The 72,089-nt window shown below is 40.0% G+C and overlaps 3 protein-coding genes across 3 annotated transcripts; all 3 read left to right on the forward strand.

Moving 5' to 3' along the window:
• Window positions 1-7,932: 7,932 nt before the first annotated feature.
• Window positions 7,933-8,791, forward strand: nkx2.9 (NK2 transcription factor related, locus 9; the record flags this gene model as incomplete). Its single annotated transcript, XM_080513425.1, has 2 exons — window positions 7,933-8,092; window positions 8,220-8,791. 2 exons carry the CDS (start codon window positions 7,933-7,935, stop codon window positions 8,789-8,791), a joined length of 732 nt encoding a protein of 243 aa, XP_080369551.1.
• An 8,357-nt stretch (window positions 8,792-17,148) lies between these two features.
• nkx2.1 (NK2 homeobox 1) lies at window positions 17,149-18,962 on the forward strand (the record flags this gene model as incomplete). The annotated part of the gene is made up of 2 exons (XM_080513414.1): window positions 17,149-17,661; window positions 18,274-18,962. The coding sequence occupies exons 1-2, from the start codon at window positions 17,295-17,297 to the stop codon at window positions 18,960-18,962; spliced, it is 1,056 nt and encodes a 351-aa protein (XP_080369540.1). The 5' UTR covers window positions 17,149-17,294.
• Window positions 18,963-39,946: 20,984 nt separating this feature from the next.
• On the forward strand, window positions 39,947-45,994 carry mbip (MAP3K12 binding inhibitory protein 1; the record flags this gene model as incomplete). Its single annotated transcript, XM_080513382.1, has 9 exons — window positions 39,947-40,066; window positions 40,807-40,923; window positions 41,076-41,285; window positions 41,873-41,969; window positions 42,307-42,372; window positions 42,659-42,817; window positions 43,220-43,317; window positions 45,568-45,606; window positions 45,701-45,994. 9 exons carry the CDS (start codon window positions 39,947-39,949, stop codon window positions 45,806-45,808), a joined length of 1,014 nt encoding a protein of 337 aa, XP_080369508.1. The 3' UTR covers window positions 45,809-45,994.
• Between the last annotated feature and the right edge of the window lie 26,095 nt (window positions 45,995-72,089).

Genomic DNA, 72,089 nt, shown 5'->3' on the forward strand with positions numbered 1-72,089 from the left:
AATATTGAAGTAATAATGCGCGGCGGTATTTCTTATGGTCCACACTTGAACTTGGGCTTGTGGTGCAAAAAGCGACAGACCGGTGCAAAAAGTTCCCGGGTTAAAGTTTCCAAGTGCAAGGTCGGTCTCCGGGGAAATCGGAGTCACCACTAATGGCTTATTTCGGAGACGCGCAGTGATTTCATATTTCACGGAGGAGCTGGAGCATTTCTGTCATCTCATACTAACTGGTCCGGAATTGACTGACATCTGCAATATGACACAAACACACACACGCTGGGAGTTGTGTGTGTGTGTGTGTGTGTGTGTGTGTGTGTGTGTGTGTGTGTGTGTGTGTGTGTGTGTGTGTGTGTGTGTGTGTGTGTGTGTGTGTGTGGGTGTGTGGGTGTGTGGGTGTGTGTGTGTGGGTGTGTGCTGCATTGAGAGGCAATATCGTGGGTTTTTTTTTCCCCATTCATAAATCTATCCAGTCTGCTATGGCGCTTCTGCTATTTGTCACTAATAAGATACAACGATATTAATGTTTAATATGTAGAGGCTGTTGGGTTTTTAGGGGAATGCCATCGCTTCTAAAACAGTCCTGATGACTCTCACCTCTGCAGCTCAAACGGCGGTGACACCTTTAAAGTCTTTCGAGTGGCCCGCTAACTTTAGTGCGGCCTTAATGAGGACGAACGCAGGTTAACGACGCACGTATTCGTGTTTCAGAGGCCAGGCCCGGGTTTCAGTGGAGAGGGACACAAAGAAACAATATTTACGACACTTTTAAGCATACATCACTTTGACATCTGTTCGTCTGGCACCTGGCATCCATTAGTATTAAATATTTCATTCCGCCCTAATTTGGAGCCCTGTCTGTCCAGGACCAAGGACACTGAGAGAGAGAGAGAAAAAAAAGATGGAGAGCTATACCTTTACCGCGCCTTTACGCGGCGTTTCCTTTGTGCAGCGAAGTGCAAATGGGGTGTTGATACAGGCCACACCGCCGCGTTATGCATTTAGATGTGAGGAATCGTTGAGTCATACCTGGACTGCTCTTATATTAAATTTCCTCATCCATTAAGATCCCCGCATAAGCGCAGAAACATTCCTGCAATTAGTCCGGTTTCGGGCACACCAGCGTCAAGCTTTTTACACAAAGTTATTAGATTACCGCGGAGACTGAGTGCTCAACATCCTCACATACAAACACAGGTCAGATGCATAATGTCAGCGGGGACTTTGACAAAGCACCCACCCTCTGATATTTTTGTAATTTAATTACAAGTCTGTACGGCGCCGGGAGAATAGGAGCACATAAGGTTAGAAATTACAGAAATAACAATTCTTTTTTTCTCTTGGTGATATTTGGTTAAATTGTGCGTGGTGTGTTTTTTTCCCCTCTTTATTTTACAGCACTAAGTCAACAACGAGGCGTCAGTTAATCCAGTGAAATGGTGTGACTGCGACGTGGAAATGTGGTGAGTCCCTTGATTTCAGTATTTTTTTAAAGAATTTGTAAATTGGTTTGAATTGGGTATTTTTTTTGTGTCAGGGTGCTCAGGTAAGTGAGTTGGTAAAGCATATAGTGAAGTGAAAATCTCCCCGCCGTGCTCTGGTACCAGTAATTAAACAAAACAGATCTTTTATATTCAGCGTTGTGGTTTTGGAGCCTGTTTTGGCCAGACGCTTTTCAAATGGTCACTGATGCTGCTGAAAAAGTGCCAACAACAATATTTAGAACCCGAAACCTGGTTCATGTACAAGACACTGGCGCCACCTGGTGGTTACTTCTGATCAATAAATTTATATTCTGTACTCCGTACTATTAAACGTTCTCCTGCACTGCCAATTGAGCCCATGCACTTTTTTTTTTCTTTAATGGGGTGGTATTGAAAATAAGATCAATCTGAAATAACAGAATTGTCGATTATAAGTGGTCATGATATGTGATTATTTGAAATTCTCAGCGCATACAATACATTTTTGTCAAAAATCACATTTTTATGCATTTTCTTGCTGTGTGATTTGGGGGGGAAGCTTTTTTCACGTGTATCAAGATTGAGCCATATCTCTGGCTTTATCTGTAAGGATACTTTACCAGCTTCATTAACTTTGAAATATCTTTAATTCTAAAAATGCAAAGCAGTCGTAATCTCGGTCATATGCCGCGTGAGTGTTTGCATGTGCATCTTTTTCTTTTTCCACGTGTGCTTGTACAGTGTGCTGCTGCACTCTTATTTAACCAACATTTAGGTTGTAGAGGGTCAAAAGAAAGGTTTCTTTTTTTGTATCTTATAACGACTATCCTGAAAGCAGCTTGTAACAGCTTTCATAACTTTTGCCATGCTCGTGGCTACTTAAACTCTAAAAGTAAAGGACCGTGAGCTCCAAAGTAAATTAATTTGAAATCCAAGTAAATATCATATTGGTGGTGCCTGTAATTCCTCTGCAGGCATTGGAGAGCATCACACCCCGGTTACGCACGTAAACAAACTGGAACCAACCAATCAGACAGACACCGAATGCCTCGAGGAAGTGCGAACACAACCCGTATCCATGACGGATTCTTGTCTTCGACATTGGCAGCAGCCTAAGATTTAAGCAGACCCGGGAGGAATTCAGGTAGGAGCGGCAGTAGTCAGTCCCTACGTTTAAACGTGCGTCCTGCAGAGGGCAACCAAGTATTATGCATACCAGACGCAGCTACCAGAAGTGCGTGCGTGTGTGTGTGTGTCCGTGCGTGCGTGCGTGTGCGTGTGCGTGTGTGTGTGTGTGTGTGGGGGGGGGGGGGGGGGGGGGTGCGCAGTGGCTCCGACAGCCGTACGTACATTTTTCTTGACTGGTGTGGGGAAAAAAAGACAAAGCCTGTACGCTTCTGTATGCACAGCCCCCGCGGCCGAGGTTATAGTTCTGTGGACGAGCTCTCCGTAACCCTCTTCCCCCAGTCACAAACACATGCATATTAGTTGTATTAATGTATTAAATTGATGTCCATCATGCCTGGTATTCCTGTTTCACCTGTTTTGTGAACTATCCATGAGTGAAGAGCGTAACAAGTGCAACAAAAACAAATTTGACTTTTAAAATGCGACTCAGATGAGGCAGGCCTTTGTTATTTAAAACTTTCGATAATTTTTTTGTTTCACCTTTTACCTACAACGGTCACATACAAAAAAGACTCAAAGAGCATGGAGGGCTGATTAATGTAAATAGTACTGATTTAATTTTTTTAATGTTTCAGTGGTGACCTCTGTTGCCTCTTCACGTGAAGCTCCCCAGTTCAAGTCCATGCTGCCCACATTCCAAATGATTGAAGTTAATTGGTGATTTTAATTGCCTCTAAATGTGAATATGTGTGTGCAACTACTTCACTATGTCTGTCTTTTGATAATGTGGCGACTATGAGTACTGGTGACTATGGGTGAAGGCAAGTTAAATTTCCCTTCACCCTTGGATGAAGGAAGCTTTGAAGAGAGCTCAGTTCAGATAAAAGTTAAGCATTGTTTCATTACTCCAAGAGAGGTTTTGATGAAGTGAAGTCTCAATATTTCATCATGCTTCATATGACAAATAGAGCATTGACCGATCACCTCACCACTGCATGTTATGGTTATCATGGACATTGAGTTATTAAGAAGCGGCCAGCACAGAGCTCAGGGGCCATATTATTAAGGACTCTATATGATTTTGTCTCAGTGCTTTTGATTTAATCTCAGTTGTTGGTGTTTGTTCTTCAAGACCTGAAATAATTTGCACTGCATTATATATTAACTGTCAACCGTTGTGCTATCTTTTCTTTGAACGTAATGATGACCATTTGTCATTTTTGAAGCATTTTATGCTGCCGTTATTGCCTTTGTCAACCTTTTAGTGGAAACACCATTTAGTGGAAGCCATTAGCTCACAGGGGCCTTGTCTGAAAGCAACGAGTCAACAAACCTGACTTTTTGACACACTTTCACTGAGCACCGACACGCAGCTGCTGCATGGTCAAGCACCCTCACAAGACGTCAGTTTACTGCAGAAAGGGGTGGGGGGGGGGGGGGGGGGGGGGGGTGGGGGCAGAGTGGTGTGTCTGCCAACTAATTACCCCCCCTCTGCCCCTCTCCAAAATGCTAATGGTATTTACAGGAGAGGGGAAAAGGGAGAGGACATCAGTGGCAGGTGCAGCTGCTGGAGCGTGATGTTACACTGAGAGTCTGAACGGCACAGAGGAGTAACAGAGGGGTCATTGTGACTCTTTAGGTGATGGATAATCAGTCAGATAAAAATCTGGGTGGTTGTGTGTGTGTGTGTGTGTGTGTGTGTGTGTGTGTGTGTGTGTGTGTGTGTGTGTGTGTGTGTGTGTGTGTGTGTGTGTGTGTGTGTGTGTGTGTGTGTGTGTGTGTGTTGAGGGGGGGTAATCTTTTATTTGATCTTTTTGTTGTTGTTTTTTTTTTTATCGTGGTGCTGCTTTGCAATGCTTCGACTTAAATAGTAACTGTAAATGTCAGTAGAATCCACAATGAAGCCTCAGTGTTTAATTGCTTTTAGTTGTAGTTTTCTTTAATTTGATAGAATCTTCAATTATTTAGCTCCTTTCAAACAATTCTATAAATTGTTGATGTGCAACGAAAATAGATTAAATAGTTGGACATCCAGGCAAGTGTTGCTTATGTAGGATTTCTGGAATTTGTGAAAAAAAATTATAACGTTCTATGACAGTTTATGCTTCACGGTATGAGACTTTTGGTTGTGTTTGGGCCATTTCAGACTTGCTACTTTCAACACGGAAATAGAGAAAAACTGAATTAAAAAATTGATTAAAGGTGAGACCATGTTAATTTGCACGTAAAACCAATGCAAGTTGCATCATGCCCATTTATATTTACCTTTGTTTCAAACAACACTGCAAACAACTGAATTGCAGAACCTTTAATTGCAAAAAGACGTAGCATATGACTTACACTCTGTTTTATCTGTTTAATCTGTTTTATACTTCCCGACATATTTCATTACGTTTCAATAGCTGCATCCTGGTAATTCAGTGAGGGTGAACGCATCCACACTCCAAACTTTTGTTGAATGCAAACAAAAAGTCATACCGTTTATCCACAGTTTCTCAAAGGATTATCAGACAAGTAATTTAGAAGTGGAACATTAAAAGACTGGAGTTTTGTTCCATTTTAACAATCTACTCAATGGTGTGAAATAAAACCAGAAAAAATACCAACTATCAAACAAAATGGTTTTGTCAATATTGAGATGTGTACTTTATTAGTGACAGGTCCCAGGAATGGATAATAGCAGAAAGTTTGATATCTAAAGCGTATCTGTTTTGTATATGTATATGTACAAGTATATGTTTTGAATTGCTTATATTTTTCTACCAAAATATCATAGAAATAAACCGTTGTTGTGGATTTCAGAACCTTAAACTAAGAGATGATTTTCTGGTTTCTTAAAAAGTTTATTTCTGAATCAAGCTTGTTTAAAGTGCTACAAAACCATTTTGAGGACATAAAGTTACATAAAAAATGTCCACTACTTTCTATCATTCTGCAAAACAAAAAGTAAACATCTATGTTAAATCCCTCTGTGAGGGAGGAACCCAATAGCTAAAAATGTTAATATGACTGAATTCTGCATGATTCTTCCGTTTGCTCTGAGATCAGCAGACCATCGGACGTGTTGAGTGTCAGCTGCTAATTTCAGAGCCATGTGAGAAAATCTCCATTTGGCTGGGGAGGGATTGGGAATGGAGAGCTGAACAACAGAGTAAATATTTGGCCGTGGAGAGCTCTTGGAAGCTGCAGAGAGCCCTCTCTGACTGAAGCCTGTGGGTGTTAAATAGATTAAGGGGCTGCTGGGTCATTGTGGAAGGAGAAATTCGCGCTCTTTGGACATGACTTTCTTTGCCTTTGCGTGTTTCTGCTCTCCAATCGAGTGCCCTCTGTAAACTATCCACTCCAGATAACCTGCTGTACTGTAATCCGCTGGTGTTTGTCAACCAGGGAGGCCGATGTGTACACAGAAATCCTGCATGGGCGAAGAGTAAGCCCTTTACAAATCAGACGTTTTTGTGTTGATTGCAAACACTTAAAACTCACTTGATAGTGTTTAGTTGTCAGGAACCGGACGCGATCTGCGTAAAGATTGTTAGACGGCACAACACGAGAGAAAGAAACTATGACTCCAATGCATTTTGGAGCTACTAATACAGGTGACTGACTTTGGTGACCCCTGAAAACCTAAAAGGAATTTAATAGTTTTGGAATCACTGTGTTAAGATTGCTCCGCTATAGACTTGGAGGCATGTGGACGCATCGCAGTAGATAGTGTCCCAGATCCCATTCAGCTCCATTCAAAACCATGACAACACGGAACAAGCTCGGATTTATCCTGCAAACTTAAAGGACATTGTGCCGGGGCGTCAATCAGGCATTATTGCGAGACTGAACAAATGCAAAATCTTGACTGGAACAAATGCTTCCAACGGGTCTCGGACGCGGGGCTACATTTTCCCCCTTTGTTCCCCTTCTCTGGCTGGCATGTATTTGTGTCCCCCCTCGTCCGACCACCCAGGACGACTGGGGAGGCATGTCCACCGCCGGGCCCTCACGCATCTCGCTGAAGTGGATGAGGGTCGATATCAATATCAAATACTAGAGGGAGAGTGAAAGAAAAAACAGCCCCCACATGAGGCTCCAAATACGTTTTGCATCTAGTGCGTTTCATACGTTGGGAAGCTTGACAAGTGCTAAAATAATATTCAATCAAACTTCTTGGATAGAGACAATAAAGAGAAAAAATAATGTATTGCAGAACGAAATCTCCCCTTAAATTTTAGCTGTTGGCAGAGTGATGAATGGCTGACGATTAATCTTAATTTCCAATTAATTAAATTCGACCAGGGACGATCAATCATTGATGTAATTTGTCAGATCGGTGGTTGTCCGGAAGTGATTTAGCACACAAAAAGTCTTGACTAACAGTTTCATTCTTATTTTCTTTTTCTTATTCGCCATATTTAAAGCACTGTGTGTCTGTTCATCAATATGCACTGTCCACTTGAAATAAATTAAGAAATTAAAATAAATGAAATGAAATTATTTTTATTCTCTTCTAATTCGGTCAGAAGAAACATAAATGGATCCTAAAACATAAAGAAATATTGTGCAATTGTTGACTCCTTTTCCAAAGAAAGGCTGGATTATATTTGCTTTTAATAACAATAATTAGATGGAATAATACTTTGTCACTTTGTCATTTTGTTGTGTAATCGATAAAATGTAGCCCAAAAAAAATGTGTCAAAGAAAATCGATGAAACAAGTGTAGATGTTTAGGAATCCTTCACCGGCCCATAAACGTCAACTTCTCAAGCTTGCAATTAATACACCTCTAATGGGCGTATTAGTTAAACCAACGAGCATGCATCACGCTAATTGCTCACTTTGTATGCAAATACTGGACACGTTGTTTGGACAGGAGAAGAAGGGAAGCGAGAAGAGGGGAGGGTGGGGGCAGAGTCTGATGATGGGATGGGCTCTGTTGTCAGCTGCCACCCAAGACGTGATTCAACTCCAACAATTACCATTATCTGTTCCCCAGTCCGACGATACGGGACGAATCTGTAATGATGACGAGTGTTTCCTTCGCTTATTGTTGAAGCGTTGAGGGTTTTTTTCTTTCTTTCTTTCGTCTCCACCTAACCATCATTGGGTGACAGCACTCCTGCTATTCAGGTACTTAGAGGAGGAGGAGGCTTTATAAGCGGGCGGCAGTCGTGTTTGCGGCTCATGGAGTGCTTGTTTGTGTAAACAGCGAGTCCCGCAGCGCGCATTTCGGTGTTTGGACAGTGCGCAACAGTGGATCCGCCGTGTTTCCCGTAGAGATTTACTTCGAGTGCTTGTTTCTCTGTGCGCAAATACGCCAGAGGGAAAGCCGGATTGCTTATTTTGGAGGACGTGATGGCTGCGCCGGCCAAGTTCAGTTTTTCCGTCAGGAGCATCCTGGATTTGCCTGAGCAGGACGCGGAGGCAGCGCCGCGGTCCTCCCCGGAGTACTCCTCTTGCACCTCCAGCTCGCCTTACACCTCCTGGATCGACTGCGACCGGAGCCCTTGTCTGTGTAAGTAGATAGATAGATAGATAGATAGATAGATAGATAGATAGATAGATAGATAGATAGATAGATGCATGCATGCGTAAATGCATGATATCCATATTGACCCGTTCGTTCGTTTTCTTTTCTCCAGCCTCGGATGAGGGCAGTTTTGAGGCCTGCCCCGACTCCACCAAGCCAGATGACACGTCCCTGGACTCGGAGCCGGAAAGGAGCAAGAAGATGAAGAAACGCCGCGTTCTGTTTTCCAAGGCCCAAACTTTGGAGCTGGAGAGACGCTTCCGCCAGCAGCGCTACCTGTCCGGCCCGGAGAGGGAGCAGCTGGCCCGGCTCCTCAGCCTGACCCCCACCCAGGTGAAAATCTGGTTCCAGAACCACCGCTACAAGATGAAGAGAGGCCGGGCAGAGGGACTCCTGCAGGACGTGGAGATACCGCATCCCCCGGTGTTGCGCAGGGTCGTTGTGCCGATCTTGGTCCGGGACGGGAAACCTTTCCACACCTGCGTACTTGACTCGGAGAAAGTTGGCTGTTTGACCCCTTCTACTCAGGCGGTGCCCTTCCCTTTAGGCTACCCTGCTCTTCACCACCCGTCCCCGGTTGCTCTTCCTCCGAGGTACCAGCAGCACTTTCCAGCCGCGGCGGCCTCCAGACTTGCCTGGAGAGACTTTTGGAGCGACTCCCTCCAGTTCAGTTCCCTCAAGTGAAGGCCTCATTCAATGCACAAACTCATTTAGAACAGCATCAAATGTTTTCTGAATGTTTCGCAAGTTTTCAAGCTACTTAAACATTTAGACTTCCACAATAGAACTAAAGATATTTTGCACAATTTATTTTGATATTTTACGTGTGACTTTTTTCGTTTCTTTTCTTTAAAAACATATCCTGTTAAGATTGTACATGGCTTACTGGTGTGGCCTGTAGATGTTTAATTATCCTGCTGATGATGTATTTGTATTTTTCTTGTACTATGGAAACATAAAATGTGTATGAATAACCCGTTAAAGGCCAATAATGTGCAGTAGGCTGCATTAGGCGGTAATAGATGCAGAATGGTTTGCAGCAAAGCCATTATTAGCCTAAATGCGTGAAGGAAACATGTTTTCTGTCGTCTTTGAGGAGACTTTGATAAAAAGTTTAACTGTTTCTTTTTGTGAACGAAATTAATAATAAAATCTCATATTTTGTATGATACGTTTTTACAGTGCAATGTGCTTTATTTAAGTGAACTAGAAATTGAAAGTGTACTGCAGCGAACTTAAAACTTCGAGTTAACCAAGTGTTATTCTTGATTCTGAAATGTGTTTACAGTTTGTTTCAAGAATTGCTTCAAGATTAAATAACAGAATTGGCTCTAAACTATGTTTAATTTTCAAAATAGGGGCCTGGGTGGCTTTTTATAATGTTAAGAATCTAATTATGCAACCAAAGAAGCTGAGCAAACATCATTTCCAAAAGGACTGGGTTTGGTTAAGCATAAGAATACCCAGTAAACATTGCAGCCTCTTGCACTATAGCACCCTGTTGTTGTCTGGGACCACGAGCTGCTTTTCACTCTTACAATTCACTTTTGTTATTCTGAGGACAGTGTGGGCTAAATGCACCTATTAGCTTTATTTGGGAAATGTCTCTCCCCCCTCTCTCGTTCTCTCTCTGTCTCACTGTGGAAGATCAGATTTTTAAGTTGCTGTAACAAAATAAGAAGCAAAAATAATAGTTATTTAAGCACTAATTCCAAATACTTGATTACAGTTGAACACATGTAGAATGCAGTCTTAATTCTGGTTCCCAAATTGCACAAAACAAGCAGGAAACGTGCTTCCATTGCCTTTTTTGTTCAGATTTCTAATTAGCCAGTATTTCTAGACAACACTTCAAAACAGGCCTCGCCTCAAAAAACTCCTCTGCACAGTGAAGAAACACTGATGAGTCTTGTTTACGACCATATTAAACAAGTTTGCATGCTGTCGTGTCACTTCTGAAAAAGCAAGTCCATCCATTCTCATTTGAATATCTGATCTTGAAAAATATGCTCCAGTGTTTAAAATCATGTCAGGTTTTCATCAGTGAGGAGGGGGGTCTTCTGCTTTCACGCCCCCTATAATGTTGTTTGCTCGTCCTGTGACCCTGCAGCCCATCGTCCCTGTCACCTGGCCCTTTGTCCCCCTCACTGGGGCCACCTTGTATCACATATGGAGGGGACTGGTCGAACCCCTCAGCTCGCTGCATCTCCCCTTAAACACGCTTTTTGTCCGGGTGTCTCCCTGTGAATGAACCATTGTCCCTCATCCAAAAGGGACCAAGACAAAATCTTTAGTGTTTCAATTCCCGTGATGTTTAATCAGTCCCTGCGACAAATTTATGAGGTTTAACTGCACAATGGTGTTTTAGAGCATCTTGGGGTTTAAGGGTGACAAAGACAGGCTTTTAGAGGTTGCCATTGGTTTTTTAAGTTGGTCAGAAGAATTGTCTGAAAAGGATGGGCTGGTGTTAGCCTGCCCATCCTATAGTTTTACTCACTGGCCTTCCCGGGGGCCCCTTTCAGGAAAGATATAAGGTCCACATAAACTGGGCCACAGGGAGAGTTTTGTTAAGTTGTTGCAAGCAGCATTTCATACAAATTTACCACTATTAGATATTGCAACAATTTCAAGCTATTTCGTACACACAGGCTGGTTTCACCAGTGTGGAGTCTGATAAAAAATATAAATTTTCTCAAATAATTGGCCTATTTTTTACTGGACATCATTTTTGGTTCTCCAACGATCATTTGAATTTTTGCAGAACATTCAACATGTTGTCAAAACTTCTCATTACTTCAGTTCTCAGCAGCGCTTTCTCATCTGTCCTTTTAAAATGAGGGGAAAAAACAAGTTATTTCAAATGTATAATCAAGTATGTTTGCTTTATATTTCTTTTCACTCGTAAAATAGAAGTAATACTGTAACTTTTCAATGTGTTGGCTCAATAGAGTTTATAAATTATTGTATTTGTTTTACGAGTGTAACAAAGAGACATGATAAAGCAGAAGTGTAGTATATAAAAGCTTTACATAAGCTGTGGACAACTGCAAATATTTGCTATGGACAGTGTGCAAACAGGCTTATCTTGTTTCTATACTTTGTTTACTATTGCAATACAAGTTTGACTGCAAGATTACCATGTTAGACATTATGCAATTCTTTCAACGGAGAAAAATATGAATGAGCACAGGAAGGTTATTTAGAAAATGTGTTCAAATGAGCTGGTTAAATTAAAAGCTTTCTTCAATGAGCAGTTTATTACATTTCCTGATGTAGCAACAGTTGCTGCTGCAACTTCACAATTGTTGGTTATAACTGAGATATTTTTTCTTCACAAACCTTGTACAACTGCACTAAATGTTTTCAAAGACTGCAGTGACCTTTTCAATTTGCATTATTAATGTGTTTATAAAAGTTGATCAAATGATAAGTGAAAAGACTTCAGAGAAAGTTCTTTGAAGTTGGTGTTTTTCTAATTTTTTCATTTGATTAAAATATATCCTTATATTAAAATGCTGCTTTCAAAATTGACGTAAAACTTACTTTAATGAATAATAATAACTTTAATAAAATGGTAAAAGTGAATCACTCTGTTCTCTCTTCAACATGCATGTCACAATTTAATACCTTCAGATGTCATGATAAAACCTTCTAATATTTGTAAATACATTTACTGTATATTTGTATTTTACACTTTGCATTGTATGTTTCTGTTTTCCTAAGCGGTCCTGTTGGGGATTTGTTGACAGTGTCTCTCCTCCATACTCAGAACAACTTCGCTAAACTGCATTTGAGAATCATTTTGAATGCTCTCAGTGATCTTCCTCATGCCACATAGATACATTATTTCTACCTTCAGCCTTTGTTATCATGAGCAATAATAAAAAGAAAATCAGCTTGAGTCTTGAATGTGCAGTTAAAGATGCTTTTATTGTACAGTTCAAGAGTTCACTCACCATGAAGTTCAACAAAACTCTCACTTAGGATGCAAACTCAAGGAAGTTTTATTCCAAATAGGTTACATTAGATGGTAGTGAAAAAAGTAAGTATGATACATATGTCCTGCTTTTTGAGCGTACAGACTTAAAGTTAGCAGCTACAAGCAAAGTGCTGAAGTTTATAAAAGTGAAATAAAAAAAAGATTCCTCTGTTAAAAGACACTGCAGCTGGTTTATTAAATTACAAAACAATGATTTAAAAAAATATATATCCAAGATTAAATCATTAAATACATTCTACAATTATATCCTATATCCTGTATTTTTTAATATTTCCAATGTGAGGATAATTGTTGATAAATGTGTTTAAGTTACACATTATTTTCCGCTATATAGATACAGAATTACTCAAATAAGTTATAACTAATCCTCTTATGAACTGTATTTTCTTCATGACATGCAAGTTAAAGTTAGTTCTACTCAAACATTGAAGATTTCAGTCAGCACCTGTTCACTCTCATTTTACATTCTCAGTTATTGCTATTAAAACTGATCCTGTCAGATTCTCTTGGGATTGATGTTGTTGTTATGGAGCGTTATACTGTGTGTTCAGGCTGCACAATGTAGTAGTTCACACTCTGGCCTCACAGTAAGAATGTCTTCAGTTAAGGTCTGTTTGGATGTCTTCTCTGTGCATGTGTGGATGTTTGGTTCCAGGTTGAATCCTGCCTTTTCCTATAGAAGAGGGATTGGCTCCAGATCCCTGATACCCTAACTTGTATAAAGTTATATTGAAAATTTAATGAAGGGATGTTGGTTAACTAAAGCATTTCATTTTGATGCTGATTTATGTGAGATATGCACATTTATCTTTTTTTTTTTTTTTTTTTTTGGGAAGGTAAATCATATGTTATACAATCCTATTAGAAGAGACAACTGTGTGATTTCTTACTGCGTCAGAAGGACGATGTACTTATTGTTTCTTATTTCCGTACTCCCAGGTTTTCTTCAAATTCTCCTGTTTCCTCCCAGAACTCAAAAACATGTTTAAGGGTAATTATTTATTCGAACATGTCTGATGGACTGGTGATCTTTTCACATTGAACCCGACATTTCACCCAAAGTCACCTCAGACCTTCTCCAGTGCCTTTCAGCCATTGCTCGGACAGAATTGGGTAGAAAAAGAATCAACTTCAATGGTATTTAGTACTGCGGTGAGTGGGCAGCACATTTACTTTACAGTGAGAAAACCCCAGTTCATTTATGATCCTCTGTGGCTCTTTTCCTACTTTCTTGCATGTTTGCTTGTTTTCCCAGCTGTGTGTGGCTTTACACCATGTATTGTGGCTTGCCGCCTATCTGAATGCATGCATTATGAATTGTTAACTTTGACAGTGTATCTCAGTGATAGAATAGTGAGTTGGACAGATTGGATATGGCCTTTCTTTTATCAGGTGGTGATTGATTAAAAAAAAATGATGGATGGAGAGAAGGAAGAGAGTATCACGTTAATAAGTGAGTGTTTTACTACAGTGTTATGGCCAAATGTATTCATCCTTTTTGAACCCAATTTCACAAAATTCCAGTTACTTCATGCTTATTACACTTCTGTGCTTTGAAGCACATATCCAGTGAAATGTCTACTACTATCCTCCACTAGATGGTGTAGTAACACACGATATCTTTTTTTAAAAGCCTCTCCGTCGCCTCATGAATGACAAGTGACCAAGAACAGGAATTTGGCCCCTGTGATGATGGAAGATGTTGATCCACCAGGGGGCGTGTTTCACTGAAAAACGCCATGCAAAATAAACCCATACAGCTGTGTTGCCCTGCAGCTGCGCCATGCGTCACTATATGCCCAAAGGTTGTGCTCCGAAGTCATTGTGAAGACAGTTTATGGACCACGTTTTGTTTTTATAAACACAAGTCTTAGATCTTTTGCATTTTGTTTAACATGACAGGGCCTTATAGTCACAATTAGAGTGAGAACTGAAAATTATCCCCCAGTTACCAAATCAGTAACCTCCTGCAGGCCCCTGAAAGAAAGTAAAGAAAGGGTTATTGAGGTCGCCGTCCATTGACGTCTCCTGTCAAGTCATGAGTCACACAGAGTCACTGCTTCTCTTTCTTTTCTGTCACCTCCTTCTCACCTTCTGTTTCTTTTTCTGTAGCTCATTTTCTGGTGGAATAAGACCTGTGAGAGCTGTTGAGGAGGAAAGAAAGTTAGAGAAAGTTTTGGGAAAAAAAATACATCTCCAAAGTGAGGTTGTAAGAGAAGATATGTCATGTGACCCAGTTTGCTATATATAGATTTAATGAGAACATGATCTATGTGCAGGGTTATTAATTTGTCTTATTATATAAAGTGAACAGGGGCGCATTTCAGCTATAGTGTGCTAAATGTTTACACGTTTTAATATATCTGATTGGATATAATGATGCTGCAGGTTGTTGTTTTTTTCTTCATTTAACGATAGAACGACCAACTTGAATATGGCGATTACATCTACTGGATTTCTCAGTTGTGTTCTAATTCATTGAGATGATATGCCTTTGTGGCATATTTTGAGATATAAATGAAAAACAATAGCTTGTTTTATTTCGATGGTATGATAACAGCCTGTGTTTCGTTATATTATTATCATTATTTATTTATTTTTATTGCGCAAATATATATATTTTTTCCATGTCCGGGAGTTGTTCTCCGGGATAGATCATGTACCAATCAGTTCACAAACAACAACGTGATGATGCCTCGGCAACAAAAGCTCGGTAGCCTCATAAAACGCCACTTCAAAGTGTCCTCATTATTCTCAGGAATTAGCCAGAACATGAGGACTAATTGGCGTTAATTGGACATAATAGCCGTGTGCAGAACAGGGAAAAGGTACTGATTTAGATGATTAAGAATGTCTTGCGAAATTCCGCAATTACGGGGACGCGTAAGCAAAGATTTACCTTGGATGCAGGAAGATGCTGTAATTTTAATTGCTTGCACCTCGGCTATCATCCAAACAATTTACCATAGCTGTAATATTTAGCCTCGGACTCCATGATAATATTGCTTCATTAAATGTAATTGTAAGGAAATAAGAGGATATTGATTATGTATGTCGCGATCTCTAAATTGGGGCAATGCGTTTAAAGTAGAGCGCGGATTATCCAGGCAGGCAGCCGTGAAATATGCTGCCAGAGGCCAGTAGCATCCGGAGCTGAGGCTGGTGATCCCCGTGACAAACTGTCAGTGATCTGGGTGTCACAGCATCGACACTCTGCTGCAGAACCAGGCTCCGTGTTTGACTGCTTGTTGCCTGATATATTAGAAACATGTCGCAAAAAAAAAATGTCCAGGTGTAGCATTGCGAAAAATACAACATATGAAATAATGTCACATCCGAGTGAAAGTGCGCCAGGGATGAGAGCGACTGCCACCAGAAGACGCTGTGCTTCTTTAACTCTTGCGCACACAACCCGCGCGTCGGCTCAAGCTCTGCATGGCACCGACTTCTGTGAATTCTGACCTCACGAAAGGACTTCTCTTCTTTTTGAGCGTTTTCACAGTAAGCCCCGGTAGGACCCCGACAACCACTGATTCTGTAAGTTAGAAGTGATTCTCTCGATGGTATTCCAGGTTATTTGGCTATTTGTGTGTCGTATCTTTTATATTGATCTAAAACCAGGGGAAAAAAAGCAAGTGCTTTTCGAATTGGTGCTTCATAATAATAATAATAATAATAATAGTAATAATAATAACGATAATAATAATAATAATAATAATAATAATAATAATAATAATAATAATAACAACGATAATAATAACAACGATAATAATAATAATAATAATAATAATAATAATAATAATAATAATAATAATAATAATAATAATAATAATAATAATAAAATATCTGTGTTTCTTCTATCCTTCTGAGATCAAAGTGGATCGAGTCATTCTCATGGTTGATTTGGCACAAGTTTTACGCACGCCTTGCTCAAGGACAGTGATGACCCCCCCCCCCCCCCCCCTCGCCAGTAGGATTCGAACCAGCTCACTTCTGGCCACAAACAATATCGCTTAATTTCCTTGAAAGGATTTTAATTCCTTGCTTTTCTGTTGGAATTAACAGTTCTGGGAAAAGCCATCGAAAAGGTGTACACAGGCTTGAGCCAACAGAAATCTATGTCTTAACGCCAAAGTCTTCTCTTAGGCTTCTGCTCAATTTTTTTTTTTTTTTTTTTTTAAAGAATTGAGATATGATTGTGTTAAACTGTAATGGCTCCTTGAGCATTAAGGCAAGACGCTACTGAGGGCTACCTGGCGTTGTGCTGCAGGAGAGTAGCTACTTGAACGCCGTTAACTTCACATGAGAGCCTCTCCTACTCCAGGCTCCCCTTTTTTTTTTAAAAAAAAAAGAAAGAAAAAAAAGCGGGGTTTCTTAGACGAATGTGTGCATCTGAATTTAGGTAACACGCTGCTTGCGTCCAATGATATAAAAAAAAAGGGGGGGCGATGCGGGTTAATCATTTACGCAGCCACTTAACACGCGGATGTGTATTTATTTACTTATCAGTATCAGTCATTTTCCCTCCCTGCAAGTGCACTTTTGCATGTCTGAGTACGATAAGGCATAACACAAACAATCCTGCAATCACTGGAGGCCTCTCGTGGCCATTAAAAGTCAGTAGTTCAACTGAGGAGTGGTTCTCCAACTCTCAAGTCCATATAGACCTCCTTTCATCAAGAGGCCCTCGTAAACATCACTACAGTTAATAAAGTGTATTGTGGTCACTGCAATCCAAAGGTGCGCTGTGCGGTGTGTTTGTCTGCAACAAGTCACCAACTCCAAACGGCCACAGAGCTCGGACGCAGCCGGGACGATGAGCGTTTATCGTCATGTACGGCGCTTATGTTATTGTCAGTGGGAGGGGAGCACATGTCTTGTAAGTGAAATTACGCTCGGCGAGAGGAGGCTAGAGCTGTTTTGTATTGTTGCCGATGCCCCGCCTCTGATGGTAGCCTTAAACCTGGCACCGAGCTAAAACAAACCCAAGCCTGCACCGAGCTCCCACTCAATCCAATTAAGGCGGACTCGAGGCTCTCCTACGTGTTCATCTACCAGGATCGACGTTGAGACAACAGGAACCAGAGGGGCTTTGGCCAAAAAAAAAAGAAAAAAAAAAAAAAAAAAGGGGAGAGAGAAGGAGCGATTGCCTTGCCTTCTAATTTCTCCCTCTCCAGCCCCAGAACAATGTCGATGAGCCCTAAGCATACGACTCCTTTTTCTGTTTCCGATATCTTGAGTCCCCTTGAGGAGAGCTATAAGAAAGTAAGTATGGAGAATAACAACTTGGGGGCACCTCTCACTTCTTACCGGCAGCCGCAGGTCTCTCAATCGGCGATGCAGCAGCACCACATGGGCCATAATGGGACTGTGTCTGCGGCTTACCACATGACTGCTGCAGGTGTTTCTCAGCTGTCACACACGGCCATGGGTGGCTACTGTAACGGCAACCTGGGCAACATGGGCGATCTGCCGTCCTACCAGGATGGCATGAGGGGCAGCGCGACGGCCACCGGCTGGTACGGAGCCAACCCGGACCCGCGCTTCTCCACCAGTGAGTATTCACCTGCACTTTGTCTCCAGCTTCGAGTCACCTCAGTCCGCACGATAGTCACACAAATCCAGCTTTTATGTGCATGAATGTCATTCCACCGTCCGCTCTTTCAATTCTGTCTTCTGTGGGATTTTGTGCGCAAACCTTGAAGTCCCGTAGTTTCGATTTTTCTTTATTTCTTTTCTTTTTTCTTTCACCAATACGAGCAAAAATTGAGATAACACTCTCGCAACATCTGGAGGAAAAAAAAGATTTTCCTCTCAGCTTGGCACATTAATTTTGAACAATTTACCAGTGTCGAGTTTTGGTTATGGCGTTAATTCAATAATGATGTGCTGTCAGTGATGAGCTAAGGCTTTCAAATTAAATCATTACACTTTGACCGTTCCTAATTATGGGCTGTGAGGCGCTTTTTAGAGTCCCATCTAATCAAATGCTGCTCAAAAAAAATGCAATTTCCTACGAAAACTACATTTACTTTCATTATTGGTGTAATATGGCTTATAGTGACCATTTTAACTGAGGTTTTAAAATGATTAAAATGTGTTTCTTTTTGTCAACAAAGAGATGGAATGTTTTAATCATGGCACACTTGTTTCATGTTTCCCTCAGTTTCTCGCTTCATGGGCTCCTCGTCGGGCATGAACATGGGTAGCATGGGCAGCCTGAGTTCCCTGGCAGACGTGGGTAAAGGCATGGGCTCCCTGTCCAGCACCCCGAGGAGAAAGAGGCGAGTGCTGTTCTCGCAGGCGCAGGTGTACGAGCTGGAGCGACGCTTCAAGCAGCAGAAATACTTGTCTGCGCCGGAGAGGGAACACCTGGCAAGTATGATCCACCTCACCCCGACGCAGGTGAAGATCTGGTTCCAGAATCACCGGTACAAGATGAAGAGGCAGGCGAAGGACAAAGTGTCCCAGCAGCAGATGCAGCAGGACAGCGGGTCCTGTCAGCAGCAGCAGCAGCAGCAGCAGCAGCAGTCCCCGCGGAGGGTGGCCGTGCCGGTGCTGGTGAAGGACGGGAAGCCGTGCCAGGGCAGCGGCCACACGCCGACGTCCTCCGCTCAGACGCACCACCAGCAAGGGGGCAATGTCATGATCATGTCCAACAACACGTCCGGCCTCGGGCAGCATCAGAACCAGCAGGTGGGGAGCACGGGGCACTCTCCAGACTTGGCGCCACACTCGTCCAGTCCGCCGTCCCTGCAGAGCCAAGTGGCCGGTCTCTCCCACCTCAACTCCCCGGGCGCAGAGTACGGCTCCGCGCTGCAGTGCTCGGCCCTGTTATACGGCAGGACGTGGTGACACGAGGCGCCAGCCATCACTTAAATCTTCTATTTAAACGAGATAAAAGGGACTTTTTTTTTTTTCTTCCTGTCAAGACTGGGGCAAGTTTCACTGTAAAGGTCCCAATTTGAACAAGAACCGAGAAAACCGCGCAGATCTTCTTGATTTTTATTTTTTATTTTTTATTTTTTTGCTTTTTGAGAGGAAGTGTGGCTCAATGTGGAAGAAACACTTGTCCAAAAAGTGCGGACGTTTGGATTTATTTATGTAAATTATATCGAGACAAAAGAAGAATCAGCAACTAGGCCGCAAAAAAAAAGAAGAAGAAAAAAAAAGAAATGAACTTGAACAGGGACTATATCGAAAGGACTGCTGTATTATGGGTGCTTTTGAATTCCCCTTCTAAAAACACCCGTGACGACTCTGGTTTATAATAGGATTTAATGTGAGCCGTAGATCTAGCCTGTATATTTCTGTAAGAGGTTTGAATTTTAGCTATTTGTTGTACAAAGTTTTGACGCTATTTGCCGGTTTGTTGTCGTTTCATTGGTATTTGTACGTTTTATTTCTTTGTAACTTATATAGATATTTGACTTACTACAAAACAGTCCTATTAATAAATTATGGAAACAAAACAGTTGTGAAATATGTTAATACACGCAGAAAAATTGAACAAAACCGAATTATTATTATTATTATTATTATTATTATTATTATTATTATTATTATTATTATTATAGTCGCAAACAAATCCTATATCTCAGGAGTATTTTGTAGCAACGCGTCCAGCTTAAATAGATCAAGTAGACATTTAAACACTGAATCCTTTTTTAAATTTCTGTTTCATTCCGTGACAAATCACATACCATTCAGGCTTATCACTAAGCGTGTCCCGCAGAGTAAACCGAGCCTTTATGTGCGTTTACCTTTCTTTTCTCTTTCTGTATGTGTGTTTTCTCCCCTGCATGCTGACTGCGTGAGTCAGAAAAAGGTGAGGCTGCCAAACATCAAACACAAGCGTTGCTCAAAGGGCAGCTTATCGATGAAATCCCTCACCAAACAGCGCGTATTCTTCTGACTGACTGACGAGGCCAAGTGTCGGCGCGGGGCTCTCAGCTGGCTCATCAATAACCCAGTCGCAGTGGTGGTGATGGTTGCATGGAGGTGGAGATGGAGGTGGAGGTGGAGGAATCGGCGACAGCTTGTTTGTGTCCTGCGTCAATAACAAAACCTGTCTCCACAAACATCTTCTGAAAAGATTATATTGTGGACTCCGAAGGCTGTTTGATACTCAAGATGTGCCATTGTAGCAAAAACTACCAGTAATTTAAAAACATTTATGTTTAATGTGTGAATTCAATAATAATAATAATAATAATAATAATAATAATAATAATAATAATAATAATAATAATAATAATAATAATAATAATAATAATAATAATCCATCTAACAGCAGAACTTTTGGGTGTAAACAACGGTTACTATGATCCTCCCTGGCGTCAAACAAGCAATTTAGAAAATATAGCTATAACGAATTTGTTTCAGACGGGCTACATATATTCTAACAAGTACGTTCAAACTGTCTCGAGATAATATGTAATTTGTGTACAGGGTGCAGTTTTGTCTACCCTTTCTTCACATTGTTATTCAGTTTCGCCTGCTTTTCGAGATGCTTGTACTTTGGTCCAGTACTGTTACAGTCTCCTGGCTGACCCACAATTCTGCCAATTAACAGTTTTCAGAAAAAAAAGTTACACATATTGTCAAGTGTAGGCTCTTTGATCTGGAAAAACAGACGATTATGATGTACGTAACCTCGGCGCATTAAACAACGCAGGGCCGTTCTGCACCTGACCCCGGCCTCCCTAAAGCTTCTAAATGTATTTAAAATGGAATTCTTGCCCCTGATGAAATGGTTTCTTGTCCATTACCCCCATCTCTGGTTCTTGGCATTCGTTCCATGCAGCTTTATCAGTTTTTTTTTTTTTTTGGAGACATAACTGAGTATTTATGATTACGAACCTATATGCCACGCCGCTTGTTGCACACATTGCAGATGATTATTTGTAACGCTACTTTTTAAAGTGTGTCCACACATTTCTCAAAAACTCAAAGATTGTGTGCGTCATCATGGCGAATGATTTTTTTTTTACCGCTGTGCTCTTGTCAAAATAAATCAACCAGTCAGACTTTTATTGTTAGAATTTGGAATTTTCTTTCCTGACATGAGCATAATTATCAACTGCACGTTTTTATAGTACGAGGGATATTGACTTAATACGTGTACATATTCATAACAAAGGATTTTAGACATCGATATGTTTGGATGCCGATTGTTTGAACAATCGATAATATAGAATTTTTTTTGAACATTATTTTATTTGAAAAGGCCTTTTTAGCTCGTATTTAGTATAAAGGATTTGTAAATGTCACCAAACCAAGAGACTAAATTCATACTTCCCCATGCAGCGTACAGGCCTGTCTTTAGGTCTGAAGTCAGCAGACGGTCCCTTCATGACCGGATGTGTCAATTTGAACAAGAACCGAGAACCATGCAGCTCTTTTGGATTCTTTTTTTTATTTTTTATTATTATTATTTGCTTTTTGAAATTAAGTCAATGTGGATGAAATACTTTTATAAAAAGTGTAGAGTTGAGTTTGAATCTTGGGATTTATTTAAATAAATTCTATCGAGACAAAAGAAGAATCAGTCGTCCAAAAAATTATTTTAATTTGAAAAATCAACAGTAATGATGTTTTTTTTTTTTTAACATGCATATCTTTTCAAAAGTCTTATTTTCTAATATTCACTATAAAGGATATGTAAATGTCACCAAGTGAGAAGACTAAATGTATATTTTTCCCATACAGCATACAGGCCTGTCTTTGGGTCTCAGGCCAGCAGACAGTCCTTTTGGGGGGAAAAAGCTCTTTGGGGGGATTTTTCTTAAAGTGAAATCGCTCTTGCGTCGGAAACCATCTTCTATTAGGTATTTTGCAGTGCAGGTTTTGTTCGGGGGAGAAGTGAGAACTTTGGGATTACATTAACATGTCTTTGGCTCGGTGTGTGGTCTTTGTGTGCAGCTTGTAGCTGTTGAGAATGACTTGTTGGAAGCGTGTGCGCTCTCATCGCTCCCTTTTGTAGAAACCCACAGTGCAACTAACCAAGTCCTCCTGCCTTTATGGTGGGCAGTCTCCATGAACCCCAAGCAATTAGTCTCTAATCTCAAGGTAATCATATTTGAGTTAGTGACTAGCAGGTGAATTTTATTCTGCCTGTTAAGCAGCCAGAGACCGAGCATTGGGCAGCAGAATGAATTTAAGGAGATATCAAATATGTCTTTAATCTGACGCTGCATATATTTTAGATTGGCACAATTTGGCTTCGAGTGAAACAAGTTTCTCCATATTTTCTAAAAATATAAGTTTAGATTCCCTCGTTTACTCACTTTTATCTTGTTTAAGAATACTGCTATAATAAAAAAAAATTAGTGATCATTGTACATGATGATTTCAGAAAGGAAGTAAGACAGATGCTCAAAAGTATATTGAGACTTAGCATTATAATTGCTTCAGTTTTTGCAGCATGGTGAACTGTAAAAGCAAACTTCTACTTTTGATTCAGTCCAAAACAACTTGCAATTGGGAAGTGATACTGCGATCACGATGGTCCATCCATCTGTGTATTATTCTACACATTTAGACTGAAAAAAAAAAATATATAAGAAAGCACCTAACTGTTAAGCATTAGAGAGTACAGCCCCCCCCCCCCCCCCCCCATAAATAAATAAAAATTTTAGAATAATAAAAAAAAAAATACTGGAATTTGGCGCTTGTTTCGTGTAATTGCGAAGTTGTTTATTTTTCTTGTATTGAGGCGCTGTCCGGGGTGCTGAAAAGGAAAATTAACACAAATACAATTATTATACAACCAAACACTGCTTAAAGCATGTACATAAATGTGTTTTCATAATAACCCCTTTATATTTGTCAGAACAAATAACGCACTTGCTCTCCTCTCCTGTTCTCAAGTTCCCAAACATTTCATTGCAGCAGGCCTGAGCGTTCATGCGCATCACAAACAGGACAATTACGCAGCAACTGCAATCACCTCCTTTGGTATTGTAAACTAGCAGCAAAAATCTTTAATTGTCCTGCGTTTATCTGGTTCTTCAAGCTATTGTGCAAAGAGCGCAAACGAGGGTCATTTGTGAACTGAAATACTTTGCATGCAAAGCAGAGCACAAGATGCTGTAATACTTGACCTTTCAGCATAATTGTTGCAGGCATGAAATGCAGCATTCAGAGCTCGATGAGCGGAGTCTTTTCTCTCTCCCTTCCTCTGATGAACAAAGCGCATTTTATACATCTTCGGTGTTCATTTGGCTTTGTTTCTTTCCAACTAAATTTCTTTGGGACCGGCTGCAATTTATCTTTTAATAACACTGCCCGGGCGAAGAAACACGAATCACACGATGTTTCAATTCAGCGCTGAATGGACTTTAAGACTGAAAACGCCTGAAAACTTGGAAGGATGTGTTAATATATAAAATAAAAATGATAAAGACTCTTTTTCAAACTAAGTAAATGGTGGACGGCAGGAATAATATCATGACTGACACTCTTGCAGGAATGAGTGAATCTCTGATTTACATTTTATTGACATGTGTAGTTCATTTAAAAGCATAGATGGAAGTGTGTGTGTGTGTGTGTGTGTGTGTGTGTGTGTGTGTGTGTGTGTGTGTGTGTGTGTGTGTGTGTGTGTGTGTATATATATATATACACACACACACATTGGATATTTGTCTCTTTTTGTTATGATTATAATATAGTTATAATATTATTCGTTATAATATAGTTACAGTGGGATGGTGTATATTATTCTCATGTTGATGGAATAGCTGCTTTGTGCTGCAGTTCGCTTTGTTTCCCCCCAGTTTGAATCAGCGTTCTGGGCGTCTGTTTGTGGGAAGTTTGCATGTCCTCCTGGCCCCACATGTAGGGGTTTTCTCTGTGTACTCTGGTTGTGCGTGTTTTCCCTGTGATGGATTGGCAACCTGTCCATGCTATGTCCTGCCTTGGCATCTGGGATTGGTTATAAAGTGGTGAAGAAGCTGAATGGATGGATGTTTAGTAACCTTTATAACTTATTCGTGTTTTTATGTGAAGAACAAACTATTCCTTATAGCCGTCACTTTAACAAAGTTGTGTACTTTTTCAATGCTCCAGAAGGACAACACAGTTCTTATTCCATTTGAGTCGAAACAACATGCTTCTCAATGTCTTTCCGGCTATTTCATTCAAAATAATAGTTTTAAAGTAAATCAATGTATTTTGCATTACACAGTGGAAGAACTGTGTCATCTGCATATTTTAAATTCTTTGTAAGGTTTAAGCTTCAGGCAGAGTGATAAAGTTCTGATGTTTAGTGAAGGATTGGACCCAAATCAATTAAATCTTATTTATCTGGTTATCTTGAGTAACAGGGTTTGCATTAGGAAAATTGTGATGGCAAAGCCTCCCATGCCGATAAGTAAGTATTAAAATCTACTATACTTGTTTTCTGAAAGTTTCTCTTCCTAAAAATGAATTAAGTACTTATCCTGATATTATTCAAAAGGTAACGTAAAGGCCTTCATTTGGTTCACTGTATTTATTGAATTGATTTTTTGTTCTCAAAACGTCTCTCTTTGGGATTTTGATCAAGGTCAAATGTACTTTTAAGAAGACTTAATGAGCATATGTTGATTTCTTAATACGATTAAATTTAGAATTTGAATCAGAACAGTAGAAAATGAATCAAGTGTAGTTGTAGGCCTTGTTTGAAAAACTTCATGTCCAGATTATAATAAAGTATAGGCATCAGGACCTTGTACATAGTGGTTTGGACTCAAAGTGAAGATATTAATCCTAACTCTTCCAGTCGCCTCAAAGGTCCAGTGTTGCCCTGCCTAAATATTGCACAAGTTCACTTACAAGATTATTTTAAACCTTATATGTACAGACAGATCCTTTTTCAAAACCCCGAATTATATTTCATTGAAGTTTGAAGTAAAAAAAAATATATACATTTTCTGTAACATTCTTGAAAGAAGTGTGATGGCACTTTTCCAAACTGCAAAAACTCTCCAAATACATTTTCACCACCATTCACCCATGATCCATTAGTTTATTTCCTTCCAAGCCTGCTTTTATGTGTCTCTATAAACTTATTTCATAAGCACTGCATGGCTACTTTCTCATGTCACCCACGATGACCTCCGCCAGTGGAAACTTCTTTTTTTTTTGTAAATCCTTTTAAAAAAACAACCTTATTCATACTCTGAATTCATGATGGCCAAGTTCTAGACAGACACAGCCTGTAAGGCTTTGGACATATATCAAAAACCCATTTTGATACTTTTTCCCAGACCTTCAGACTTTGTGGACTGTTGTACTTTTCATCCACATATGACTCAAAGAAACGACTTAACTCTTTACTAGAACTGAATAAAAATGTTTTTTCATAAATTACCCCCTCTCAATGTGAACAGTGTTTTAGTTTTAGAAAATGGCCAGTATTATGAATAAAAGACTGTCAGAGTAGAAATTCAAAGAATGAAGTGTTTATATGTGTGTGCACGTCTGCTGCTTGTGTGTGTGTGTGTGTGTGTGTGTGTGTGTGTGTGTGTCTGTGTCTGTGTGTGTGTCACCCTGTGTTAAACATGCCAATTAAAGGAGAACAGACTAAAGCAGACTTGTCATGTCTGTGTACAGTACCAGCAGGAGTCCTTTAGAAACCAACGAGCCATCACTAACCCCGTTAACACCAGACCCTCCAGAACGACCCGGGTGCTGCTGCAGGCTCTATAGGCCTGCAGCAATAACTTCTCCATTTAATGGAGCTTTGAATAGTCCAAGGCTATCCCTCTCAAATGGTTTAGGACCTGAGGCCATTCAAATCGATTTGCATGCAGGAAAACTTCTAAATGGTATAACATGTTTTTAGAAGGATTATGTAAAAGTGTGGTTATATCATTTAAAGCTGGGTATGTTAAGGAACAGCTATTAAGAGAAGTGGTATATTTAATCAACTCATGAATTCATTTGAGCGCTTTAAATGCAAAGACTTTACCATACACTTACGCAGCATTAGCCTGATGACTGAAGTGCATTACAAGTATGTTACATTTTAGCATCAATTTCTCAATAAATATTGTCATAATAATGATAACTGTAATAAATAGAGATGCGTTTATGCAATTTTGTTTGTGAAATAGTTGGTACACATTTACAGACTTTGTCATTTTACTCCTCAAAAGCACACTCATGAAAATATATTAATATAAAGTGGACATTAAAATGTGTTTAGATAGTGTAGATATGTGCATATGTACAGATTATGCATTAATGAAATGCATTGATAAGCATTAAATTCACCATAATCACATACATTTCTAGCAAATAAAAAAAAATAACCAAACTCTAATTTGAATAATTTTCTCACTGGATTTCTGCAAACTGTTGTTGGAACATACATTGTATCATATGCAGCAAAGTAGTCTGATTTTGACTTACTATTGGGCTTATATACTTCAAAAATGATGGCACAGTTACTTGTTGTAGTTTTATATCCACGATGCATAGCTTAGTTTTCAAAATAAACATTTCTTCCATATTTTGGAGTTGATTGTATGACTCATGTGCTTTCATTAGGCTCAAACAGGAATGGTCGAACACACAACTGTTATAGCCCCAGAAAAAAAAAAAACGTGAGACAGTTGAAGATTATCGTTTATAATTTCATATTTAGGAATCAATAAAATGTGATTGCATTTGTTTTTATATATTTCCTTGCTTGCTTAAATAAATAAATAAATAAACAAATAAATAAATACATACATACATACATACATACATACATACATACATACATACATACATACATACATACATACATACATACATACATACATACATACATACATACACACATAAAGTTGGTAAACTTGAGTAGGCCATCCTTTATCTAACACTCTCGCTCTCAGTCCCTTTTCTGGTGAAAGTGTAGAGTGGGAGGACCCTGCTTCCTGTTGCTGGCTAAAAAAAAAAAAATTCCTTGAATGTTGCTACACAATAAGCAATCAAGATCCCAAAGCCTAGACATTTGACAGCTTAATGAGTTCAGGCTGCAATCACTTTAAGAAAAGACCTGGTCTATTTTAACCAGAGGACAGTCTTATGTGAGCCGAGCTGAGAAAAGGCACGACTCGTCCATTTAACTCACAGTAAAGACACCCATAACTACAGGTTAATAAAAACACAGGGTGGAGGTGGATGTAAATAGGGCCCATATATTAGGACCTGTTGAGACTTGCCTGTTTTGTTCTGCAACCAGGAGGAGGGGTGATATTTGCCCCCCTAATGAAATATGTCATTACGAGGAATTCATGTGACACAAAAGGGGCGACAGTCAAAAATTGCCCCACTGCTGTTCAGTAATTATATAGTTTGCCCTGGCAGCGCCTTCAGGCAGGTGGCTGGTCCATCATGCAAATGGCTTGGCTGTGCTGACATAATTAGCCACTGCGAGTCGCTTAAATTAACAATTAGCTAACATGCAATTCTGTTCACAACGTGGTAGTTCTCCTTTTTTTTGGGGGGGGGCCAATTGTCACTGTATGTTATTCCGGTGGCTGTATTACTCAGTAGGATATAGCTTGGGCTGTTTCTTACTTGGTCAATTTACAGGCTAAATGAACGGAAATCCACAGAATAGAGGCTTATATCCTAATCCCCACCAAAGAGGAGCTGCATGGAGGCACATCTATGTTAAAGAAGTCAAAATAGCCTGCAACACACATCTCAGGGACGGCAGGGCTGACAGGCAGCTCAGTGGAGCAGCGGCGTCTCGCTCATTCTGTTCCAGGGGCCTCATACAGCCCAGTTTGATAACAATCTACAACTAGTACTTCAAATGTGCTCACTTTGATTTCAATGCAGAGAAGTGCAATGGAAAAAGTTTGAATTCACACAGATTTAATTCTCGAAGCACAATTTCAGCATAATTTCTTGCTGTGCGGTGAAAGTGCAGGGAAACGTCTCAAAACAGCTCTCCTTTGCAGCTTCAATATCTTTAGCTGCTTCACCCTGTGCTAATGCTCAGGTTTATACTTCTTGATATAAGAGCATTTCCCAGTAAATAAATTATAAACAGGGGTTGTTTTTCTTTACATTTAGGGATCTGAAGTTATGTCCATTGCTTCATGCAAGGCTGGTGTAACATTAGTTTTTTTTTTTAATCTTTGTTACCTGGACTTCACTTTCCACCCTGTAACTGTGCAAGGAGCACAGGCACACATAAGAAATCAAATACAATGTTGATAGATCTAGTTGTTTATAAAACAGTGAGTTGACTAGTTTTCATTCAACTTTGCCAAAACAAAGGTTTTGGTGGGTAAACTTGATTCTGTGTACTCATGTGGTGAAGACGATCTACCAGGATACATTGAGGATATGAGAGATGCTTAAAAGTAACACAGACTCTCTATTTAGTGTTTTTGTCTTCATGAACATGGAGCATCAGATGTGTGTGCCAGATTGGGAAAAAGATCTTCATGCTAATATGTTATTGTACAAGACACAATGGAATTTACACAGTCCGGAAATGTGAATTGTTTTCCTTTGTCTGGTTTGAAAAGACGCTTTTAGTAGACATGCTGTTATTGTAGTGGGAGACGTTTGCTCTGCTGGCTCTCCTCGACTTTTACTGGCAGACGCAATCTTTTCTGATGCTTTTCGTTTTCCAGCAGCTTTGGCTTTGTGACCAATCATCACGAATATTGGTTTTTTTGTTTCTTTGTTTTTTTTTCTAGCCAGTAGCACATTTCATTTGCATTGATGATCCGATTTGTTTGATGCTTTGCACTTTCAACACGTCAACATGGTCTCACGTTTCATTTTGTGCAGGAGGGGGATTCATATTGAATCACACCTTGGCGAACTTGAGCAAACGAGCCTGGAAACAATACGAGAATGACCTGCTGGACACTGTGTCAACATTCTTGCTTGCGTGTGATGCCACTCAAGGTATTTCGCTTATATCATCGCCCATAAAATGCACAGAAACTGAATGCTCAGTCTATTCATGTCAGCATGCAATTTGCCACATTTTAAACAGGATCTTGGTGAATCACCCAACGTGCATGTACGAAAACTACCTGACACTGGAATGGACTCTCTCGTGGGCTGGTTTTAGTCTGTATGTGTCAGTGTGTTTGACCCCCCCCCCCCCCCCCCATAGAAGGGTAGTGAAATGGCAGTTTAACAGAAGCAGGGGTGTAAGTGAGAGTGAATCAGACTCAGGGGCTACATGCTGTGCATCGGCCTGCCCCAAAAGCTTCTGCTTTCTTAACCTCTCCACCGATCCCCATTGCAGCCTCTGTCCTAAACACTGTGGCCTCACAGCGGCCCAATCACAGCCCACCCACTCTCCCATTATTCTCTCTGCCCTCCGACATGACACGGGAACAAAGTAGACATTAAGCAACATTAAACCCAGGGATGGGAGTAATCAGGAACCCGTTATCTCTTAATGAAGGAAAACACATGCGGAGCAATACACATGGCGGGTAATCAATAGAGACGCCTGACAAAGAGAATTGGAGGATGACCCCTCCCCGCCTTAAAAAAAAAAAAAAAAGGAAAATGCAAATCAATTAGAATCGTTGTTTGCTTTGAAACCGTTCAGTCTATTTCCATTAATTACATGTTCATTAAAAGTAATTCGTCTCGGCTACACAGCAACAACAGTTGTCTCCTCCCTAGTCCTTTTAAAGAGTGATGGACAAGACACTGGCTGAGGTCCAAGACCTTTTTTTTAGGATTTAATCTCACTTTGCTTTAGGTTTTTCTTTTGAGTTTCAGTCAAGCTGGAACATACTTTCCATCTGCTGAAACAGGGCTGTCCAACATGGACCCACCAACCTGTGGGAGAATTCAATATGCCTGCTGGAGGAATATAATAATGATAAAGAACATTTTTATATATATAATATTTCAATTTCCAAAAAAGAAGCCGAGCCTTGATGCTTCCTTGAATTGAACTCAAACATACCGTATAAGTTAAATATATTCAAAACATACCTCTGTACTTATAGAAAAGTCCGTTATATAGGATAATAATATCTGTAGAACCCAAAGCACAAGTTCTGAAGGGTTTTTCAGAAATGACTTGTTATGCTTTATTGCACTTAAATTGTCTCTCAAAGAATCAATTGTCCAAAAATATAGCAATAAAGTAATAGATCTTTTTTCAAGTCTTACAGGGCAAATAAATGAATAGCAGTACAGACAGTCATTTAAAAAAAAATATATTTTTATAGTTCGAAAAGCAGCACTTGTTTTGGCTTGTTTGTGAGCAGATTAAGGAATTCTGCTCCAACATCTGCTCCTGTTGTGAACACAGAGGAGCCAATCACAAGGCAGCCTCTTGGGGATTAAGTCACATGCTACAAAGTGCACTAGTATTCTGCACAAAGTGCAAATACACTTGTTAGTCCCCTGAAAAACTATGAAAACCGAACATTTTCATGAATAAATTAACAAACAAAAACATCCCAGATCCCCCCCCCTGGACAGGATGTGAGCGGAGCACAAGAGAAGAGGATTGATCATGATGTCTGCGGAAATCAAACATTGTGGTTGAGGCAGAGTTTGAGATCTTTCACAGCAGCATTGCCAGATGACAAAGATTGATATTGTACTTGGTTTTCTCCAAAAGTTTTCACAAAGTAGTGTAACAAAAATTAATACAACAGAGAATTTTTGGAGTTATTATTATTTATAAATTCTAGTGTATTTTACTGCTCTGGCCCAAATAAAAGATGATCTACAGGCGTAGTGTTTTTAAATCCCTACAAACACCAGGAAATGACATTCTGTGATATATAATATCATTTATGAAAAGAACAAAACTGACCAAAATCATAATAAGTCTCAACTTGCAGCTAAAAAAAATGCCAAAACGGGACAATTCCACTGAATGGTAGATTTCTTTCTTCAAAAATCTCTACAATCCTGTCGTCACAGGGTTTACGCCACAAGCTACGAGTGTCCGACCCAAAAAAAATTCTTATGTTGAAAGTTCAACTGCTATCTCACAGCGATACATTGATTTATAAGGGTTAGTTTTTAAGACGCCAGCAAATTGGTAGGAAAAGAAAGTGAAAGTGTTGAGGATCTAAACTTACTACTACTGATCTCTCTTTAAGTCAAAGGAACAACAGATACTTGTGTTAAATACAAGTCTGACCAAATTCTGGTTTAATAATTATTGACCTGTGAGCTATATAGCCTGGACCATTATGGTGTGGAGTTAAGGTTCAGACCCTCTCATTAAAAAAATAACTCGGTAAAAGGGGATGGACATCACCTCTGCTATTACATCCTGCAGGAGACTTTACTTGTTTATTTTGTAAAAAAAACCAACTCTATAACTATTGATTCACCTGCTTAATTCTTCATCATTACCAATAACACACTGTAAACAGGAATTACAGCCCTCTTTTGGAATGGAAGGTTAAAACTAGCAATATTTAAAAAAACACATCGTTTAAAGTGAAACTGAATGTTTTGATATAGAAAGGACAAAGTAAAATCTCTAAGATGATGTGACAGGTAAGACCAAATACAGAATCACCCATTCTTTGAAAAACATTCTAAGAGCACAGAACCTAAAGTTGCTTTGAATTCCAAGTTTTCAGGTTAATATAGTTCATCATGTGAAACTGCACACAGGAGGCTGCCTCTTTTTCTCAGCTGACTTAGTTTTTCTTTGGAGAGGTTAAAACAAGTAATAAGCCAATTTTGCAGTTGTAAGGTGAATATATTTCTGATATTATCACTCATACTGAAAGGACTTGATGTAAAAAGTAGTTAGATTCAGATGTAAAGATTCAGTTGTGTAGTATAGACAAATAACATATATAATATAAAGATTAAACCTACTTCAATATTTCCCACCTCTGTGTGGTTAAGATTAAAAAAAAAAGCAGCTCATGCGACACTCAAATTCACACTCATTTAGTTTAGACTGCCCACTTAGAATAAAGACTAAACCTGTGTTGTTTAAATGAGTATTATGTGAAAATCCCATGTTTCACCCCTTTGAGCAGTATGCTATCTTATCTGCCCCCCCCCCCCCCCCCCCCTTTTTTTTTTAGACAAGCCGAGTTGCTTTTACCAAAGGCCCACAACCTCTTGTTGGTTGCTATAGCATTTTCAAGCACCATTCTGCTAAATCCCAACCCCCACATGGACCTGCTCTGCACACTTGTAATAAATTATCCTCAAGTGAAACGACTAAAATCGAGCTGGACCGAAGCTAGACAGAGCCACTCTACTGAATCACACCTTATAAACATTTTCATTTTTTGTGTGTGTATGTGGCTTGACCCCCAAAGCTTTTATATAGTCAATGCATGTGTCTGGGTCTTTCACAGCACATGGTCTAAGCCTTGCCAACTCCATGGCCCCACTAATATTGCAGCTCTTATCTGCCCGCTGATGACTGATGTTATGCAATCACATATTGCTACAGCAGTAGAAAAAAATCTGTAGGTGGTTGGATGCATCTCATGCAAAGCCTCCTCCTTATTCTTGAGCCTGAAGTGCAAACATATGGGGCTGCAGCACCACTGAGAAGAGCGCAGATTTGTTGATTAATAAAACATCCTGCCCCCTCCCTCCCAAAAAGATAGCCCCCCTCACAAAGCACATGTTCACAATGCCTTACCACCAAGTTTAGTGGTGAACGAGTGGAAATCTGAATCAGCCTCTTTATTCTATGAGCCCCATCTTTGCCAAATTGAATGCAGATTGAAAATAATTTTTCAGCTCTTGACTTCAGCTATTCACAACTCTGAATTGGTTTTGCTACTGTCACATTGCCACACAAATGTAAATAAAAGTGTTTAAATCTTGAGCAAGTCCTTCAAATTACTGCATGCCTGAGGGATACCTTCTCAAAGAAATACTACATTAAGCTACTGTTAAAAATAAAGCTGTTATACTGAATTATTATATCCTTGAATGATATCCTAGATTTTTGGAATCCGTGTTACATTTCTATTAATAACATCAATGCAATTAAACAGTGAGAGCATTGCAAAATAATAAGTGTACCTCCAGCCAGCAAGAAATAAACACTGCAGTATTGTGATTTTATTAAACACTTAATACCAAGAAAATAAAATAAAACCTTAACATTAACATATCAATGTCTGATATGAACGCTCAGCGCTCACCTCTTCTTGTTCTTTCCCAGTGCAGGACCAGTGCCTGCTGTGTTTTGGCAGGAAATCAATACAGAGGGGAAAATCTGTTCTAATCATCTGTACATTTACCATCACAATCAACAATCAAAGCCAAGACCTGAATCTTTATTTGTAGGCCTGAACTGAACAATTTTCCCACTGTGAAAGGCAAGCTAAATTAGAACCCTTGGTTCCTGTTAGTAGCTCTTAATGGCTCTGATTTGTGAACTGCTAAATGAGGTTATGTAAATTGATCCTGAATGTAGGCACAGGCCCCCAGGTGACAGGTGCAGTCAGCTGAAGGTGGGGGCAGGGATGGAGTCATGCAATCGGGAGGGGAGTAATCTGGCAGCATGTATTTGTCAGGCTGCAGAAAGACAGATTTACAGGCAGAGGTCAGGTGGATAATCTGATATATGAGTGAAGCTTGCAACTCATTTACAGCATTGCAACATCATTAAGCCAAATCTAGAAACTGCAGGAAGCTGAGTAACAATTAAACATTGTAATATTACTGTGCAGGAGGTCGATTAATGTTACAGCTTCCTGCGGTTTATATATTTAGCTTGATAGTTCCTACAAATATTAGTTGTAGAAAGATGCATATTATCCTTAATAGCTAATTATTTTAAGGTCAGTAAATGCATCCACATCCCATAAACAAGCCTCAAATTAGTTTTACAACACTTGCATACATAAAGGATTTAACCATACAACAAGTACAAGTGGTAAAAATGTGCAAAGTATCCTTCCTTAAAAAAAAAAGTTTTTTGTAAGGAAGGATACTTTCATTAAAAAAAAAGGTGTTTTTTTGACAAGATGGTTGTTTACATGTGATATGTCTATTTTAATGCATTTCATAAGAAACATTTTTTATAGTATAGCAACAATCTATTTTGAAGCATCAATGTGTAATATTTGTTGTCGTGTGATACACAATCTCGCTCCACTTTATTAATAAAGCAGGATCCATCCACACAAGTAAAAGTGGGAAAAAAAATTCTTACTTAAGATCGGGCTTTTTTTATTCAGGCACTTCCCTGGTCTCCCATTGTGGCTATATGATACATATGCACAAGTAGTCTTGCCTGAGAACTCTACGGTACATTACTTATCAGATTTTTGTTTGACTAAACTTGTAGCCAATGTATGTGAAATGCTAAAGCTCTTCGTGAAGTATCTGATTTAACTAATTCAACATCCATAAATGTTGTAAAACTACTTTTAAACCGCCTCGAAGACGTTTGGCACATCCGACGGCAGCATCACTTTCATGTATCATTTGTTTAACATCATCTACCACAAACATCTCCCTCCTTGCTCGATATTTCTGGTGCTGGCAGGCGGCCATGTTTCAGACGGGTCTGTATAGTTGTGACTGAGGATGTAATAACAAGGGAACTATCAACATACAGCCTCTCTGGGAAAGACTGCTGTGTGATTGCAGCACTCTGACTCACTGCACTTCACTTCAGTCATTTAGACTCTGCTGGTTACTGTCTCTGCTGCATCAAGAACAACGTGGGAAGACCAAGTTGGTAATTCGGTCACTCCTCATCTGAAACACTATTTCCAACCAGTGGAGAAATGTAACTGAGTGCATCTGGCATGATAGTTCCTAAAACCAGCTCTTGTATAGCTTGGCATTTTGACTTTAAAGTTATGGCTCCCACAGAGTGTACAGAAGCCTTGACATCAGAAAAAATGATGAATCAAACCAGAGATGGCATGGGAAACCAAAACAATGAGGTGAATGATTACAAAGTGCATAGTCATGTGATAACACTCTACCTATTATTTTATTGCTCATTACTACATGTGACCCCTTTGCATATTGCTGAGATGTTGCAGCTCTTTGATGGCTTTAAACTAAATGAATGATTCATTCATGAAGGTTGGACTTTCCTCTAGATTTATAACTATAATGGAGTGGTGGAAAAGTGTCAGAAAAACATTAAAGTATAATGACTGTAAGTCACATTTACAGAAAAAGAAATAATGGATCAAAACAGTTGAATTACTGAATAAAATGATGTCTTTCCAGAGCACTGATTAAATGGACCTGGTACAGGGAGCATCTTTTTTTTTTTTTTTTTTTTCACTTCTACTGCTACTAAGTGATTCTTGCTTGTTGTTGAATGTGTTATCTGGCCTGTTCGGATACAAGATGACTCATAAACACAATTTACAGACACCCAAAGGCAGGAATAATGAAAGGCCATTTGAGCAAAGGTAAAGCACGAGCCCTCTTGAATTGTCACATACATGCAAACAGCCCGTGTTAACCTGATTTAACGATAGCACATGGAAGGGCGAGAGTGCTGGTGGACATGCATCTTTCCCAGGCTGATTGGAAATGCGGCAGAAACAGCAGCGTGCAGCGATAAAAGCCAGTTAATAACTTTACAAGGATCCTTAACACTTTGTCCATATCATTAATGCTCTTCACAGCCACAAGTGGTTTAAAGTAATAACCTGTCTGCCTACCCTCGTGACTAACTTTCAGTGGAGGCAGCACTGCACAGGAGAGGAGTGTTTTCCTCGTCACATTTACTTAGCCAGTGTGACGGAGCTGGGCTTGCCTCTGTGAAAGCACAGTAAACACACTTTTATACTGCTTTCGTCAGGTCTTGGTCAGTGTTTAGCCATGGTGGTAGTAGCCCGGCTCCATAGGAAAGACAACTCTGGAGTGAATTATTGAATAGAAGGAAAAAGGAATGTGCCTTTGTATAGTAGCATGGCTATGATTTTTTTTTTTTTGTGTGAAAATTATGCAAATACACTGAATGATTGTGTTACAAGTAGTCCATTTTACTTTTTAGACCCTATTCTCAGCTGTCCTCCCACTCATCCTGCTCCCCTTAGAACATAAGTGAACATTTAAAAAACGAAGAAAAAAGAAAGCAAATAAATCCAGAAAGATACTGCAAAGGGGGTAAAAGTGCACACTTCTGTAAACATTTTTATGAATTTGTATAGCTATGGATGTTCAAGTAGAGTTTCTGCCAATGGATGATACGGTAGAAGTACAAAGACTTGCCATCGCGGGACCTGCCGGCCGTTGGTTTGGCACAAGTTTTTACACTGAATATCCTTCCTGATGTTTTCAGGGGTTTGTAGCATTACTCAAGGACCCATTATGGCTCCTCCGTTGGCAGTGGGAAGTGCAACCGCTAATTTCCACTTCCAAGGAACGTAGCATTATATAGTATATTCAGTAGTATTTGATGTGAATTCTCTAAATTAATTTAATACAAAGACCCAAGAACTGCATCGGTGTTCTTGATTTGATGGATTTTATTCAGTAGATTGCTAAAGATGTTATAGCGGTAGTGAAGTCTACTGATGATACAGACCTGAACAGATTTATCAAAATCCTGATAGTGATTAAAAAAAATGTTTTTTGCTTGCCTTGCCTCTGAAGCCACAACTATTCAAATTATTTTCTGTTCAGAACAAACTATGAAAGTACAGTTACACAAATACAATAGCACTGTTAGACCTGTTGGGCTTTTCAAACTAAACTTTATGTACTATACTTGGCCACCTTTTAGACTTATCTATTTTCGCATGATTGAATAAACACATGGGTTCTATATAATCTCTGGTCAGTGGGAAGCTCGGTCCCAAGCAGAAAGGATTATTTAATTATCCCTCTCTCAGTAAAACAAGACAAAAAACATCCCGCTACAATCCACTTTGCTTTTTACATTGTGCTCCTGCTTTCCCCCTAAGCCTCCTGTCTGGCCTTCACTCTGTCTCATACTCTGTCAACATCATCTGCCACCGTGGAGCAGACGGGCTCAGAGGCGAACCTTTTTACTTTCCTGCAGGTGGCTGATGTGACCGAGGCAAGACGCAGCAACAATCCCTCTTCACTCGCTTCCCTTTGCTAACCAGCACCACCTTGCTTCCTGCATCACACAAGCTCCCTCTCCCCTGCCAGGGCTGAACTCTCAAGAAACACGGAAAGAAAAAAGAAAAAAAACCCGACACCACAAAACTTCCCTGGTAACAAAGTAGACCTCAATGGTGAAATACACATTTTGCTTGCAAATATATCAACACTGCTAATAGATTTAAACTCATAAAACCAATAAATCTGCACCCTTTCTTTGTGGTTGTTAATACTTGTAAATTTACATAAATTGACTATTGTTCTTGCAATTTTGGGATATCATTGTTTCACTATATTTAAAGAGAATGTTCCTTCAAACATTTAGCATTTATCCTTTTTTTGATTGAATATCCGCTTGTGTTTAAGAATGCCCAAAAGCTGTTCGAATATTGCTCAGACGTTGATAATATAAGTTGTTTTGCCTACGTTCCTATAACATCTCTCCACTATTGATAAGTAACAAATATTGTTGACTTGAGTATCATGCAACTATACAATATTATTCTATCTTATTTCAATTTTAGCTTTTTCATGCAAAGCAAATCAAGTTCATGTGATGCACTAGATTCAATTGCACAGCTTTTATTATGCAGTTAAACTCATGCACAGTAGAAAACTAAGAACTTCTGTATGGCTTCGCTGCTGACATGGCTCTACTAATTCGGTGCTTTTTCCTAATCTGAAAGAACTTTTTTGATTTAATTTCTTTAAATACAACTTTAATTTAACCTGAATTTAATAGTTTTATAGTGTTGTTGCCCCATTGATATTCAATTATTTACATACATGTTTCACCATTGGTTGTTTCAGTTTCAACCAGCTGAAGTTGATATAAAAAAAAAAGTAGGACATAATTGAACAGAAAGTGTCAGTTGAAGCCTGTAAATACTGAGAACTTCATTTAAAATTATAAATGAACAAACAAACTTTCTGCAATACTAATTCTGGTTTTCTCTTGGTTCATCGAGTATACATGTCTTACAAATTGTGCTGGTGAGGTGTGGAGGTCTGCAGTAAATTAAATGAGCAGTTGTTTTTTGGGGGATTTTTTTTTTTTTTTTCTGAGCTCCTTGCTGTGTGGGAACATTCAGCAAAGGCTCAGCATGTCAAACCATGTCAAGTGTTACAGTTCCTTTCCTGTTTTAGGGAGAAAAATATCACCCCATAGATGAATTAAACCAAAAAGGCTTGTCTCCAGTCGCCTTCCTAAAATGATTAACCCTTCTAAAGAGCATTATTGAGTTCTGAGTGGTTGTGCCTTCACTTTGCCAGTAATTGTTCTTTTTCTGTTGTTGCCTTCATCAGTCTCTCTCCTCATTATATGAAAAGAAGGGAAAAATGTCTGAATAGAGAAGGGAGATTTTCCCACAGTCACTCAACACAGAAAAATACGCCATTGTAACCAGGTTCCCATCCCAATGCCCTGCTGCACAGTCCACTGTGGTCAGAGGGACAATGCTCTTATAATTGAGTGACCATTCTTCTGCTGTTTGAGAAGTGAGTGATGGAGAATACAGTGAAATACTGCGAGTCTGGCATTGAGTCAGCCCAGTCAACGAGCTGCCATGTCCGATTATATTTTTCTTGTTTGACCGCAGATATAATTCAGAGGGAGAACACAGTTGCACATTGCAGGTTTTCTTCCCCCCCCCCCCCCCCCCCCCCCCCCCCCATAAAAATACATGTGTAATCCAGCTCCTTTGAGTGAATGATAATTGTATTTTTTTGAGTGTCATTCACCCTATGGGCCACCATTTGCTAAAAGCCTGATCAATAGTAAAAGCTGTGTGTATTTGTGTGGAATTTGTGCATCAATAACCATGAGCTTTTTCAACTTCTAATGAGAAAAAGGGATTATTATTTTTTTATATTTTTGCTTAGTGCTATCCAAATTAGCTATTTTCTATAGTTCTTTTACATCTTTGAGGCCGCCTCATTTACACACATTTAACATAACTTCATACGAGGAGAAAAACATAGTAATGGTCTGGCTCGATATAAACAGAAATAATGACACAAAAACAAAAGTGTGAAGAAATAAACACCAGGCAGTAATGAGGATTATTGACAGACACCAGAGATTAATTATTTTTTTTTTTAAATACACCTTCATATCATTGTGGTTATTTTTTTGCATAGATGAGGCACTGCAGCTAAAAGTTTAGCATGCCTTTTATATAGTTTGATTACTAACTATGATGATTTGTTATTAACAGACAAGCAACTAAATAGTGCACAGTTGTCACCAATACATTGTCATTAATACATAAAGAGTTTTAGTATTCCAGTAATAACTGGAACAGTACAACACCATGACAGGGCCTTTCGTGGATAAGGACTGGTTTTGTGTAGTGCAAGGACATCTTGTTAATACTTGGAGATTTTTCCCTACTCTTTCTGCAGGAGTGTTACTCTTCAATGTTATTGATTTTCCAGCATGCAAGGGCGGGTTAATCTATATCTCCTCGAAATAATAGTAAACCATTCCTGCTTAACATGCTATATACATGTAATGGGAACAAACTTTGAAAGGATCATAAAATATACTGAGACTGGTTGATAAGACATTTAAATAAAGTTCATAGCTTTTGAAAAGGAATAATAGAAGCATACCCACGTTGTTTATTTACTTGGAAATAATATTGGTTTGGATTAAGTCTGCAAGAATTTAGACTAATTTAGAGTAAATGCCTTAGTCTCTTATGGAACGCCATATTCGTGTGTGCGCGCGCACGCCTGCGCGCTGCCTCCGCAGCCCTCACATGTTAGCCAATCAGAGCTGAGCATTCTGCGCCTTCGGAACAGCGATGGCGGAAACAATGAAGCTGGGTGGAGAGCACGCTCCTCCCAGCGACTCTACAAAGATGTCCAGCTTCAGGGATTGCGTGGATGTGATACTGAAGCTGCTTGCAGACTTCGGGAAAGAGGTTGGTGGGGACGGTTCAGGCTCGGTGACGGTGCCGGTCTCGATCCTCTCAGTCCGTGTTGCTAATGTAGATACATGCTAATGTTTTTAGCATTCTGTTAGCAGTGGCGCTCATTCACGGACCCACTTTTCATTCATTCTCAACTCTTTCTGACTGTGTTTGGATTCCCGTTGATGTTAAACGGCACTATTTTATATATTTCTACTCTTGCAAGGTTTACCGGTCATTTGCATGGATCATCATTAAAAAGAAGTTCATTTTCTGGCTGCCTATACACAATAATCATTATTTCCGGCGTCCATGAAGTGTACCAGGGTGCAATGAAAACATGAATTTGGGCACTTTTCACACTGCATTTCATCTCAAGACGTTGTTGTATTATCATATTTACTCTTCAGCTAGTGTGTCATACATCTTGCACCACATAGGAGAGTTAATAAGCGTCGATTAATTACTTAAATGCCAATCCAACAAGCCGATGCAGATTTTCATAAAGTAATACTACTGCAAACCACGTTATTAATATGACAACTTAAAGAAGCTTGTTGCAGTAAATCGTGTATCTCTTCCTCTGTGACTTGCAACAAATTACCAATATGTTTAGGTTACTTTTAAATCATTGACAAATCTCTTATTAACTTACATTTTAACGTTAGATGTACACATTGTTCTGATACTCCACATGTCATTAAAGTCTTGTGCAGTGACATCTGATTTGATTTGTCTGTTTTGAATTGAAGCTGAAATTAGGTGATGCTGCTTTGAGAATAGAAGTCGACTCCTCTGCTGTGAACCTTCAGTCATGTCCTGCTGCTCATGTCTTCAGCTGTTTGCAAGATCACATCATAAAATTACAGGTGAGTCGTTTACACAGTTCTGTAGTTGACTAATTTGAAACTAATGATTGTGTTACACTGATATTCTTTGACGCTATTCAGTTATTTGCAATTAGTATTCACATCCTTTATAGTTGGATTCAATATTGGTTCTTTTCCAACCGTTGACGTAGACCGCTTCAGAAAGCCTCAAGACTCTGGCAAATGCTGATGGCACCGCGTCATCCATGAAGGACAACACATCAGATGACGTCGTCACCTCGTCTTCAGCCAAAGAGCCGACAGCGGCACCCTCGGAGCAGCATCCGCACGGCGGCGAGGCTGCGGAGATCAGGGCGACGTCTGATGATGTCATGATTCAGATCAGAGCCGGGAAGTTGGAGGTTGGTCTCTGTCAGTAGATCTGTCAGCTGTTCTGGCGCTGACATTTTAGAGCCCTCTTTACACTCTGTCTAGCAAATGAATAATCATAAGTAATTGCTCCCGAGGATGTGCACACGACGTGCTGCGGTGAAGCAAATGCTTGATGGAGACCTGATAAGCCGAGTTCGGCAGAGAATGAGGGGTCCTTTAGTGCTGTGGTCGGGTAGAACAGACCACATTGCTGGAGGGTTTTGAGAGAGGGCCAGGTCCTTGATGGATTATGAAGTGGATGCTCATTACCCTGAGATTGCATGTGGATGAAGGACAAGAGGCCCATTCTGTTGTGCATTTATTTTGGTAGCCAAGCAAACAGTATTCATATTCCATCATGTGATGATGGCAGGCAATTCAACTTTTTTGGCTACCTGGAATAATTTCCTACTGAATTTCTCATCCCATGTAATGTAAATTACTGCTCCTGGTTTGTTCCTGATCATTAGCATTAAGTATGCGGGGGGGGGGGACATTGCATTCTTGACGCCCATCAATAGCTCATCTGTCCGTTTTATCTTATTATCTGTGTTGTGTCTTCATTGTGACCCCCCAGATTGAACGAAGAATATCTGCATTTATGGAACGCAAGCAGATGGAGATCAATGAAAACAATGTGCGCGAGTTTTGCAACGTGATCGACTGCAATCAGGGTGAGAATGGGAGAGAGGTTGGGGGCAGGGTGGAGAGGGAGCCTGCACACAGATTGCCAATGTTTGGGAGAGAGCTGATTTCCACAGGCGAGAGGTCAGGCTGAACTGCTCCAAGAGTGGGGCTGAAGTAGCTAACACACTCGGCCTCAAAACACAACCCGCTTAGTCCAGAAAAACACGAGATAGAGCTTTTTTAAATTCAAAGCGCGTGTGAGACACTAGTAATAGAAATTGAGGAGGTGTTATAATGTTATGTATAATTTTTTATTTTTTTAATGACATTTAATTACATTTGAAAATTCTGATTGCAATTTATGTCAAACTTCTTCCTCTGTAGAAAACAGCTGTGCCAGAACAGATGCAGTGTTCACGCCTTACCCCGGGTTTAAAAGCCACGTAAAAGGTAAGAAAATGTGACATTTCTTAACAGTTTCATTTAACCATCGTGTTGTGATTAAGAACATCATTTTGATGGTGCCTCAGACAAATAATCCTTCTCTAAAATGTTGATTGACAATTTTTGGCCCCATAAAGTCAGCTTCAGGGAAAAAAATAATTAAAAAGTGCAACAAACAAAACCCCATCGCTTTGCCACAAAATATTCAGTGTTTTTCTCATTACCTTACACGTGAGGTTTACGGGTCTCTGCTTGACACTAAGTAACACAAGGCTTCTTTTCGGCTGCGCAGTCACGCGGGTTGTGAACACATACGGGCCACAGACTCGTGGCGGCGGACGACAAGGAGAGGCCGGGGAGCAGCAGCGGGGGACAATGCTAAGAGAGGGTGGGAATTCAGCCACTGAAGAGCGTCTTCAAAATATCGAGCGTCACCTGAAACTCCCAACAGGTAAGAAAAGACAAAAGTTTTTACTCTCGTGATTTGAGCTAGCCGTTCCCAAGAGTCTCGATACTCATCAAGTTTTGGATTTATAGTGTAAGAATCTGCTGCTGCTTCTTTTCTGAGACTAGATGTGGGAATAGGGGTAGTGACTCACTCCACCAGCTTGTGGTACAAATTGATATTACGAGAGTGATCAGAATGTGACCAACTGTTATTTTGTTGTTGTTTTTTAAACTTAGATTACTGCTACGTATTGATTATTATTCAGACTAAAATATTACATAGTGTATCTTTAAATGTATGATGAGAAGCATTCATCACAGTCAAGTGTAGATTTTGACATGTATGTACATTTTGGGGGGGCAATCGGCTCAATTCAGGTCATTCAACATTTGTTTCTTTCTTTAGTTGGTCCGGTTCCCGTGAGCATCTACCACAGACTCAAGAAGGTGGAGGATCGTATCCTCGAGTTGGAGGGGCTCTCACCTGAGTACTTTCAGGCTACGGTTAGTCTGACATATTAAATACGTGCGTATTCATCAGCTGCAGCTGGGCTGTCATGAAAAAGAGAATCGCTATAACATCATAACATATAAAAGCTTTATCTAATTACAGCTTTCATAAATTATACTTCCCATGCTTGTGTCGGTTTCAGCCAGTTCAGTCCATGTTGTCTCTGATATACTGTGAACGCCTCCTTGTGCTGTTTTGTGTTTGTCCTGCACCTGAAGCTCAAATATGCATTTAACCCTTTATAAGCCAGCTGTTTCTATTTGGTAACTTAATCATTTATTCACATTTGCTCCATGTTAACAAAGATATGCCAATGAAAAATAGTTGAGTGGTGTTGCTTGTGGTGAATTTGTCAAAATTCATGCAACAATAGGACGTTCTGCCAGTTATGGAACATATAAACTGAAAGATTGTAGTCCTTTTTACATCAAAAGGATAAATTGTAAATTGTTTTCTTCATTCGGCACATCCCCTTTAGTGAACATGTTTTTTGTCTTTCTTATACCGAGTGGCTCTCGCTGTGTTCGTCAGCATATGTGACAACCGGTGTTTTACGTTTTCTGCCTTTATCTAGTTGTGAGAGCAGATTAACGAGGACAGTGCTTAACTTTCTCGCTTGGCTCATTCAGAGTTCTGACTCCCTGCATGTTAGTTCGAGATGTATCTCTTAGTGACATGCTTTCAGTGTTTGCATGTGACAGTGGGAGACATTATTACTGACAAAGATTCACACTGTATTGTCAAGTAGCACTTCAAGAGAATTTCTAGTTTGCCCATTTTATCCACTGTCGGTATTATTGCGTTATTGTGTCTGACGACCGCCATAGAGAACATTCGAGCGCTGCAGTTGAATGTCCTCTCTAAATCAAATCTGCTTAGTTTGAGAATTTGTGTGTCATGCTAATGGTGTTTTCCCCGTTGTACTCCGATACGTCGACCTTTTTCATTTCCCATTAGCACTGAATCAGATGTAAAAAAAAAAAAAAAGTAACTGTTGTGGGTTTTTTTTTTTTTTATTATTTTAAATACCGAGGTTGCCAGCAGATGGCTCTTATGAGAAGTGATTTAGTGTTTTAGAGAAGCGCAGGCTCAGACAATGCCAGCAGGTAATTTGTCGGACTTCACATTCAACCTGCCAGACGCCAGCAGTCACACAGACTCAAATTTCCCATGCTGAAGGAGTCTGTCCGGCGCGTTAGTCACCCAAGTGTGCTTGAGATGCTGCACGTCTCTTCATGCTAGTATTTCTCAGCACAGCATGCTTCTTCTGTGAGTATGCTGCTCTCCATCTGCTTTTGACTCGCTGCATGTTTGTGTGAGCAGAGCAAGAGATGTTGAGTGTCTTTGAATAAACTGATGAGGATGGGGGTCTTTTATATTTGGAGTCTCCACCCCCCCCTCACCCCAAACGTGCTACGATGTTTACCGAAATGCTGTACACAGTTGACGCACCATTTCAGGAAGAGGTTGGTGGGTTTTTTTTTGTTGTTTTTTTTTTAAACGGCAAAGGACGCTCCACAACAAATTATGCAGTAACTTAAAAATAAACAAGTGTAAAAAGCATCTTTTAATTGGAATTGGCAACATACAACGATTTGTCTTTAAGTGGCCATACACATCAAGACATTGTTTACTATGTCTCTTGTCAAAATATCCAACTGAAGGCTAAATTCAGTAAGTAGGTAGTTGTGCTTTTGTGTTGCAGAAGCAGCATACAGTAGAATATAAAGGTAATCTTTAAACTTAAAAAGTTACCAGCATTTTTGACATTTCTATTATAATGTTTTGAATGAGTTTTTGATTAATTTTACTTTTATGCAAGAGTTGTTAAAAAAAAAAAAAAATCATCAAAGGCTTAAATTATTTGAGTTTGTGTAATTTTAGATTACAGGAGGAAAACATATTTTTTTCGCTGTATTCTTTGAGATGCACCTGCAAATATGTATTCTCTTGGTTAGAAAGAAAAATAAATGCTTTTATTAAACATTTTTAATTTTTGCTGATTTAAAATGGCCCATTTTTTTATATTTGTTTTCTTGTGGTGGATATGCGAAAGTGACATCTTTATATTATTGCATTATGTCTAAATCCTTCTTCTTCCTAACTTCTTTTTGAGGGGCCAAGCAAGAAACATACAAGTACCCACAGAAGCGTCTCAAAGCCCGAGCCATTCCAGAATTTCCACTAATTAAGCAACTCTAACAGGCACTTGTGTGCTTTTTTTTTTTTTTTTTCCTCCCCAGAGTCACCTGCACAAGCGGCCAAAGACATCCGCTGCTCAGGTTTGCACTTCTTTTCTTTCCTTTGACAGGAGTTTGTGGTTGGAGGCTAAACCGGTCTGAGTGATTGATCATGGTTTTGTTTTTTTTTCTTTAGGCCTGCAGTTTGACAGAGCTGGATGAGAAGATAAGTGCAGTGAAAGCAGCGCTGCTCAAAAGAGTGACCGATTTTGGGCCTGGGTTTGGGACGGAGTGTCCACTGTGATGTGCGCTTTTGACAGAAGTGACGCAAACATCAATGCTCCTATAAGCTACATATTAACGGATGCATCTAACTTGTAGCATCAGTTTCTTTTTATATTTGCACTTCATGTCAGTACCAGCATCCATGTAAATGAAAAACACACTTTAACATTATCTTAGTTGTTTGGCAGGCTCTGCTCAGAGCGAATGCAGCTCTCTTGGTTTCATAGTGAAATTCAATGTTATTGTTCTGCAAATAAAGTGTATTTTTTTTCCTTCCCAAAAATAATTGTCTCTTAGTCATGATTTCATGTAATAATTATTGCAGGTAATGAGGGTTTTTTTTTTCAAAGTAGCTATTCACTCATATTTAAAACCAAAATCCCTGTCATTCATGCGATTCATTTATCCCCCTCCTATTAGTCATTTAGTGTCTGAACATGTTGAAAATTTTCAAAAAGTGACATGTATTCTTTTTAAAATTTCAGATAATATAATTTAAATACATAATGTGCACTAATAGAATAAATTCCCGGTGAATCGGTAATGAGTATAATACACATAAAATTTCGCTTTTCGTACCTGATGTTGGGAAGGTGAGCGTGTGCATTTGTGCCTGACAGCATGCATGTGTGTAATTGAGATGAATCAGAGAGAGGGAGAGAGCACCTGATTTATCTGCCTGACTGCTGTGTGACGATGATCACCCCTAATGGTTGTCATTATAACAAATGACCTGATTACGGGAACTCTGTTTGGAAAACATATTGGAGACCCAACAAACCAGCATTAAATGGGACGCCGCTGCGTTTGACACTGTGACATGTTCATAAAAGGCTTTTGCATAGAGCTTTAACTGAAACGGTAATTATGAGGGTTTTTTTGGGTTTTTTTCCTCCTCTGTTTCAAGTAAGTCTGGAGAACTGTTGCATTATCCGGAGGCGGGATTGTACCTGATGTAGTTTCTCTATTCAGAGGTGGAGGGATGTCTATAGAGGAGCAAAAAGAGAGCTTAATATCTTTGAACTGCATTTAAATGAAAACAAACTGCTTTGTTTCTGTTGTCGCCGAGTTATCATGCTGTTCTTGGCGCAGAAATGTGCATACGTTGTGCAAGAGTTATTCTTTATTTGGCTTTTTCACTTCTCCGGAGAGATTTAGTTGCATATTAAAATTTTCCATGCTTTAATACTTTGGTCCAAATTGCTGTAGACTTGTGGACTTGTATTATATTTTGAGTTTTTTTTTTTTTTTTATGTATTCCTCATGGGCACATTCTTGCACCCTCCAGTTATAGACTGCTAATCACTGTGGTTAAAATGAATAAAGTGATTAAATATTGGACTTTCAATAAAGAGAGTGAAGTATTAGAATGAGAATGAACATATTCAGTAAATGGACAATATCTTAAAAGGGTGATAGTTTTGGAATAAAGACTGAAAATGTCTATCTGGAGACAAATAAAATAACCTGAAGTAAATCATTATTCTGATCAGCAAAGTAGAATTCACAGGCAAAAAAAAGCACAAATGCGAATTTGTCTCCTGTCAGTATTTTAATAAGACACTAATTGATTAATACTGATCGTGTTTACTTTGTGAAGGAAAAGCTAGTGTTCAGTTTCTCGTATAAAATGTTCATCGAGATTATGAGATTTTGGAAAAGGGAACTAAAGGATGTCTTTATATCTGTGGGGGGAACCCCTTTACACACCCCTTAAATTACTTTTTGTCATTTCTGATAGATTTGTTTATGTGATCTTATCTGCAGAACTTCAACCATGACAACAATCAGGGTAAACTAAACTTTTGATAAAGTTTTCAACATTAGTATCCCATTCCCCAGCCTTCTCACCCAGAATCACCCAGTGCTTTGCTTTGAGTTTATGGTAATTCTGCTGTGTCATTGTACTTGTTTGTGTATTTCAAAAGTTGTTAAAAGGAATGTCATTGGAAATTTTCTTGAACTGGCCATGGCCCAAAATAAACAAATCAATGAGCACTAAGAAAGAAAGTAACTCGGAGCCTTCGTAAAATTTTGTAAAGCAAAAATTATACTCATGAAGAAAATAAGGGAGGAAAAAACAAACTCAAATAAAGTGTATCAGTACTTGAGTAAATGTACTTGATTAGTGTGTCTCTTGGAGCCAAATTCAAAAAGAGAAAAGCAACAACTTACTCAATGACATGCCCACGTTTTTTAAAGCATCAAACTCTTGTGGGTTGATTCATTGCAAATAAAAGCATGAAGCAGGCGCCTTGACCAGTTCATGGTTAATAAACTGAAAGCACAGACAGTCTTTTAGATCTGCCGGATGAGAACTGCACAATTTTTAAAACCCAAGTGTCTCTTCTCTCTGAATAACAAATGGCAATGATATATGGATTTAAAAACTAATTTTGCCCACAGTTATGACAAACCGACGAGTGCGACTTTCTCATGTCTGTGGAAATCACTGTAACTCCCCTTCCTTTTCTTTGCCGTTGCTCTTTGTACACCTTGTCAAGATTCATTTCAGAGTTGATTGATGGAGTGACCTGAATACAACAGAGGACGTCGCTTTGTGTTTTTAGTAGGTTATTTCATTCTCGGTGCGGAAACGGAGACGTTTTCTTTCCGCCACTTCTTTCAGGTGTTCCAGGCTTTTTGGGCTCTGTCCATCTCGTGCTCGGAGACGGGAGGCTTCTGGGCGACGAGGGGCCACAATGTGCTGGGAAGGGGAGCACTTGAGCTGTGGCAGCGTGGACGCGGGGAGGGAGGGCCGGTCTCATTGTTTCCCGGGAGCTTTTGTCTCAGGCACAGTCCCCTTATGAGGGTTAATGAGGACAAATTGGTCTGAGTGTAACAAATGGATTATGGAGTTGGACAAAAGCTTGTATTTTGTGGGCTGTTTTTTTTTTTTTTTTTCTTTCTTTCTTTCTTTCTGGGATACACCCATCATCTGCCCATTAAGCCAAACGCTCTGACTACCGCCTGCATGAAGTGGCTCGGCAAATATCTCATTATCTTTATCCTGCTTATTTTATCACATCAATACATTTTGAATGTATACCTTCCTATAATTAATTTACGTTAAACATGAAGTTTATTTTGCAGTAATATACTTTGTAATCTTCGCAAGTATTTGCCTTCCGTCGGTCTACGGTCGTCAAGAATATGAAGTCAGTATGTCAACATTAGTGTCAGTGGTTAGTGCTCTAAGGTTGGGTGGGCATGGTGTGCCCTTTCAAATGAACAAAGAGCCACTTCCTTATTGACTCCATGTAATTCCAGCCTGTCAATCAGTTCTTCGCTTCGCCCGATGTCTTGAAATGTTCTTGGGAACCTCAGTAAAAAGACACAGAGGTGTTCCTTGTCTTCAGTGGGTCCAGTATTTTTGTAGGGTCGAGGGAGAGGATTCATATCCATTCATATCTCACAAACTCTTAATGGGCTCCAAGCCCTCCAAAAAAGAAAGCTCTTTCCTGTGACTAGTCAGCTCCAGTCTTTATTCATCTGTGGCTCCGTGTCAAAAAAGACTGTTGCTCGTTTGTGCCCCGAACAATGAGGAACAAGGCTGAATCTCTAGCTGGGAACAAAAGACAGAAAACAGGCTTTTCACTCTGCAGAACATTAGATTCTGACACATTTTGCCATGGCAGTTTTTCTCCCCCCCATCCTGAGTGCTGTGGCTCTGGTCTTTTAAAGAGACCACCTGTTGGCAACAAGCCTGTTCTTCATTACAGACAGGCCTATTATCACAGGATGAGGAGCACCACAGGCTAACTTTTTTAAGTTAACCCTGCTGTAGCATTCAGAGCTGGCCGATCGGGAAACATAGATTACGCAAAACCACTGGAACGTCTATTACTTCTCATCATTTTACATGTTCTGTTTAAATGAGGGCTTTTGTTGGTGTAAGTGGGAAGTGCCTCATTCACACCCTTGTCAGTCACAAATGTCACAAACAAAAGGGCTCGAATGTGGGCAGTTTGAATGTCCTATAACTTGAGATTTGAGGCCAAATTCAAACGCATCGCAAGGATAAAAACTCAAATGCACCTCCAGTGAAGCTGTTGATGGTGGTCCACGGATTTCAATCTATGTGTCACATCAGGAAGGTTTTTGTTCTACTTTAAAGTGCAAATTTGAGAAATTTCAACCTCCAAAACATTTGCATAACTACAGCATGCAGCCTCAAAACAGTGTGTAGAATAAAGAAGAATATTGTGGGTGGCGATATAAAGCAATCAAGTGAATAGATTTGTCTTGAATTGGACATGATAAACACAAGCTGACAGCACCCAAGAGTGGTATTTTCTACTCTGATTGTGTGGAGATTTTAAAGAGAATGTTCAATAATTTTTGGTTTTCATAGCGTTGGAAAAAAAATACATTGATATACCGTAGAAATTTAAAGAGAAGTTCACATTTTTGACGAGGAACTCTCCTGATATGGCCCAAGCACAAAAATGTGTGTGAGCACTACGGCAGCAAGGAGAAACTTTCCTTTGTCCCCTGAGGTGATGTTAAAGACGGCAAATACCTCCGTCATGGTCATGCCTTCACTGTCAGAGTATCCCTAATGCACTTATTTCATGTTCACAAACACCCGGATGAGGAGGGGATGGGAGGAGAGGGCGCATGCACCTGTGACCCTCCCCCCACAAAGCAGAAAGCACAAGAGAGGATCCCCCTGCAGCCCAAAGGCTTCGACAAGAGGCAGTCAGCTGCTCTCTGTGGCCCTGCTGCATGGTCCCCAGGCTCTCTGGAGTTAAAATGTGCCTGTGATATTGCCAGGAGGGAGCAGCGGGAGTTGAATTCAGGCAATTACAATCAAGTCAGGGCATAGTTAGTGCGTGGGCCCTGGCAGCACCTGAGCTGGATGCTGATGAGACACTTAGCCCTAAACCCTCATGCATTGGCCCAGGCACTGCGTCGAGCGAGCCCTCCTCCCCTCCCATCGCCCTCACCCCCCTCTCCCTCTCTTCCCACAGCAGCAGACCCCCTACTGGACACATCCACTTCCCTTCACCTCATTTAGGCCTCTAGAGCTCTCTCACCCTCTCTCTCCCTGGCCCTCACATTGCAATACTTCTGCTTTATATAGGTGGTGTGGAGTACTGCACTCAATCACTCTTCATTCATTCACACTGTACAATAATAGACTACTAGTCCGATATTGTCCTTCAAGCACCTGTGCATAGAAGAGCTCCAAACTTGTGAGGTGTCATGCCAACTTCTTGAGAAATATATGAAGAGTTATTTTCTCCCAAATCCACACAAAAACCCCAGCAGATAAGTGCAGAAAAGATGCTTTTGATCATTCCTGTTGCACCGTAATGTGCAGAAGAAAGCATTCTCACAAGAGTCTTCCCTATCTTTATTCCACATCAAACCATCACACTCGAGTCCCATCACACCGCTATCTTTACATGGATATTCATTTGCAGGTGGCTGACTATAGGACTGCACGTCCCATCCGATGTGCTATGGCAACAGGAAGAGAGAAAGGAAAGGGAGGTGCAGTTCTTGAATATCTATGACCCAAGAATATGGAGTCAGGCATCACAACAACAACACTCTTAGCCCCTTTTCCCAATAAGATGCTCTCAGCTCTTTCTGAGGGAAAGCCTCCCGGCTCCCGCCCTCTCTCAGCCACCACACTTTGCTGAAGTGTCATTAGGATTGTAAAGGGCAGGTTGCCATAGAACCCGGATTGCTGCAGATGTATGGACTCATAGATAAAACCACCATATTTTGAATATAAAGATCTGAGTGCGGCACCTAATATGAGGGACCCTACTAGGGGCTTCACTCACTGCTTCTTCATCTGCAGTCTGTGTGCATGCATCTTTCATGTGTCGCTTTAGTGGTCTGTTTTGTGAGATTGCTAGCTTTGCTCTCATTGTCTATCTGTGCCTGCTCTTGTTAGTTAGAGCTGGGCATAGTATTTGGTAGAGCCAAGGGGAAAGGTGGCACACCTCTTTCACGGTTTTTGCCATAATGGTTGTCTTTTGATTTTGCCCGGGGCTTTGGAGACTACCAGGGATTGTCTCTTTGAAATTATTCCATTTTGGCAGAGAAAAAGAAAATGGATTGCACAGGTCCTGTTTTGTTCCTGGGGGGACGGCTGCAGTATTATCCTGAGCTGACACCGGTGGCAAAGAGGCAATCACTGTGGCCCTCGCTCTGACAAAAACACTCCATCTGCAAGGAGAGGAGGAAATCACACCACAATGATGTCTGACTCTTCTGCCTCACTCTGGCAGCTGGGCCCTGGGACCCATGAACTGCTACACAACTGCCACCACAACGACTTCTTTACAAACGCACAAACACTGCACTACAAATCAGCAGCTGTAACACACAAAGGCAATGCACCTGCCATCACACAACAACCAGAACAGTACAGATTTGTTCCAAAAGTTTCTTTGACTACTCAAGGCGCGTCAGAATAGTTCCTTTTCTTACTGCAGTGTGTGCATATAATATCAGAGTTACAATTTGTGCTATAATAACACTGGAATTAGAATGACTATTACAGGTCTTTGTGTGTATAAAACAATTACATTGTTTCATTTCGTCCTCTTGATAAATGACTACTGCGTCGGTTTTAAACACAGTAAACTGTCTGTAAAACTTGAACACTATTAGGATGTCAAATACACACAGAAACACACACGCCAAATGAAAGATAAGCAGGCATGCAGTGCGACCTGTTAGTATTCAGTAGTGTCATCTCCTTCCCTCCATGTCCCATACCTGGGGATCAAACGCACCTCTTTGTGAGTGAGGCCTGACCCCCTGCTATTAGCAAACAGAAGAGAGCCCAGCTGACACCACTCTTGAGATGTGCCATGTAGACGGAGGCCTGTGATTACAGCACAATCCTGAGGAGACAACCCTCCACCCCGCTGCAGCCCCAACCTCCTGCAACTCCCCGCACGCACGGATCGAGCCTGCCTCCACCCCTCCTCCTCATCCTCCTCCTACTCCTCCACTACAAATTCACCTACCTCTGAAATAGATGTTAATCTCTCGCCCAATTGGCTGCCTCCGAGACCTCGTTGACACATATATCGCCATTCCTGAACCATGAATAATCAATAGGGTGCTATTTTCGTGAACATATTTTCTCGAACAGGTCATTTCTCGTGACTATTATTGCAACAGATTAGAGTCTAAGATTGAACTTTCAGACTTGTAGTGGAGGTGGGTGTCCATGTATGTTGTTTTGTTTTTTGTTTTTTCCTGTGAATGTGCATGTGTGTGTGTGTGTGTTCATGTGTATGGATGGAGGAGCTCTCTCTAGGATACAGTGTAACGGGGGGGACACGGGTCTGTCTAGTGCCTTCATAGCCCCACATGAAAACCAATGAAGGTAAAGCAAGAGGGGGAATTAATTTGTTATGAGAGAGGCAGAGGCTCAAGTGGGTCTTCCAATAGCAAATTAGCAAACCCTCATTTCAAAAACCCTCATACATACTAGAGAACAGTAATGCACAAACACACACAACATGCAGATGCATTCAGTATTTTCCCACAAGGTTGTAGCCAAAACGATTATTGAGTCTTCTCTTTTTCTGGAACATTTTTCATACTTTTCTCTATCTTTCTCACTCTTTGTCCCACATTGAACACACACACACACACACACACGCACGCACGCACGCACGCACGCACGCACGCACGCACGCACGCACGCACGCACGCACGCACGCACACGCACTCGCACATGCCTTCGTGCACGGACAAGAAGAAAACTTCAATTTTATCTGCAGGGGCAGAAATCAATCTCACATCTCTTTAGTTAATCCGCAATGACTCTCTACAGATCCTGACACTAATAAGGTATTGAGCAGGTGAGGCCAGGGGCTGAGGAGGAGAACAGAGGGAGAGGAGAGGCCTGCAGTCTGGGGCCCGACTGGCGGCTGGCACTGTTCCAGTGCAATTATGGGGCTTGTGTATGGGAGAGAAGGGTGCAGGAAAGAAGCGGCAGAGATAGAACAGAGAGAGAGAGAGGGAGAGAGGGAGGCGTAGAGAGAGTGGGATAGAGGGGGTGGGGGAGAGGGGGGGGGGGAAAATCGATCCCATCTGTGGTATGATGGTTAATTAAAGCAGCTCTTGAGCAGCCCAAGGATGAGAGGCTTGGCTGGGCTCCTGGAGGCACAGCTCTGATTACTCACACAGAATGGATGGTTTCTTAGCAATGAAAGGAGGAGGCCAAGAGCTGCCTGGTGGGGTGCACAGACAACGTCAAGGAGGAGAGACATGTGCATGCTGCACTCTCACACACGTGCTAATGGACTTACATACAGACACACACTCGCATGTGCATGTATACATTTGCATACGTAAACACCTGGCCACAGGCATATACATCCCAAGCTTCGACACCAGTGCAAACATCATTAGATTAAATCAAAATAAAGGTATGAGGGCACTAATTACATATAACTTGAGTCCAGGAAATAACAATTCCCGGAACAAAATGGGCTCAAGAGGTTAATGAGAAAACAGGTAAAGTTGATCTTATACCACATGCCAACAAAATTAAGTCCCACAATTATATCATACAATTTAGAGTCCCACATGGAATTTTCTAATCATAAAAGCACAATGATTATAATTTCTAATCAAAAGCGACTATAATCCTCTCTATAAACACTTATATAGTTCTTTTTTGGAATATGTGGACACTGATGCAGCCTTCTGGTTTCCTGAAAGTTTCATATAATCCTACTCTTACACTTTGATCACCCCACAGCCAATTACACCATCCTCATTGACATTCATGGCTCCCTCTTATTGAGAGGGCATGGGTGACAGCAGTGGCACTTTGGTATGACCCCACCCCCCTATGGTGAAATTTGGTATTGCATAACATGGGTCAGACAAAGTGGAAAATAAATGTCCTTTTGTATCTTTGCTCAGTCAAAATTCTGGGGCATATATTAAGAATACTCGCAGAACGACTTGCTATCATTATTGTGTAATGATCAGAAATGTACAAATTACAAAGTGAAAAAAGTGTTTTTCTGTCTAAGAACAGACACTGACACAAGAAAACCAGGGCTATTGAAGGATGATATGTAGATTAAAAAAAACACACAAAAAACAACAAAACTAGACAGCCCATTCTTCTATTTCTCTAAAGTTGAAGCTGACATATAATCATACTCTCAGAGTAAGAGTGGGGTTATAATAAACCTACAAATCTGAGGTGTATGAATTATGTATATGGCAATGATTTGATGGCTGCAAAATAGAAAAGAGGGTGCAAGCGGCTGATTGAGGTACACCACGTGATGCGTCGTTCAGCGCCATGTCTCCTGGTGCAGACATCTGAGGTCAGGGCCCCATGCTAATTGGTGTCGGGCCAAATGCTTGTGAAGTAAATGAGAAAATTACACATTCTGTGAGGAATCAGCTGCTGTTGTTGGGGTGTCTTCTATGGTACGGCTGCAGTCGTATGTGCGTGACGGAGACAGCCGTCTGGCTCTCTGTTTGTAGGGCTCGTGGAGGCAAAGGAGACAGTAAACTTTAGTGGTTTAAAAGGTGCGGGAGCTGCAACCCACTTTAAACAACCACACCCAATAGATATACATACACCGACTATGTGGAGTTAGGAATGCTTTGATATGATATAAAGTCCATTCATCAAAAGGGATTGAATGCAACTAGAAAAATCAAAACTCTTTGCCTGACCTTTGAAAATAAAAATAACACTATCTACAGAAGGTGGAGTCAAGACATGGAAGAGAGTGTATTTCTTTGTGATGAAACACAACTTGTAATGTTGAAAACGCTCCAAATGTATATTTAAAATGAAAGAGACTTCAAGCTTTGCTGTATCACTACGAGATGTGCATGTAGGTCTGAAGTGTAAACCGGACTGATTTATCCACTTATGCATTAATGTGACTATTTGTCTTCCAATTCCAATATTGGTTGTTCTGTTCTGTTTTGGTCACAGCTCTGTGCCCCAATGTGAATCGATAGTCTGTGAGCACCTTAATAACATGAGAGTGTGACAATAATTATGTGCATAAATATGATTGATTGTGTAAAGCATTGTAATATGCTATATAGATCATGTCTACATGTTTAAATTATTCATTTATGTCTATTCAGTTCAACTGAACATTCTACTGTATATTAACCTATATAAACATTAAAATCTTATCAGACAAAACTTAATGCAGTCATTTATTTAATTAGGTTTTTTTTTTTTATATGGACACACGGATTGTTGTGCCTGGCCACCATTCATCTTGTAGACCAGATATCGGTCCACTTAAAAAAGTGTTGATAGTTGTGCCATAGATTGTAGTTTCTTTTTAGTCTTAATTAATAAGCAACAATCAGAAAAGAAAATAGGATGAACTTTAGCGGTACAATTCCATAAAAAAAATCAAAGCATATATATTGAAATGGAAAATAAGTTATAATGAAAAACATGTATGAACTGCAACTGTTACAACTCAGATGTAAATACTTTACTATTACATATTGTCTTTCAACATAAGCAGATAACTGTCATAGATAACCCATTGACAATAACATAATTTATTGTGAATATCTGTGAAATCTGGCTTTTCACCAGAATATACTACTTGGTGTGAGGAAAATAGCATTAGTTTAAAGTGAATGAAAACTTGTCCTCTTAATGTGTGAGAGCTGACAGCTCTGCTTCACTGAGGTCAGAGCTGTCGAAATCGTTTTCAATCAGGGACCACACACAGTTCACTTTCATTTCCTCATCTATAAAATAGCAGCTAAATGATCAATAGATACGGGTCGCATCAATGTTGCCCCCAAGTTATAGTACAGAAAAAAATAAGAACACACCTTGAGAATGTTCTACTTTTAATGTCCTTTTTACAAAATCTGTTATGAACAAATCATCAAAAGAAAAATGTCAATCTGAAAACCTATTACACCACAATGTTTCTTTATAGTCTAGAGCCAATCGCTGTATAATTTAACATGAATATTTTCACAGCTCATCTATCTATCTATCTATCTATCTATCTATCTATCTATCTATCTATCTATCTATCTATCTATCTATCTATCATTTTTTGTTGTGTTAGTCTGTCTGTCTGTTTTAAATATGTGGATTACTTAATGAATGAATAAAGAAAAAAGATGACAAAAGGAAAGTAAACCTCAAAATACAAAGAAAAATGGAATTTTGGACTACGATTCCAATATTACTATATACTGTTTTGAGTCTCATTTTCACATTATGTACTCTTCTGTAACTGAAACTCGTGGAAGAAGAAAATTGGTTACTTTTAAAGAAAAATAATCTTTTTCAGTTTTTCATTCTGCAAACCACACGAGGCCTCCGATTTAGGCCCCATATACATGACAATGGCACCGGCAGCCACTTAACATGCAACATTTTGAGAACGGCTCCCAAGATAGAACTTTGTGAAAATGATCTGACTCTGCCTCTGTGTTGACACGTGAAACACGTGAACACTTAAGACTCCATGTCTTTTTTCGACAGCAGAAATGCTGCTACTGAACATTTGCACGACTGCCGTGGTAAATAGTTCTTGTGCACATGCTCAGTAGGTAGACAATAACAAAAATGGCACCCTCCAGAATGTCATGACTCTCAGTACCCAACGTTGTCATATGCGTACGAATATTTGTGTAGTCGCCATTGTTCATAGCGTAATGTTCTCTGCACACACGTGTGGTTTCATTAAAAAAACAAAAAACAGCACCTACTATTGGCCCAACATGAAAACGACATTGTTTCCAGTGTTTCTACCATGTCTGTCAGCGAAGATCATTCTCAGAACTTTGCCGTATAAACACAAAACCTTTCTGAAACGAAAATACAAAAATGATTTGATGACAAATGATGACAAATTGTGAAGAAAACCACTTGTACGTTTCGACAATTCACACACTGGGTAGACCCAGAAGCACAAACCATGTAAATTGATAAACTACAGAATCCACCTTAAAAATCAATTAATTTCTTTTATTCTATTTTGGATGTAATAAATAAAAACAAAATATTGAGAACAATGAAAATTAAAACTTTTAACATGCTCGCAAAGGAGTAGGAAGAAAATAATAAGCTTATAAAATCCATCCTTCTTCCTACCTGGCGAACACAACTTGGTTGGGCCACTGTTTGACCTGCTTCATATTACTGGACACTGCCTGAGCTCCCCCGATAGTCAGTTCCACAGTTAAACTCTACATATTGAAATACTAAATGTTTTTAAAGTTGTCTATGCATGTGGGTGTTTAAAATTAGAGCAAACGAGTATTACAGTATGCGCCATGTAAAGACATCTAATTCAGTGTTGCTCAGTGACGTCACACAGGCCAGCAGGGAGGAATAATGTGGCCTGCAGATGAGATTTGGAAAAATGCAAGATGCACTCTGGACAGGCTGCGTATACACTATAGCACAATAATTAGTTGTTAAATACTTTTACTTTGTGATAATGAAACATCCTCACTTCATATTGTGTTAAAACACATCTACTGTACCCTGCCTCGTTTAGTAAACAGTCTCTAGACCAAGAATTTTACATTTTTTTTGTTCACTTAACACAATCACCATAATCCACTCAGCATGATCCACATGAAGAAGCAGTTTTCGTTTATAAATCAACTTATTGAATTACTGATGAGTGATACTGTTTGAGAAATCTGAATCATGTTTTATTCATGGGAGGGTTTTTTTTTTTTTCCTTGTCATGTCTTTGTGTGCAGGTGGTGTGCACTCGTGTGTCATTCAAGGTCTGGGCAAATTATTCACTTCTTCAACACAACATTCCTCCACTCCTCTGGCACACCTAACAAACAGACAAACAACAATGTGGACTAAATGACTAAATCATTGAATTGCCTTCCTTTTGTTCTTTCCCTTATTTCTCTTCCCCGCTGGCTCTTTCTCTCTCCAAGACAGCCTTCTTTAATGGTGAGCCGTGGTAATCTTGAGTAAACGTCATTACCTGTTTGCTCATATCGCCCACAGAAACTATGCCACAGTCTCTTTTGTCTCACTATCAGTTGTTTTACAAAGGTTTGTGCTGTAATGGCGTGGCCAGCCAGTGCCAGGGGACTTTGAAGTGCCGTCTCATCTGGAGAATTAACTTCAATGGTCACTGAAAGCTGACACTGACGTTGTCATTTCAAGAGGTCATGTGACACAACGCACGCACACACACGCACACACACACACACACACACACACACACACACACACACACATATGTATCCCTTCTGGGCATATTGCATTGACTCACAGCATTACCTCTTAAAAATCCTCAGATGTACTTAAGTATAAAAAATAAATAAAAGTGGTTGTTTTTTTTTCAAGAATTGTATTGACCACAATGATCATTTGTAATAAAAGTTTGCAGTGATACAGTTAATAATTGAAAATGTATTATCTTTGTGAATTTGGAAAACAAAAGAGGAAAACCTTTAACTAAGGTAAACTAAAAAAAAACAAAATCTAATTAAGTATAGCAACCATGAATTCCAATTTTACTTCATACCTCTGGACCCAACTATGAAGACCTCTGACCTTCATCTTAGCCTAAATTAAAAAAAAATAATTCTTCTCTGGGAATCATAATGACCTTCCCTATGCCTACCTTCATTTTTTCCCCCAAAATGACAGTCAGTGTGAAATCAGGTCAATGTCTTATAAGGACAAGAATGCACACAGACACATTGAATATGTTTGTGTTCCTTTCAGGGACATTGCAGGGATTTATAGTTACTTTCCTTATGTCCCTTATGGTCCTTATGTGAATACAGTAGGAAAAAAATGGAAATGTACACACACACACACACACACACACACACACACACACACACACACACACACACACACACACACACACACACACACACACACACACACATACACACACGAGAGAGAGCACTGGCTTATATCCACTTCCTGTTATAAACCTTGCTGCAGAGCCAATATCATAATACCACTCACTGAGGTCAAACACAAAAGACTCAATTAAGACACACTTTTACAAATGAGCAGAAACTTTACAATAAACCACATTTGACAGAGACTTCATCTATAAAATTAAACTTTGTGAATAGCAAATGATTCATTCGCATAGCTTGCATAGTTTATGAATCAGGAATCAAAGAGCAACAAAGGACATCTATTTGGTTGTCATTGTTGAATCTCTTTTATTGATTTTGCTGCTCTTCAATACCTTAAATACATCCCTATACTTATAATATATCCTGATTAGAAGCATTTTCAAGATGCTTCAACATTTTCATAGCTAGTTGTTATTAGTTCTTCGAGCAGCATCAGTTCACCAACTTCAATCAACTCAGAGGTTTCTAAACTTTTTAAAACTTTTTTAAGCCCAAAACCCAACATTTATGAATTTATAAAGAATAGGTACAAAGAAAACATAAAATGGGTGTATAATATTTCATGAGTGAAGTCAGTTGATGGTATAAACACTGTAGATTTGGACGTTAAAAAAGTCAGCACTGACCAAGTCATGATTAAACCAACAAACCAAATTTTTTTGCACCAATATTTGCCCAAGTCACATTTTTTCTAATTTATGTGAAACATATGGACATAGATCATTGTGAACATTGTGAACAACATGTAGGCCATCCAAAACTGGAAAATTATTTTCGCTGAAAAAAGTGTGAAGTGAAATGTTAAGGTTAGAATCTTTGTGTCATTTCTACCCTGGTGCTTATCAGTCCTGCAATCATTTTTGCACTTTATTTGACATGCGCAGATTTTTATTTCGGGACTTACTTTGATACCAAATAATGATACCAAATGACAACAAATAACAATGATGATTATATCAATTTCCCTTGCCAACTGTGTGTACAGTAAATAGAGTCACCTTCACCTTTTCCCACTTTCAGAATGAACAATTTAATTAAGGATTAATGCTTTACTGTCAACACCAAAGACACATTTTAATGCACTTACCTAACATTAATTTACTGTTATAAATTCATTAGTGGAGGTAAAAGCATTCTAAAAGGTTTGATCTCCATTTTCTCAGAATGGCACAAACTTAGTGCCAAGATATTTTTGAGGGACCCGTTATTAGTGAGATTTTGGCAGCGGCAGCACCTGGATGAGTAATGGCAGCAGTGCATTAGGAGTAAGAGAGATGTGCGCTCGCCTGAGTTGTGAGTCAACATCAGAGGCCGCAGGCTGACCCCACAGGGGATTACACACTCTGATTTAAGAGCATCTCCCCAGCTCCTCTCTTCTCTGCACCACTCAAGTCCTGGGCCCACACAACACCCACATGATGCGACATAATGTCGAGGAATACAGACACAAGCTCACATGCACGCACAAACACACTCGCATGCACACTTGTGTGTAGGATCATTCTCGTTATACCCTTATTCTTAGCCCTGCTCCATTTTGTTTATAGGCTTGGGCCAGAGTAGGATCATAGCAGGGTTCGTATCCACAGAAAGAGGGAGAGCGAGATCTGAGCCCCTGCAGTGGTAAGTAAATACAGCCTAATGGCCTCTGATTAATTCTGCATTGCTCTCATTGGGCCAGTAAAAAGAAATGTAATGACCTGCATCTCTCTCTCTCTCTCTCTCTCTCTCTCTCTCTCTCTCTCTCTCTCTCTCTCTCTCTCTCTCTCTCTCTCTCCCTCATTTTCCTTCTCCCTCATCCCCCCCCCCCCCCCACACCCCCCCACCCCACCCCACCTCCCCTTTCAGTTTTTCTCAATTTCTCCCTCATTTGCTCAGCTTTTGATTATGAATTAAAAGGGATTGCAAATGGTATGCTGTTGGTTGTCCCCCTGATTGCCATATTTGATTAAGAAATGTCAGCGTGCATGTTTCCCATGCCGGCCTTTTCTTAGCCTCTCGGTTCGCTGCAACATTCAGACATCCACCGGGAACACAATGGCAAACTTAAACCAGAATGAACTTGCGCTAATCAAAGGCATTCTTCCATCTCCCCCTTTCTCTTTTGCTCAGCCTCTTTTCTCATTTTTTGCCTTTTCAAGGCTCAGTGGGTTTTTTGTATCAGCAGCGAGACACACCAACAAGAGAGAAATCAGACAATTAAAGAGCATTGAGAGAGACAGGTAGAACGGAGTAGGAGGACAGAGACAAGTGATGGAGATCCAGGTTCTTTTTGGAGGACGTTAAATCAAAGAAACGCAGACAAATCACATCTCTTTTCTGTGTTAACAAAAGTCTTAAAGACACCTTTTGTGATTGTTTTTAATTTGGCATTTTGATTCCCATAGACTTCATATACATTCTTTTTCCCCTACTTATTCAGACGCAAATAAGTCACATTTTGGTTTATAAATGGGCTTTTTACACATTGAATCCTACCAGCCACACAGAATACCAAGAAAAACAAAAAACAGGTTACTTTATTAGTCATTTTTGTTTTTGAAAGCTGAAGCAAACTCAACAGACTGAGTCATGTGTAAATAGCATTAGTCATTAAATTAATTACCGCAAAATGAAACATTAGCATCTAATGCAGTTTGAATACTGAATGGGGGGGGGGGGGGGGGGTTGGTTTAAAGCAGCTTTGTTGTTGAAGAACAGACTTCTTTCTGGTCGATTTAATGTAAATACTACTCAAGGTTGAATTGATTTGTTTTTTTTGTTTTTTTATAAAAATATCTTTAAATTTGCATGTTCTTTCTCAAGTGAAGACAAAAACATTTTCTAGGATGAGGTGGAGAAGTAAAACTTTTTCTGTCACATTGGCACAGAACAGAGTTGGCAAATATAAAAGTATATTTCATTGGTACACTTAAACAGATTTGTCAGAAGCAATTTGTACTTTGAACTGGAAACTTTTTACCTCTACTCACTGCATTGGGGGCGAAAAACTACATGGAGCGACATGTTTTGGGAAACACAATTGAAGTAAATCTGTACTTTTTACTACATGAAACTGGCTTGCGACCTTTTTTTAACTTTATTCTGCTAAAATTGAGTTCATTCAATTAATCTGTACTTTTACCTAAGGTAAATGTTTTTTCTGACAAAAGTAAAATCACTCGACATTAACTGAAGTATAGAATGCAAGTTCTTACAAAATTAAGGGTCAGAATGAAGGAGTGAAAATCACATGAGGTATTTGCATGGACAAAATTATGGACTATGTTATGAAAGCTGAAAGTGGATAAATGTTGCTGTCAAAGATGACCTTGCCAAACAAGTCATATGAAGCTTTACATTGAACATTGAAGTGCCAAGTAGAAGCAGAGGAGAATTGTATAGCCAATGCTCGCTATTAGCTGTTAACTGCTAGCCGTTAGAGTGAGAGGTTCATTTATGATGTGTCAAGACTGAGAGGAGCTGAGTCAGCCAAAACACAACAAAGCTTACCATTGATGATCACTGAAATAGCGATTTATAAAAATCTGCAGAAAGTGTTATTTTATCCTTGCGGTGTGATGCTCGAGTCCACTGAGCTGGCAGAGCCCGTCCCAATGTGAAAGCCAAAGATCACAGCCAGCCAGCTGGCTCATGCCGGCTGATCCACACAGGTGAAATCCAAGTACCAGACATAATTGGCGAGTTGTGCTGTTGTGTAGGATCCCAAAATGCTAATTGCATCCATTGGTGTCTTCTTTTCCTCATGATGGAAATACTTTCATGACAAAAACACAATAAGCTCTCTGTAATCCCGACAGGTAGGAGCATATGAAGTTAAATGCTCCCCTGTTTGCAACGATGAGGTAATAAGTGGTCCTTTATTGATTGGCCATGCTGTATGAATGAGTGTAAAGATGACAGCATCGACAGCTCACAGAGCCTCAACACACTAAATATTGTCGCTCCACTGAGCAAGACCTCATTTCGACAATAGCCCTTCTCCGTTAGAGGAGCCACACATATAACGGAGGTGCAAACACATCAGAGCTTCATTGCGCTCGCTAAGTTTGAAATCACAACCAAGCAAGAGAAGAATTATGCACATGTTAAACATTCTTTTCCACGTTCAGATTCATGGCCACATGTGGTTGTGCAGTGATTACCACTTTCACCTCACAGAAAGACTGTGGTTTGAACTGCAAATTTCCCTGTGAATATGTGAGCTTGCTCTTAATTTGGTGGCATGCGTTTGATGTTACCAGTTTAGCTGTGTCAGCATGTCCTTACATGTTCACAAACCAATGGTGACAGCCGCCATGCAAGATGCTTGCACACTACTGGGGTTCTGTGTCTAAGTTGACCTGTTCTGCCAACTGAGCCAGAGGCACCCCAGTGGCCAGAGGTTTCCTGCGAATGGGACTGGTAGTCTTTCTCTCTGTGTTTACCCTGTGATGAACTGGTGACCCCCTCCTGGGTGACCCCTACACCCAGCAACTCCAAGTTAGAGTGAGAGATTTATTGTAATGCAAACACATGCACTTTCATACTTGCATTCATTGACTCTCGTATCGGGCGCATCGTGTTTTCGTCTGCTGGTGGAACATAATCAGAGGTTACAGTTCTTAAAGCTCTTCTCTGCCCTTGCATAGATGAACTATGAATTTGTTGCAATTTATTCTGAAGATGTATACTAAAATGTTGTGCTAACCAGAAGTGTTTAGCTACTTGGCCTTTGGACTTCTCAGCAGCTTAGTTATTCGGTGACCTCCACTCAACACCCTGGCAAATCAGAAACACCATTAAATCAGTCAGTTGGTATAAAACTCTATAATAATTATTTGATCTCTGATTGTTGAAGTACCAGAGGCCTGCCGCATCTACTCATTTCTACATAGCTAGATTACCTTTAGCAAAATAGACAGTCACGAAGAAGTACATCAAGGGCACAAAGCAAACTAGACTAATTAGACTTTATTAACGCCTCGGCAAAATTCATTTGTTCCCCTCATTGACCCATCATATATCTAGGATGCGGATTGCAGCCACATTGGGGCACTCCGGGCTAATAGGGGGGGGGGTCAAGGGTTTTGCTCAAGGACCTACAGTGAAGTCAGCTGTGGGATTTGAACCTACGAACTCCAAATCCCAGGTCTCTAACTTCTTGGCCACCACTGCCCCTAATAATACCATTTAGTTGCTGTGTTTGGAATACAGGTTAAAATAAGATGCACATTGGCACCTTCATAACATGTGTTCTTTTATTTGGCAGTCCTGGGTGCAAATCTACATCTTTATTCAATCCCTGTTAGTTTCTGATACTGTTTCTTAGCGACTTTGCTGCTATTTTCAGCAAATAAGTCTTAACAAAAAATTGTCTGCGTGTGAGAATATTTTCTCGATAATGATAAGAAACTTGCAGGACTCCCGTCAAGATGTTTTCAAAACCACAACCGGAGAGAAAGTAAAGAAATTCCATTAAGCTAATGTCAAGAACTGATACCAAATGAATGCTGATGTTGCTCTGCTGGAATGGATCACAAACAACTTTGCTGTTAATGTCTACAACTTGTTTCCTGTCCAGCAAAATGCAGCAAAATATGAATATTCTTAACAATGTATGTACTGAGGGTTAAATTTTGAATATCTGCACGGGGCTGTTAAAAGTCCTTGCTAAAATTAGCACCCGTTATTCTCCAGATTGAGATCTATGAAAGGCAAGAAGGAAAAAATTTAACTTTTGAAAAGTTTAACATAGATGGGGTAAAGAGTCTAATTTTAGAATTTCAAATGGTAACTTGAACAGAAATGTTTCAATGATTTCTTCATTATGTTTAAACAAATAGGATTTTTTGGGGGGGGGATTGACTATACCAAATCCGAACTTTTGTTTTGAAAGAGGTTTAAAAAAAAAGACCAAATTTTGGTTGAATATTTTCTCTGGTTGCATATGGAGAACAAACAAACCACTGCACTGGTGAATGTGTTTTTTTTTTTTATCCCCCACTAATCAAATCACTCTGTTGGGACCAAATGGATGTTTAGTCATTGAAATAATTACTTGAAAAAAGATTAAACAATAGGATATTGTAATAGTTTATATGTCGTCTTCTTGATCTACGATAGTTGTTTGCAGAAACTATAGAAAAGGAACGATTTCATTGGATAATTATTGACTTGTCGCTGCCCCTCTCTCTCTCCAAGCTGCTGCCTGCAATCACTTAAGGCCTGATGAAGGACACCTGGGGGTAGAGCTGGTCAGAGGGGGAGAGAGCAGCAGCTTTCTTTGACTGCACAGGACAGATTGTTGAGTTAAAGTTTGTGTTTAATTTAGCAGCAATTTTGTTCCATCAACTTTCACATGATTGACATTTAAGTTGAAGTGACAGTTGATCTGTGGCTGCCTTTTCTCTGGATCGCCTCACATATTCTCTCTGTCATGTTCTCCAAAGTTTAGGATTGGTGTGACACCGCACTGCTTTGATTTGGACAGTATGGAGTGTTGTGAACTCCTGTGACGTGGCCCAGTATAGTTGATTTTCAGCCTGCACAGCTGTCGAGCAGTTTGTACTCTCACCTCATGAGAAAAAAGAGCCCAGTTTAATTTCATTCAAAAAAAATAACCCCCCCCCCCAATTTTTTTTTTAAAGGATTTCATGATTTTACTGTCTCCTTAGGGTAAATGAGTTTTCCAGCAAACATTTTAAACTACATAACATAACAAATAGACAAAAGCACATTTTACTTCTCTTGAATATCTTTTCACATCAATAACTGTTGTGATGGCTGGTTTATTCAAGCTTCAGCCTGTCCTCTGCCCCCAAATCCCCATTTATGCTCTGCTCCTGTCAATACATTCAGTGAGTCAAATAACACAAGAATAGGGTAACAGTTCACAAAGCTAACAGACGGGAGGATAATCCTTAGGCTGTGAAGAACGAAACCATAATTGAAAAACTCAATTATTTCACAAGATATAATTTTCAATCTTAACTCCAAATATGTGGGAGGGATCCACAAAAATGAGATGAAGCTTCAATGTTGTAGCATCAGCTTGACAATCACTTACTGCTTGTCAACCTGAGTCTGAAGTTATAAAACTGAAACTCAAAACATTTGCTTGTTGTTGACCTGTGCCTCTGGCAGGTGTCCTGAAATAACCTTGGATTGTTTGCTTTGCTCTTGCCTCACGCCTCTCTCACACTTCTTGCCGTTTCAGGTATCTTCACTTTTGAACATTTCTCACTTGTAACCTCTCCGACCCTCTCATTACTGCTGTCTGAGCCATCAGTTCGTGCTCACGAGCGCATCTGATGGTCTTAAACCTCAATCCCCGGCCGCCCTCACTGGTATTCAGTGCACATCAGCTCACAGGCCTTACCGAGTCAGCTTATGTGTATGTGTGCATGTCTGCAGTTGTTTTCCTGTGTACATATTTGTGCCATGTCTGTATTCAGTGAAGTATGTCCATGAAGCTATTCTTCTGTGCATACGGCTGTAAGTCTGCATGCATGGACACGTGGACAAATGCACTTATTGTGAGTGTCCGCGTACGACTGTGTGCTTGCACTTGTGTGTGATAATGGGCTGCGTCCATCAGCACACAGAACACGAGCCCTCTGTATCAGGCAGAAGACACACTTAATGTCTGTCACAGGGTCAGATCAAGTGTGTACAAAGGAGAATTGATTCCTTTGAAAAACAGAATCCAACCAAGGACAGTTTTCCCATTTGCCAAGGAGTACGAATGAGAAAGGTGTATAGAAAGAGGGGAGAGGGAGAAAATGGGAGAGAGAAATGGTGTAGGTGCCTGCAGGAGAGAAATGTGTTGATCTTTTGAGATGAAAAGCCCTACTTTCACAGGCTGCAAAATGGAATGGTGGGCTTCAGGGCCAAGGCTATAAGAAGAGGAGTTTCTTTCCCCTCCAGATCCTTTTGTTATCCTCTCATCAGTCCATCTCAGAGGAGGTGAAAGTATAGTGTAACAGGGTGGGAGGAGGTGACAGTGTCAACTCTCTGACCCACTAGCATGAAATGGGGGGGGGGGGGTATACAAGCCGCCTTACACTCGGGATGAAGACCGGAGGCGAGGAAGAGGTGAGATGGAAGTTTGAAGCAGCCACAGAGCAGAGGAGGCTGTTAATGAGGGGACGACACAAGTAGAAAAGGTTCCACTGGGGTCTTTTTTAGAAGGTGGCCCCTCTCGCATTATATTCTTGACTCCCCTCCAGGAGGGCCTAATGACGCTCTCTAAGGATGGCGGAAGAGAGGAGGAGGGGCAAAGGAAGAGGGGGGGGGGGGGGGGGGGGGGGGGCTGACAAACTGGGAAGAAGCAGCCCAAACGCCACAGAGGAGGTAGCCAAGAAAAGGGAGAGAGAATGGTGTCCCCACTAGAGACGAGTACGAAGGAGCTCTTTTTCTCAAGACTCTTCATGTGCCCATCTTCCTCTCACTTCAACCTCTCTCTTCTTCTCGGGCTCACCTCTCCACCTCTACCCATCCTCCCTTTTCTTGTTGCTCTGTCCTTTGGAGCAGGTTGGTAATTGTCACACACAGCAGCACTATTTTCCATTAACTTAAGTATGTACAAGGAGCTAATATCGAACTGAGCTAAATGTGGATTTAGTTGTGATTTCAAGCTCCATCACAGGGGGGGGGCCATAGGTTTTACCCGGAGTTCCAGTCTATATTCAATATTCTGAAATATTTCAAGGTTGTTGGGGTTTTGTTTTTTTTTTGGGGGGGGTGGGGTTGCCACCAAACTAAATCAAAACCCCCACACCCCATCTACCCACAACCCCTTCTATTCTGTGAATATGTCAGAGTATCCATAAACAAAATCAGAGGGTACAGTAAGGTCTCTAATCAAGGCAATCAGTGCTGTTTTCAGAGGTGTACAGCACAGCAGCGGTGGTCTCATCTTTGTCTGTGCTTTAATTACTTGCTTTTGCATTTTGATGGAGGGGGGGTGACGGGGGTGATTGTGCCTTATCACCTATCTCCAAGGATAAAAGACTACCCAATTACTTTGTTTGGATGTTAATGATTGCATTTCATTAGTAGCCGCTCTTAGCCCTCCTCACCCAGTAAATGAATGAATATGCCGTAATTTCAATTATTGGAATTATGAAAATTGCTTTTAAAAAGACGACACGGGTATCATCAGCTTTCCACTGTGACATAATGCCATTTTAATTTCTATAATAGTTTTAATTGTCAGTGGCCCCGCTGTGCATTAATCATTTAATTGTATTGTCTTTTTCTGCTGCAAACACCTACACCCCCTGAACACCCACGCATTTTTCCCGCCCCAGCTTTGAAAATCACAATCACAATCAGCACTATCATCTTGAGAGTGATGAGGCATGCGAGAAACAAAACCAAGTTAGAGGCATAATTTGAAGTTCCCAGATGGTAGTTATTCTTTGTTTGAAGATTTTATGAATTTAATCTGCAGCATTTGGAAACGATTTGACCTTGGATTTATTGGATTTTTAGATTTTTGGGGGGCAAAAAAATCCAACTGAAAAGTTTCTTATAGTTCATTCTTGCAGGTTTTTCGGAGCATACAAGTTTAAATTCTCCTTATTTCAAATGCAGATTAAATTAGAACTCTAACGTCTATGTAAGTAATCTTGTTTAATCCAAACACAATAGTATGATACAACAGGGCTTTAATGCAGAACACACACACACACACACACACATACACACACACACGCACGCAGGATGAAGCTCAAGAATAGCTATTTTCTTTTCTGCTCGGAGATAAAGCCCTCCATCCGTTCATCCATGTTTCTAGTCTGTTGCCTGCAAGCTTATATATATAAACCAAATGTTGCAGTAACTTTATAAGTTATGTAAGTTATTGTTGACTTTTTTCTTCTCTCCATAAATGAACTCTCCTCCTCTTTTTGGTATTTATTCAGAGTGGCACCCTCTGTGGATTGATTGCCAAAAGCGTATTATAACGAATATGTTGTTTGAGAGTACAATAGCGCAGTGACTTTTAGATTGATTGTGTTTTTGTGTACCTGGAGTATAAATGAGCCATTAGTCGCACTGTGTTGAGATCAGTAGATGTGACAGAAGGCTGATGACTAGAAACATGAACTCGCTGTCTTTTTGCGAGTGAAATCACATGCGTGTCGAATCTTTGAGGGAGAGCTTGTGATAGCATGCGTGCTAAACACAAACGGTGCAGCCTGACAAGCGAGAGGCATTTGTCCAACATAATGCTGAAAGAGAAACCCTTTTGCACTTTTTCAGATTGCATTGTTTTTTTTGTTTTTTTTAAACAATCATATTAGTTTGTAAGAACATTTTCAGTTGCAGTAAAAGAAAAGCAGGGAGGAAAAACATATTGTGGGACAATTTTATCGGTGTAGCTCCTTTGAGCTCAAACTATGCTAAAAGGGGCCTCTAATCAGTTTATTGAAGCATACAAAATACATATTTTCTCATACTTGACCACATATTTTTTCCCCCCCCTTGGTTTCACAAGGTTGGCTCATATATTGAAGACGTGAAGAAGAAGTGTATTGTATAAACCTGGACAAGATTATTCTTTGAATACTTTCTTTAAAGGTCAAAGGTCAAGGATGTCCCACATCTATGCAGTGACAAAAAAATGTCTTTGAAGCCAAAGTGATTTTGTATAGGGAATAACAATAATCAATATATTATTTCTTCAGGATCTAATATCTATTTACAATGACAAAACAAAACAAAACAAAACAACACTAAAGTTAAGATAAATTAATCAAAAGTAAATATCCTGGCGTTGTTTCTTTCCTGTAATCCGTGTTTTTGTATAGATGAGGACAAATACTTTTTACTGGAAATAATCAAGAAAATAGAAACAGCACAAATTCTTGTTATGTTCAAGCACATTCATCCAGAAGTGCAGCGATGTCTTACAACAAAATGTGTGAAATCAAATACTCAGCATGGCAATTTATTCACTGTTTTATCCTCATGGAGCTCGTGAGCCGAGCCGTGCAGCAGCAGCAGCCGCAGCAGCCACAGCAGCAGCACCATGAGAGGAAAAACTCTGAGTGACAGCCCTGAGAAGCTCTCCACTGTCTCCTCCATTGCTCCTCGAGAGGGAGGAGGTCAAGTGCATCCCCTCAAACAAACACACTCGGATGCCCATGCAGAACACCTTGCCAAGCCTTTTAGCCACAGATATTTTTCTTAAACTCATGTCATCAAGAGCACCAGAGGCATCTCTCAGGCTTGAACTTTCTGGGAGGGAAGGGGGGTGGGGGGGGGGGGGGGGGGGGGGGGGGGGGCAAAGTGAGCCAACAGTCAGGGTAGAAAATACATCAGTGTTTGGAGGATCGGGACGTGTGCTCCACTATGAATACGGTACATTTAATACCGCTGCTGCTGCTCTCAAATATTTCCTTTTCTAGTGTGTTTTGACGAGGGGAAACATTTTCCGAGGGCTCTGCCAGTCTACATGCACGGGCATCTTGTTTTGTTGTCAGACTCAGCCTGAGAACTTGTGATGCGTGACAATCCAGACAACTTTTGCAGTGTATAATGTTGATGCCCAATACCGTATAGTGGTTATTATCTATATAAAAACATTAAAGAATTATTCTCCATTTCAATAATACTGACTTTTAAAGCCATAAAACATACCTATTCCATTATAAGTCTTGGTGTTTTAATGCAGGATTGATCAATATATTTATTCTGCATAAAATGCATATTTATTTGTTTTGATTGTTTGAATGTATGTATTTCACATGCACTTTCCAGCATAGATGTTATTGTGTAATGTGTAAATGTTTTAAGGAATGTAAAAAAAATACACCTTATTTCATACATCTGTATATTAAAGACACAAAACACATGTTTATGCCATGAATGTGTGACAGCGTTTTAATGCATGAATCAATTCATATTAGTATACTGCTTTAAGATTTTATGAATAATGACACTATCTTTTGCTTATCAGCAGGAAATAATCAAGTCACAATCGATTCTCTGTGACTTAATTAATCCTGAGTTATTCATTTTAATACCGCAAGTTCATTGATATGCCATCATATTAGAAACCAGTTGAAAAGGACACTCCAGATCCTCTTGAGCTCACCGGGTTTGAAAGCACAACGGTAGTTTTTTCATCACTGAATATGAAGCCAGTGAATCCAACTGGAAGACAGACACAAAGATATTCATGTCACTGTATGACTGAACAATCTCTCAGTGTACGGTTTTACAGTCGAGCTGTGTTTCATCACTATTTTTTACTTTATTATTTATGAAAAAATTAACTCTTGTATGACAAGACAATGATGCACTAAAAGCAAAGCTGTTCCCCAAGTTGAACACAGTGGCTAGTTTCTCATTCTCATTGTTTTAATTGTATTCATGTATGAAATTGCTGTGTGTTTGTGTGTGTGTGTGTGTGTGTGTGTGTGGGGGGAGGGGGG

The sequence above is a fragment of the Blennius ocellaris genome, assembly GCF_963422515.1.
Source record: "Blennius ocellaris genome assembly, chromosome: 17".
Lineage (NCBI taxonomy): Eukaryota > Metazoa > Chordata > Actinopteri > Blenniiformes > Blenniidae > Blennius > Blennius ocellaris.